The sequence below is a fragment of the Drosophila montana genome, unplaced genomic scaffold, assembly GCF_035044405.1.
Source record: "Drosophila montana isolate Dmon_TW-CO22-7 unplaced genomic scaffold, ASM3504440v1 contig_1567_1, whole genome shotgun sequence".
Lineage (NCBI taxonomy): Eukaryota > Metazoa > Arthropoda > Insecta > Diptera > Drosophilidae > Drosophila > Drosophila montana.
The window spans coordinates 1-69,345 of record NW_026996504.1 but is presented as its reverse complement, the minus strand read 5'-3'; the positions used below and the strand labels follow the sequence as shown (position 1 = coordinate 69,345).

General features: G+C 37.1%; 2 protein-coding genes and 1 long non-coding RNA gene across 12 annotated transcripts; 1 reads left to right on the top strand and 2 right to left on the bottom strand.

The window, feature by feature from the left end:
• Positions 1-11,890: 11,890 nt before the first annotated feature.
• LOC135439644 (protein anoxia up-regulated) lies at positions 11,891-36,269 on the bottom strand. 10 transcript variants are annotated; one of them, XM_064698393.1, is made up of 7 exons: positions 27,170-27,373; positions 22,892-22,918; positions 21,225-21,695; positions 21,009-21,121; positions 18,228-18,358; positions 12,834-13,035; positions 11,891-12,773 (listed from the first exon to the last, which is right to left on the bottom strand). In XM_064698393.1, exons 1-7 carry the CDS (start codon positions 27,242-27,244, stop codon positions 11,996-11,998), a joined length of 1,797 nt encoding a protein of 598 aa, XP_064554463.1. In that variant the 5' UTR covers positions 27,245-27,373; the 3' UTR covers positions 11,891-11,995. The 10 variants fall into 10 exon arrangements, 5 of the variants coding, with proteins under 5 accessions (XP_064554463.1, XP_064554477.1, XP_064554487.1 ...); XM_064698407.1 differs by lacking the exons at positions 11,891-12,773; positions 12,834-13,035 and adding exons at positions 17,400-17,498; positions 17,871-18,038; XM_064698417.1 differs by lacking the exons at positions 11,891-12,773; positions 12,834-13,035 and adding exons at positions 17,400-17,492; positions 17,871-18,038.
• A 12,104-nt stretch (positions 36,270-48,373) lies between these two features.
• LOC135439691 (uncharacterized) lies at positions 48,374-48,957 on the bottom strand. The gene is made up of 3 exons (XR_010438160.1): positions 48,758-48,957; positions 48,592-48,701; positions 48,374-48,529 (listed from the first exon to the last, which is right to left on the bottom strand). It is a non-coding gene; the product is annotated as an uncharacterized LOC135439691 (long non-coding RNA).
• An 8,993-nt stretch (positions 48,958-57,950) lies between these two features.
• Positions 57,951-61,068, top strand: Desi (Desiccate). Its single transcript, XM_064698443.1, has 5 exons — positions 57,951-58,184; positions 59,005-59,140; positions 59,228-59,381; positions 59,454-59,643; positions 60,534-61,068. The coding sequence occupies exons 1-5, from the start codon at positions 58,090-58,092 to the stop codon at positions 60,745-60,747; spliced, it is 789 nt and encodes a 262-aa protein (XP_064554513.1). The 5' UTR covers positions 57,951-58,089; the 3' UTR covers positions 60,748-61,068.
• The last annotated feature ends 8,277 nt before the right edge of the window (positions 61,069-69,345 follow it).

Below are 69,345 nucleotides of genomic sequence, written 5' to 3'. Positions count from 1 at the left end.
ATTTCAATTTTAAAAGAAAATTCTGACTTTTTCAATGACATTCAAAATGACAATAGAATCAATATTCAAGGCATAAGCCAAGAAGTTATAAAATATAAACCTCAATTGAGATACAGACAGATCAATATATAATTGCACACAATTTCCATATAGTAGATCTGCATTTCGCAATACCATGCGACGAAATAGCAATTGATTTTATAAAAAAATTTAATTGTCAATTAGATTTTAAACCAACAAAAGATTGGTTTATAATTAGATCTAATAACTTACATTTTCCGATATACGTTCCGATAACATGCAGTTCTGGTAATAACTCAATATTATTACCAGCAAGATCCCAAGTTGTCCGCCAAATACCATTGCAACTTCTCAAAACACATTTGTCCGAATTCTAAATACAACCAGTACTGATCAATTAGTTGATATAAATGACTTAGAATATGAATCACTTTCGAACTTCAACTCGCTTGTTCAATCAAACACGCAAACCCATATTTAAAAATTTTCCATCAGGTTTAAATCACAGCTATCAAAGTTGTGCAATAAATATACAAATATAAGGTCTGAAATGAATTGCTGCTAATTCTTGTTCAGTTGTGCTCTTGTTACTTTCACCTTTTGTAAATGATCTAGATGCGTATGCAACTGGAAGTTGGTGGCCATCGTGGTTTTGAGATAAAACAGCACCACATGCTTGCTTACTCGCATCTATTGTTATGCAAAATTCTCTGCTGAAGTCTGGATATTGTAACAGAGCTGGTTCTATAAGCTGAGATTTTAAGTGTAAAAATGCATTTTGGCATTCATCGGTCCATTCGAATGGAATATTTTTCTTACATAATCTAGTTATGTGCCTTGAATAGTCTGCAAAATTTTTAAAAAATCGTCTGTGGTAATTACAGAATGCAATGAAACGTCTAGCGCTATCCGCATCATGGGAAACTGTTCCTTTATCTGTGCATTTGTTTCCCAAAAATGTGACTTCATGCATACAAAATGAACATTTTTCAGGATGTAGTTTCAGGTTGTATTTCCTGCATTTGTCAAAAACATCAGTTAGTTTTTAAGCATATGCTTTTCGGAACAACCAATGACTATTAGATCATCCATATAAAGGAATGCTTGAGACGGTTCTAGTCCAGAAAATGCTAGTAATCAATCTCTGGAAAGAATTAGGCGCTATCTTTAAACCAAATGGTAGTCGCGTGAAGCGATATGAGCCATTGCTCGTTGATAAGGACGTTATATCTCTTGAACTTTTTTCAAGTTCAATTTGATGAAAACCCGACATTAAGTCGAGACATTAAAAATATTTTGCTCTACCTAGTTGATCTAAAATATCATCAATTCTAGGGAGTGGAAACGTATCAGATAACAGCTTTTTATTAATCTGACGATAGTCAATTACTAATCGCCGTTTTTTCTTTTCGGAATCTAGAAGAGATTTTTTCGGTAATAGCAAAAGCGGGCTATTATATCCTGATACAGAAGGTTCGACTATTTTGTCGTCAATTAATCTTTTGTACTTGAGCTTGAATTTCTTGTATTTGGCTATGAGGATTTATATAATTTTTATGTAAGCTGGCTCATTATCCTTCAATCTCAATGTTTGTAAAAATTATTTGTTGATACAGATTCGGTTTCAAGTCCGAATATGTCTGTATATTTATTGCACAACTTTGATAGCTGTGATTTGAATTGTGGTGGAAAATTTTTAGATATCTGGTTTTCGTGTTTGATTGAACCACATTGAAGTTCGAAAGTGATTCATATTCTAAGTCATTTATATCAACTAATTGATCAGTACTGGTTGTATTTAGAATTCGGACAAATGTGTTTTGAGAAGTTGCAATGGTATTTGGCGGACAACTTGGGATCTTGCTGGTAATAATATTGAGTTATTACCAGAACTGCATGTTATCGGAACGTATATCGGAAAATGTAAGTTATTAGATCTAATTATAAACCAATCTTTTGTTGGTTTAAAATCTAATTGACAATTACATTTTTTTATAAAATCAATCCCTATTATTCCGTCGCTTGGTATTGCGAAATGCAGATCTACTATATGGAAATAGTGTGGAATTATGTATTGATCTGTCTGTATCTCAATTGAAGTTAAGCCTTTAGATTTTATAACTTCTTGGCTTATGCCTTGAATATTGATTCTATTGTCATTTTGAATGTCATTGAAAAAGTCAGAATTTTCTTTTAAAATTGAAATGGCTGCAACTGTATATATAAACGAGAAAGAAGTGCTATCTTCGGCACACCGAAGATTTAATACCCTTGCAGACCCAACCTTTTCAAAATGCTTATAGTGCTTTGCCCGTATCTAAGAAGCACAAGGAAAATAGTTAACGCCGAGTATGGTTAAGATATCATGAAAAACAACAACTTAATTTTCGACCGATCGTTCCTATGGCAGCTATATGATATAGTAGCCCGATGTGAATAAGATTTTGCATAAGTGGAGGGAGCATAGTAAAACTAATAAATGCCGAGTTTGGTCAAGATATCTTAAAAAACAAAAAAAAATTCCATACAACAGCATAATTTTCGACCGATCGTTCCTATGGCAGCTGTATGATATAGTCGTCCGATCTTAATAGGATTTTGCATATATATGGGGAGCGTAGTAAAACTAATAAATACCGAGTTTGGTCAAGATATCTTGAAACACATAATAATTTTCCATACAAAAACTTAATTTTCGACCGATCTTTCCTATGCCAGCTATATGATATAGTTGTCCGATCTTAATAGGATTTTGCATATATATGGGGAGCGTAGTAAAACTAATAAGTACCGAGTTTTGTCAAGATATCTTAAAAAACATAAAAATTTTCCATACAAAAACTTAATTTTCGACCGATCAGTCCTATTGCAGCTATATGATATAGTTGTCCGATCTTAATAGGACATTGCATATATATGGGGAACGTAGTAAAACTAATAAATACCAAGTTTAGTAAAGATAACTTTATAAACAAAAATGTTTTTCATACAAGAACCTACTTTTCGACCGATCGTTCCTATGGCAGCTATATGATATAGTGGTCCGATCCAGCTGGTTTTGACATATGAACTGCGTGCAACAGAAAGAGGGACTTCTGCAAAGTTTCATAAAGATAGCTTTAAAACTGAGAGACTAGTTCGCATAGAAACAGACAGACGGACATGGCTATATCAACTCGGCTGTTGATACTGATCAAGAATTAATGTACTTTATGGGGTCGGAGATGTCTCCTTCTATGCGTTACACATTTCACGACAAAATTATAATACCCTCTGCAAGGGTATAAAAGAACGATTTTTTTTCCTGTTGCCACATGATTAAATAATACAAATATATTAAGATTGAGATTGATGTTGTTGTTCTCTATTGTTGCGTATCTAAAGGGTGTTCGGAGTTTCCCGAAGTGTGTTGCGTCCGAGTTGGACGTTATTGTTATGGCCTCGATTCGAGTTTCCACGGCCTCTAGAGTTTCCTCTATTTTGGCTGTTGCCTCTGTGCAACTATTGACAAATTTTGACATATCATCGTTCATGTTGCTGAATGTGCCAGCCTGCATGATAAGTTTTACCTTATCAATGGTACAGTTGTTAGTCATTGCCTTGACAGCCAGCGTTGTGCTATACGTAGTGGCTAGATCTAGTGATAAGCTATCGCTGATATTGGCTCCTTCCAGAGACTTTGTCAACTTTTCTATTAATTGTACGTATTAGTTGGCTGTCTTATTTTTTTGTTGGAGATTTAGTGATTTCGCTGAAATTACATCTACTGATTCTCCTTTGACTGTGGCTGTTAATTTGTCAATTATTTGAACAATTGTTTGCTCATGACTTATCAAATTTCTGGCAAAAACTTTCAGTTTAGTCTTTATTAGGTTGATGTCCAGTGTTTCATGCGCGCCTTTTAGGGAATCAAGTAGGTTCAATGCGTCTTTGAAACATTGTAAATTCTCTGCCTTTCTATCGAACTCAGGTATAAGTGATGAGGCTAATATTAAGAATTCAACTACTGTTTGAGCCATGTTTACTGTCTATATATCTTCTGCATCTATGCAGCTTTATTTTCTCGACTGATTGGGGCCATTCCATGTGGAACTTCCCTTACTTAAATAATATATATTTAAGCAGCGGCTTAGACCTTGTCTAGACCTTGCCCGACTCATGTAACGTTTTCTTAGTGATTTTTTATGAAGAAGATACATCTTCAGAAGGATGTTCACTGAATCTATTGTTAACTGCTAATGGGGTGTGGTGTCTACAACTTATACCACGTTTACTACGTTGCCTTTTATAGCTATCCCCCCATTTTTCTATATAATGACTCTTGACTTTGACTAGGGTAATGTTTGCAAAACTATTCCCTTCTCTATTTTAGAACATGAAAATAGTTTTCATGAATAATGGTTTGATTTGCCATGTGATATAAAATGTAAAATTTAATTTGATATAAATGTGATCTATTTATATAAAACTTGTATATTTCTTTGAAGAATAAGAAAATTTTTTGCGAAAGGTAACATTAAAAAATTTTTTTTTTTTAATTTCGTTTATTTTGGTTTGCCTTTTTCCTTTTTGTCGTTTTTTTTTTTTGATATTATCTATTTTGGCATAAGGCCTTTTTGTATGTTAAGTTTTTTTCTTTTGATCTTATGCCATATACATGTCTTATTTTTAGTTTCAAATTTTGAACATTACTAATATTACAAAATTCGCATAGCTTTACGGACTATGCTGCTAATCGAGCGGAGGTGTTTCCGCTTAATTTTACAAAAATGTTATTTTTATAGTTTAAAGTAATTAATGTATATAGCTGCATCTGCTCCATCCGTTGCATCAGCTGGGCGTCGGCGGATGTGGCACGCTGATGCTCCCTCGTTGGCGCAAATGGTGGTGTGCATCTCGCACTCGTCCCGATGGCGCAGCTTGTTGCGCTGGCGGTAACGGTGCTGGTCTTCGAGCAGGTATTTACTAGTTGTTGGTGCTAGCCGTGCTGTCTCTGCACGTATATTCGCAGAAAGGGCTTTCCAGGGGGCCTTCGGGATCCTGTGAACACATTCTCTTGACTTTCGGCAGGCTGACTGCTGCAATGGGTGTAACTTTATTAGCGGTTGTTTTGTTTATTATAATTTTTATATTCGAGTGAGTAGTGGTGTTAGGCTTTCTCTGCTTAATTAAATTTTGCAGGTAGTCGAGCTCAGTTTGTAACTTCTGAGCTGTCGACCATGCGGGTGTCGGCGTTTTTGTGTATAGCAGCCACCTAAAGTGCGCTATTCTTTTTTTTATTTTATTTTGTGAGCCACCGCGTTTATTTACCAAACAGTCTCTCTCTACTCACTCAGAATACGGGACGCTCAATGTCCAAGTTACGACGGCAGATGTTATAGTTGGCCTCTTTGTTGACCATGAAGTCGTAGTCAGTGTATTTCGTTTGCCTCCAGGGGTTTATTTTCCTTAACCAGTATGTCTACTGCCTCCAGGAAGAGATTCGTGACCATGTCACGGTCGCCATGTAGAAACGTAGTTTGTATTCCGTTGAGGTATTGTATTATATTCAGAACAGTAGCACGTCAGTGCTATTTCGCTTTCATGTTAATAATGATTTAATTTGTCTTTAAAGTTTTGCGCTTAGCCTATGTACTTATGCTGTTATCGGTTAACAGCTACAAAGAGAGGGAGAGTGAGTAGCTAGCATAGGCCTGTATTAGTGAGCATATATATTGCTCATGGAATGCGCTCAGACGGAGCGTGGGATATGCAGCTTAAGCATAAACGGTCAGCTGGTAAGGCAAGTGAACCGCGCTGCGTAATATGAGACAAAGCCAATATATAAAGTGGCTCTGGGCTTGTTTACTGTATAATTGTTATTGTATGCAACAAAGTGCTGCATACTTTATATTTAAGCACAGGGTGTTCTGTTAGGGCATACACACACTACAGCTTACTCCGTGGCCCAAGTCCATCGAGCATGGCGTAGGGAATCCGTGTATGTTTCCTGGTCTAGGCAGTTGTCCATCCATTTGGGGAATGTTGTTTTGGGCTGCTGTTTTCACCTTCCTCACCCGTGGATCTCGAAATGTACTGCTTGGTGGTCAATGAATGTAAATTCATTGCTGACTTTCCATGTGGTTAGCCTCACAAGTGAACTGCTGAGCAGGGTGAGGTCTATAATAGAGCCTCTACCGGCCTTGCAGTACGTGAGCTCATGCTCGTCGTTTGCGAGGCCCAAGTCGATCGCCGCGAACTCTTCTAGCAGGTGGGTCCCTCTTGCGTTGGTTTTTTGCTTCCCCATTCCAGGCCCCAGGACATGTTTTGTCCACCATGTTTTGGAACCACCGCAGCTCCCAGCTGGGGGTGCGTAGAAACTGTAATCGGTGATTCCATTATTTTTCGCTCTGACGAATCCTTCGTGTGCTGCTCTGACTTCCTGGAGCGGTGAGTTAAGGGACCAAATGGCCGCCTTTCCGCACTTACTTGCCACCCAGCCGCTTCCAGCTATAGGCTTGTATGGCACGCAGATTATTGCGACACGTCAGTCTTTCTCTCCCGTGTTGCTTGCGACAGCTGGGCCTGAGCAGCCTCGCAATGGTTGAGGTTTAACTTTGTGAACTTCATTTTCTGTTGGCCAGGGCGCTCCCAAACACGGGGCATCTGCCGCTGCCGGTAATGTGTTTGGAGTCATTGTTACTATCTTTGCAGAGCATGCACTGTGGCTCTTGTTTGCAGTCCTTAGCCAGATGGTGCTTTCCTCCGTATCGTCGGCACAGATTCGATCTGTCCAGCTCACTCTTGCAGCGTTTTGCAAGGTGTCCAAACTCGAGGTATCTGAAACATCTGGTGATGTTTATCCGCTCGCGGATTCTTGAGTTGACCCAGCCTACTTTCAGGAAACCTACTGAAAGGGCCTTTTTTCGCGCTTTTCGCTGGCAGTCTTATAGTTGCCGTCTGTGTTTGGCAATACGCCTTTCGGAGGTTAATATTCTCTGGGGCTATGTTCAATATTTGGATTTGACCCCTAAGCGCCTCGCAGATGTTCTCTCTGGTCGTGATCTCGTCCAGGTCCTTGCACTCAATAGAGACTCAGTGGGCCAGCGTCCGGACCTCTGCACTAGGCTCCTAAATGCTGTTGTATTCTCTCCCGAATTCTTAAGCTGAAGTAGCAGCTCTCCTTTTTGTGACCTCCTGATATTTATCACCGCTTTTCCGAGCGCCCAGTTTCTCCTCCGCTTTAACTTTCCTTTTGCCGAGACTACTATAACATTCGGTCGCGTCTTTTCCTTAACCAATCCCTTGCTCCTTTTCCGGGTGACCTCCTTCCTTTTTTTGTGGGTGACCTCCTTCCACTTGTCGCCATCCACTTTGGGGCTCGGTGTCTCCTGCACCGTTGTTACGGTAGCCTGACTACCGACTCGGATTCGCTTGGTTTGGGGCGTCCGTACCGTGCTTCCGCTTGACGTCTACCGTCGTCCTGAACAGAGGCGAGGTTTGACACGACTGGTGCTTCCTAATTACCTCCTTGGCTCCTTCGTCGTGTAGCTCGTAGAGCACTCTGATGCTCTCTATTGAGTCTCGCATGGGCTGGTGGATGGAGCGTCGCTTGCCATCTTCGAGCATGTCTACCAGATCTTTGAGATCTCGTGCCCGAGTTCCCGGAGTGCTAAGCTGCTCTGAGTTGCCGTAGTTTGGTCCCGCTCTGAGTTCGTCTCTCCGGGGACGGCTGTTGCTCCATCTACTGGTGATCTCACCATTCTGCTGCTATTTGCAAAATCATCACAGCTCTGCTTCGTTTGTGGGGTTTGGATGTTACTCATTTTGTTGGGTCCCAACTCCTAAGCCGTTGTCCTTGTCCGTTGTAAAGTCGCGTTATGATCTCATGGTTGTCTTTGCAAGCAGTGAGGCCATGCGAGGGTTGACACTCGCTTTCATGGGGTCGAGTGTTCAGAGCCAGATCCGCGTTAATCAGGAATATTACATCTGAACCTATACTGCCAACTAAATGGCGACGATACGATAAGCGTGCTTGGAAATTTGCCATGTTTTAACGGGACGGGGGCGGTAACAGCATTAGCCTAGCAGTCATTTCGGCCAGATTTCACTCCACTTACTGAGATGCTAGAATACTGTCGGCCGTCAGCCCAGGGGTCTAGTCGTATAGGGTTGTCCAAAGTTCGCATCCTGAGACATTACTGGTCTCAATCTCAGTCGCCTTTTCGTGTTAGCTAGGCGCGTCACGGGTGTGCAGCGCCTATCCAGGGGATACCTGGCCACAACCGGAGGTCACGATTTGCTTTAATTACCACGGAACGGAATCGATTTGGCCATTTCCAGGTTAATGGCGTTCAGAAACTTTTCACTTGCAAGAGGCACCTCTCCGAGCAATTAAATCCCCGTGTCATTTCAGTCGCCTCATACGACAAGCAATGACTAGCTGTGGTAGTATTCTATGGGCCGCTCACGGCTGAGTGTATGTGTGTTTGTTTTATTTTTATTTGGAGAGGAAAGCGTTTTAAGTCGAAAAATGTGGCACTTTCTCCCACTAAAACCACCCCCACAAATGGCAGGAAAGTCTCTTCTAGATTTTTAGCTACAGTTCGAAGTTGAATTGCGGTGTCCTTCAGTGCGTCGCATGGATTTCATGATAAAGGCTAAAGTGAGGGATCGTTATTGCTGGTCTCCAGATTTTTATTATCGCTAAGCGTACGACCTCTTAGCGAGAGCTACATTTGGTGTTGGTAGAAGAGAATTCAGGGTATCCGCTAGTCGGAAACTCCCGGCTAGAGCCTCTTACTTGTTTTCTTTTTTAATTCTGTTTATTTACAAATAAATTAAAAATAATAGTGTAATTAGTATAATTGTATTGTCTTAGGTTGTAGTTGGTGGATGAGAGAGATTAGGTAAAACGGATTGCCTGAGGAACGGACGCAAAGCATTACTTCACAGGCAGGTTCTTGCTACCTGATCTTCCTCCGTTCGCCGTCTGTTGAGCTAAACTCTCCTGAATTCCACCATTACTTCTGCTGCAAAAGTGCTGGTTGCATTCCACTTCTGTGGGGTATATAGCATGCTCTGGGTCAGGTTTTCCACCAGTGCTTGGCTATCCGCAATAAATCGTCCACATTTAAAAATGATGTAGTAGGCGTCCTCTACGCCGCTTTGTCTGATACGGCCCGAAAGATACAGCTGACCCGCAGAGCGCTTAGGCGATATATTGAGTTAACGCCGCGGCTACAGCTAGATACAGCCGTTGATCTGCTCTAGACTGCGTACGCATTCTTAATAGCCCTTCCGTTCACGGTCATGAGCAGACAGTGTCGCTGATGTTTGGGTTCACGTGTGTCTAGCATGATACCCAGATACTTTAAAGCCCTTGTTGCTTCTATTACAGCGCCGCCGACTCTAACATGCACTGCTTCCACCTTTTTTCAGCTACTAATTAGAACGGATTCTGTTTTTCGAGCAGCCAGTACGAGTGCAACTGATTACAGACATAGGTTGGAATCAACCACGCTCAATGCTGTGGTTGCGCGATTCCTCCGTTTCTTTTAATTCCTTGCTGACGACTACAAGGGCCACATCATCTGCGAAGCGGATGATGCTTGTACATTTCGTGAGTTCCTCTGCTCTGAAGTAGCTGCGTATCATCTCTTGAAGGTATTCAGGGATGCGTAGCGTTGACCGCGCAGTATTTTGTCCCACCTGGCTGTGTTAAATGCGTTTTACACATCCAGCGTGGCAATTAGGCAGGACTGTTTTGTACCGCTCTTCCAATCAAATCCTCGGATGGCCATTATTGTTATGACTACTACTTTATCCAATGCATATATATTCTTGATCAGTATCAACCGCCGAGTTGATATAGCCATATCCGCCTGTCTGTGTCTTTGCCAGTCTCCCAGTTTTAAAGCTATCGTCACGAAGAAGTCGGTCTTTCTGTTGCACGCAGTACATATGTCTGAACCGACCAATATATCATATGGCCATCATAGAAACGATCGGTCGAAAAGTAGGTACTTGTATGAAAATCCTGTTTGTTTGTCAAGACATCTTGATTTATTAGTTTTACTATGCGTCTCATATTTATGCAAAATCCTATTAACATCGGACCACTATATCGTATAGCTGCCATAGGAACGATCGGTCGAAAAGTAGGTTCTTTTATGAAAAACTTTTTTGTTTATCTAGATATCTTAAACAAACTCGGCATTTATTAGTTTTACTATGTGGCTCATATATATGCAAAATTCTATTAACATCGAACCACTATATCATGTAGCTGCCATAGGTCGAAAATTAAGTTGTTCTATGGAAAACTTTTTTGTTTTTCAAGATATCTTGACCAAACTCGGCATTAACTATTTTCCCGGTGCTTCTTAGATACTTGATATATATGTATATATATATACTAGTCTAGAAACTACATGTCAGGTTTGGTTTGAGAGATTTGCTCAAAAATCACGACTTAGACATCGATTTTGATCGATTACTTAGAATCGGGGCAAGTTATCGATTATCGAAAACAAACTCGTACTGCGCGGGCACTAAGAGAACCTACGGTCAGAAATTTCAAGTCTCTAGCTCTTATAGCTTCTGATATCCTTGCATTCATACATACGGATGGACAGACGGACGGACAGACACACAGACGGACATGGCTGGATCGACTCGGCTATTTGGGGGTCGGCTTTATGGGGTTGGAGATTCTTCCTTCAGCCTGTTACATACATTTGCACAAATACATTATACACTTTTTACCCATTTTCAATGGGTTCAGGATACAAAAATAACGCAAAAGTTTCATTTGAAAAACTCTGAGAACAGATCAGCTGGATCAGTATTCGCACTCTTATCAGAACCTTTATCGAAGACGGCAAATGAGTCATATTGCGTATAGAATTGACACAGGTGAAAATTGGTTAGGATTATGTGAAAACTGAATACGGCAACGGCGAATTCTATTGCATATAAAATTTTGTGTAGACAATATTGATCAGGCAACCATATAGCCAGTGAAATGAGAGTGATTTCCAGGTTTCCTAAAATTTTTATAATACATAGATTTAAAATTTGTTTTATTCTCGATAGTTGTTTTAAAAGCGAGAGAATCCTATCAGACCTCACAGTCAATCAAATAGAACACATATACAAAAGAGAGTTAAGAGTTTCATAGTAGAATTTAATGCCAATATCAATATCTGAACAATTGAACAGGTGGGACAAGTACATAAAAATAAATAGATCGTTAAACTTTTCAAAATCAGCAGTAAGAAACGACGGATTCGGTATGTTGGTATTAATGCCATTATAAACTCGTGTATTGGTAGTTCGACGATCAAATCCTCAAAATCCAGTGGACAACGCAGCTGAGTGAATCAAACACAAAAATCAAATCAAGTAATCTGTCTCCTGAATTACGCACTAAATAAGCCTGTGATGGGGACAACTCATAGAGCCCAACAACGAACTCATGTGACTTAGAAGGAAAAAGTAAGGTTAGCATAGCATTTTTTAAGGGGACAAAATTTTAAGTTACTAACAGATCTACACGAAGAAATCCAAGTTGGCTTTACTATTATTTCGGTATTTCGGCTTAAAGTAGTAGTACCTTAGTCATTCTAAAAACTACTGTTTCGATTGAAAAATTAATAACAATCGAAGCCAAGAAGTCGTTCTCCCTTTCTTGGAGTAAGAGGCCAACTATACTCGACTTTGTAGTTTTTTAGTTTAAAGACGTTTAATTTAAAATCATTTTTCATCTAGCTAAAAGTATTAGTTTATATTAAAATCGTTGCAAAAATTAATGTCATAAAATTTGATTTAAAAATTTCTAAGTAAGTTTATAGCAGATACATTATTAATAAATAATTACTTTCAACCATTATACTGTCCAATTCTCATAAAAAATTTAATCAATTTCAATAGATATAAACATAATGATTTAATTTAATGTAGGTCGGCAATTATCAATAACTGATTAGACAGATTATTCTTCTTCTTCGGCGTCGGCAACTTCGACATAGCTTTCACCAGAATTCTCCAGTTCAATAGAAATATCTCTCATTTTTGAATTCAAATCTATGATTGTTTCCTGTTCAATGTCTTCTACTGGTGTGGTTGGCTCATCAATTAAAGGTTCAACAACATCTCCACCATCTTTCTGAATGTATTGCAGCTCTTGAGCCACAATTTCAGCTTCTTGACGTGCAATTTCGGCCAATTCAGCAGCTTGGCGTGCTAGTTCGCTTTCACGCTCTTCCTCCGCTTGTTTTTCGATTTCCGCCAGACGATTCAACTCCTGCTCCCGCAAATGCTTTTCTTCCTCTAAACGAATCTTCTCAGCCACCTCTGCTGCTCTTCTTTCCTCTACTGCTCTTTGCGCAGCTTCTTCGGCCATACGGGCTTCCTCTTCAACCTTACGTGCTGCGGCTTCTTCCGCAGCTTTGAGTTCTTCTGCTGCTCTTTGAGCCGCTTCTTGGGCCAAACGAGCTTCTTCAGCATTGCGGGCCTCTTGAGCCAAACGTTCTTCTTCAGCTTCACGGGCCAGAGCTTCCTCAGCAGCTCTGGCTTCTTCTATGGCTTTTTGGGCTGATTCTTTAGCTAAACGAGCCTCCTCGGCAAGCCGGGCTTCTTTGATTAATCGTTCTGCTTCAGCAGCTTCTTCCGCAGCACGCAATTTTTTGGCTTCTTCTGCCAGGCGGACCTGTTCATAATCAAAGGCCTTTTTATCCGCTTCTTTACGTTCCTTTTTTGCTTTAAGGGCCCTGTAATTTGGCATAGCATTAAAAGCAGTGAAGCATATTATTAAGTTCTAGCTCGCTTACTTATCTTCACGATGTTTTGCTTCATCAGCACCCTGATAACCTACTTGCTTCTTGTCTACTTCATCTAAAGCCTCTTCGTTTACAGTCAATAGACGCTCCTGACGTAGACGTTGCTTTTCCTTAGATTCCAGATCGATAGCATCTTCGAGGGGTCTGGGAGCAGAAAATTTTCTTGAGGGGCGATTTGGATCCAATTCGGCATCTGAAAGCCAAATCTCGTTATAAGAAATGTTAGGATTGCAATTTAAAGTAGAATTGAAATATTCTTATTTTTGATATTTTTTTTTGTGTATTAGTGACTTGTATACCTATATATATATATATATATATATATATGTATATATATATAAATATATATCGAAATAACCTTAAAAGTTTGCATTACATTTAAAAAAAATAATAAAAATGTACTTACTATTTGTGATTGCAGAGATTTTGGCCTATACGTCAATAATGAAGACTTGCAGATAAAGAAAGACTCCAGTAATAGAGTTATCGTTTTGTAATTAATGAGTTTATTATTTGGAATCTTGGTGTTTAAATGTGCAAGAAATGAGATGTACATGTGAATTGTTAGAGCAAACCAAGTGAAATTTTTTTATAAAATTAGTGTGCGTATAAATATTTTAGAACTTAAATAGACGTATATGCTATGTATGTACATGCTATATATGCACGAGTGTTTTATACATCCTTTAAGTACGAGGACAAACCATTCATATATTCTGACATCGAAATCAAAATCATCAGTACTATTGATTCAACAGCCTACTATGCAAATATCATCTAATACGAACAAAAAGTTAGTCGATGCGGAAATCTCGTAGGCTACGCATGCATATGTTACTTATCAAAGTTGACATTAAATTTAATTTACATACATTTTTTTTCTCCGAAAAAAAGGCGATTGCCCAGAAGTTTTATTTAACGGTTCAGCAATTCCGCAAAGCAACTCTGTGAAGTATCTTGGATTGCAGCTCGATCGGAGACTTACATGGAAAAATCATATTAATTAAGGCAAAACGGTAGCAACTTAAATTAAAGACACAACGAATGTCCTGGCTGATAGGCCGAAATTCTCAGACTAGCCTAGAAATCAACAAAAGATTTAATACCCTTGCAGACCAAACCTTTTCATAATGCTCACAGTGCTTTGCCCGTATTTAAGAAGCATAGGGAAAATAGATAATGCCGAGTATGGTTAAGATATCTTGAAAAACAAAGAAGTTGAGATAGTAGTCCGATGGTAGTAGGATTTGGAATATATACGAGGAGTATAGTAAAACTAATAAATGTCGAGTTTGGTCAAGATATCTAAATAAACAAGAACCTACTTTTCGACCGATCGTTCCTATGGCAGCCATATCATAAAGTTGTCCGATCCAGCTGGCTCCGACATATGTATGTACGTACTGCGTGCAACAGAAAGAAGCACAACTACAAAGTTTCATAACGATAACTTTAAAACTGAGAGACTAGTTCGCATAAAAACAGACAGACGGACAGCCGGACAGACGGACATGGCTATACATGTCGGAGATGTCTCCTTCTATGTGTTACACATTTGACGACAAAATTATAATATCCTCTGCAAGAGTAAAAAAATAAATCTCATTTACAATAGGAAGCAACAACAAATAACTTGTGGAACAACAACTGTGCGCATGAAACCCCATTTTTTCGTCGTCCGTCTTGATCACCAAGATGTTTGTGATCAATGATGAGGACATAGTAAACTCAGTGCAAAGATAAGGGACACATATTGCCTCTGTGTTTGTTGCGTGTTTCTCTGTTGTTCCCCTACAAGGCAGCTCGTAGAAACAATAACAACATGATTTGGGTTCTAATGTTGTTTTTGCAGAGCCGAGTCTGGGCGCTAGTAGGTAGCAAATTCGAATGCCAGCAGGCCATGGCATTCAAATCAAAGGGTTACGCACACGGCGCGGTAACATCAAAACGTTACCTTTCATAGAATTCATTTCTTGTGTTGCTTAGAATAAGTTCTATCTTTATAACGTACATTTTGGTAATTTATTTACTGAATTATTCATTCACTGAACGCAACGATCGCACACAAAAAACCTTAGTCTGTGACGTCACATGCGCAACAGAATGTTGCAATCCTTTTAAATTTATATACTTCCCTTGGTTAGGCAAACACATTCGTGCAAATTTGTACCAAAATGTTTTATTGGAGACACACATACCAATAACTATTTGGCGCGTCGAGGCTTTGATACCCTTATTTAAACAAATGGTATATAATTTGTAAAGATAATAATTTAGATGCTAGACTTAAGCGAATAATGTGAGTCTGAGGAAAAAGTACAGCTGGAACCTAAAAACGGGTATATTAGGGTATGCGGAAATATGTATATGCACATACATATGTATATATCTAACAGTATCATGACTAAAGAATATATGTAGGTCAAGGTCATAAAATTCCCATGTGATAATTAAAATGAATTATTGTGAATTGGCATTAAGATAAGAAGATAAGATAAGAATACTTATGTAAGTGTATTTTTTTACATACAATTACATAATCATACAAACAATACACAAACATATATGTATGTACATATGAATGTCCGTTGTTGTATTAAAAAGGTGGATAGCCCGTTTTCCCCTATTCCTAACTAAACACTGTTAATTCCAACAAGATTTACATTTTTATACCCTAAACCCATTAAAAATTAAAAAAAAAATGTTATAATAGATTTATGTATGTATGTAAAAGTATGTAACAGGCAGAAGGAGCATCTCCGACAGCATTAAATTTACATATATACATACATATGTATATTCTTCATCAGCATCAATAGTCAAGTCGATGTCTGTTCGTATGTATGAACGCGTCGAACGAGCTGGAGACAAATAAATAAAAACAATTGAAACTAGCCAGCAATTTAATCCGCAATATTAATGCTGTTGTCGTTTTACAAATATACGAATATTCTATAGCACTATATAGTCGGTAGCCAAAAAATAAAATATAATTAATCTGTATATAATATATGAGTAAAACTGCTGACTAGCTTTTAAATCCGCCAAAAAAATAATTTTGATATCGATATTGATTATAGTTTGTGAGATCGACACGTTCATACATGCGGACGGACAGACTGGCGGGCAGGGTTAGATTGACTCGGCTATTGATGCTGACCAAGAATACATATACCTAATGTGGTCGGAGATGCTCTATTATCTCTGTTACATATATTTGCACATAAATATTACATCATTTTATACATTTTCATAGGGATCAGGGCATAATAATACAAATATCAATTGTCGAGAAACGATATACATACATACATACACATGGGTAACACCACTAACCAAATAACATATAGATTGGTCAAACCGTACATTTGGTGGTGACAAGCGTTTTTTTGCGGCTGGTCCAAAGTCGCCTTCGTTTTTGTTCGGGTTCGAGACATTCCCGCATGCTCTCACAGCAAGAGAGTAAGGTATATATGGCCTGTGTCGTGGAACGGCAACGCTGTCTTTTTACTCGCTCCCTCTACAGGAAACTGCTTTGGCTTACTCTCATCCATATGATTTGTGCGATAGAACGGCATCGATGTTTTTTATCTCGCTCCCACTACATTCAAACCCTAAATCATAAAAAGAAAGGCGCGCGTCAGACGCGTGCCAATAATGATATTTTGAAATTTTGCGCCCATGATCAGCCCATTCACACATATTTGTGTCTCTGTGTGTGTGTGTAGAGCTTGAAATTCAGAAATCCAAAAATATTGTCAAATTTGCATCGGACAGGCAGGCAGTGACCAACAGGCACACATGCGCATAAATGCTTCTATTCATATACAAAATATGCAAGTATGCGTGAAAGCCAACGCTTGGGTACCCTTTCGAACAAGAACGAGCTAAAATGAAAGAATTTCGTACCGACGTGACAAACCCTTTTATTATTTCATAATACTCGTCCCCTCAAAAGAGAAGAAATGCCACCGACTTTTGAGAAAAATTGAATTTGTGGGCATTTTTGCTTGTGCGGACACATACACACAAAAACATTTAAACGGTACATAGACAAATTGAAAGAGCAGAGTAAACCAAGGCAGTTTCCTGTAGTGGGAGCGAGATAAAAAACAGCGATGCCGTTCTATCGCACAAATCATTTGGATGAGAGTAAGCCAAAGCAGTTTCCTGTAGAGGGAGCGAGTAAAAAGACAGCGTTGCCGCTCCACGACACAGGCCATATATACCTTACTCTCTTGCTGTGAGAGCATGCGGGCATGTCTCGAACCCGAACAAAAACGAAGGCGACTTTGGACCAGCCGCAAAAAAAACGCTTGTCACTACCAAATGTACGGTTTTACCAGTCTATATGTTATTTGGTTAGTGGTAATACAAAAGACAAAATGTAAATGTTGTTCAACATTATTTGTAAGTATTTAGAAATATTAGTATTGAAAACGATTCGTCTGAATTTTGTTGATCAATATCTCAATGGAAAAGTTCAGATTTGCACGTTAGTATGGATGTAAAGCGAATGTGATATCGGCCTTACTTTCTAACAGGCAAACATAAGAGTTTTTCTTTTAATTTATTTATTTCAAATAATATAATGTGTATGTCCATATTATAAAGTCAGGCATGTTATCATTTAGGCCTCAACTTCAACAGCTGCAACTGGAAAGAATCAATCAATCATAAAACGTATTAAGTTAGTCAAATACAAAGAACAAAACTAATCCGGATGCGAAAATGCATTAGTTACAAGTATTTGAATTAAGTTTGATCCCATTTACAAGGTGATTATAGATTTATTAAATTATGGGATAATACAAAATTGAAGTAAACTTTTAAAACTTATTTATTTGCAAAATTATAAGAAATTTAAAGGTGTACTTTTAAGTTGACTACTCTTTCAACGAACTTAAAGGTCCCAGCAAATGATTTCGTTAAACGATTATGATTAAAAGGATCACTAACTCTATATTGCTATATACAAGTGCCGTTCACAAGCGTTTAATAAACTATTCCGTTTATAACGGTACTTACCTTCCTGATATGGAACATTGCTTTGCTTCTCATTCTTCCAAGTCGGATGTCTAAGGTACCAGGACAAAAGGTTAATATCGTTTCGAACTTTGTCCGAATCGTACATAGGCCTTCTAATATTATAAGCCTTATCGCCACATATCCTTACAGAGGCAAGATGACTTTTACCTTATTTTTTAATATTTAAGAAACAGCATTAAATACCAAGTTCAAAAACAATGCAGGTTGCAACTAATTGCGACTACAATATATTTAATATCACAATAGTAGTCCAAATTTATCTGAGGTAAAATATAAATGTATATATATATATATATATATATATATATATATACAAATACATATTAAGTAACTCACCAACATACTTTACAGCTGGCCTTGGATAATGGGATATGTTGTGAACTTCCTTGGCAATATAACGTACGGGATTTGTTACTCGTGCTACATAGGCATCTAAGGCTAATTGAGATGTTGGGCCATATGAATACCTAAAAATACAGCAATATTTTATTCTTATTCTTTTGACAACTACACCAGTTACTACGTTATGCAAGTTAATGCAAGTCAAATTTCTTTAAATTCCCGATTTTTTGACATTTTCATTAAATATTTGCTTTTTATTTGTTTTTAAACTCTGCTCACGAACATCTTTGTACCACGGTAAAGTGCCCGACTATGAGATACTTTACATACATATATCCACTTTCGAGCTGCCGTTACAAACAAAGGGAAGAGGAAGCTGAGCTGCTGCACAAGCGGCGTGCGTGCGTGTAGGTGTTTGAGCGCCTTTTTGGAAGAAGGAAGCGAAAATGCTTGTAATTGTAGCTTAGCACTTGCTTCGAAGCACAAGAGCAGTCTTACATGTTTTATATTCAATTTTATATACAAATAGGAGCGCGATCAATAAAAGCAAAGATGCTTTACTTGACGAGGAGATGCGACACATCCGCTGCGCAGCAATACAAATCAGGAGTCGCTGACGCAGCACCAATCGGCTATCCATGGGGCGTATGTTTAAAAAACATTTTATGTACTTTCAGTGCTAATTAATTTTTATAGAGCGGATCGCATCGGCTTGCATAAATATTTTGTAATAATCCACTCGATTTGCTATTAATAGAGAAATTCTACTTCATTCATACACATTATACAGAGGCATTAGGTAAGTTATGCTACACTTTTATGCTCCGGCATAAATGCGGTCTTCTGTGATTATTTTTCAACTTTAATAAAATTCTAAGAGCATTTATATGACATCCAAAAGTTACCTAGGTACTTGAAATTTTGAACGTAGGTCCTTCTATTGACCGCGCAGGACGAGTTCGTTAACGATAATTCCGATAATCGCTTGCACGTTTCCAAGCAATCGAAATAGATCGATATCGAAAGCCTGTTTTTTTTTAGCAAATCCATTAGGTTTTAAGTAGCTTCTAGAATATTATATACAGGCCAAGTGTTTTTTATTGTATTGCTATCGCACTTTGTTTTCAGACAGTTGATTTACATTTCAATAGTGCAATAACTGCGCAGAGGCTCTTTAAAAAGTTTATTTAAAGTAAAAAAATTAAGTAACAATAAATATATATATAAAACTGTTTTTCCTGACTGACTGATTAGTGATCACCGCACAGCCCAACCCGTAAAACGAAGAAGCTAAGTGATGGTGGAGCAAGCTTCGACGGGGGGATCCGATCGTCCTCAAACTCATTTTCAACGATAATTTTTTGAAATTTTGCTGAAAGTTTCGTTCAATCCGCCGTAAATTTACTTTCAAATCCCTACGTAAGACCTCAATGAATACATGTTTCAATAGTTTTCCAGGAGATGCCCGCTAGTATATTTAAATAATTACATATATGTATATGTTTATACCCTGAACCCATTAAAAATGGGTAAAAAGGGTATAATGTATTTCTGCAAATGTATGTAACAGACAGAAGAAAGCATCTCCGATCCCATTAAGTATATATATTCTTGATCAGCATCAACAGCCGAGTCGATCTAGCCATGTCCGTCTGTCTGTCCGTCCGTCCGTCCGTATGTATGAACGCAAGGATCTCAGAACCTATAAGACCTAGAGACTTAAAATTTTAGCTGTAGGTCCTCCTAGTCCCCGTGCAGATCGTGTTTGTTTCAGATATTCGATAACTTGCCCCGTTTCTATGTAATCGATAAAAATATCGAAATCCTGTTTTTTGAGCAATTTTGGTAAATAGCAAGAGCTAGACTCACTATACTTGTCATGTAGCTTCTAGAATAGTACATATATATATATGTACATACATACATATATATATACATGTATATCAAGTATATTTTATTTTATAGCTATCACCACCTCCCCGCTGCCACAATTTGAATGCAATAGACATTTTAGAATATACCAATATTCTATGGGACAATAAGATGTAATATCGAAAATTTCATAAAGATGGGTTAAGAAACACAAAAGTTATATGTTTTGGTTGCGCACATGTTGTTAGCAGCAGCTAGCGCTAATCCCAAGAATTTCTGTATGCATGTACACACACGCATTCATGCGCGTCTGCTTTGAATTCTATCAACAGCATTGCACTTGCGATTGCACTGTTTTCTATGCTGCTATTTTAATTCGTCATTTTCTCACTAAGACTTAATTATTGGTGTGGCTATTGAGTAGAGGCGGCGGAAAGTAGCGCGGTCAACTACGAGTTCGAACCCTGTATAGGAAAATGTTTTTTTTTTTTGGCTGGTGTGGATGTTGAGTAGAGTCGGCAGCAAGTAATGCGGTCAGTTACGAGTTCGATCCCTGCCAAAGGAACTTTTTTTTGTCAATTTATTTTAGTTGCTACTAGAGCAAACGAACGCGTAGCGCGAACTGTATTTGGTGTTGAAATAAGAGGGTTCAGGGTATACCCTAGTCGGGAGCTCCCGACTAGAACCTCTTACTTGATATGTTATTCAGGTACTGTTTCGTTTAAGTTTTAGCTATGAAACAACGATTTTACCAAAATCATATAAGAGCACTTCGAAAAAAGTACGTTTCTGCCATAAAATGAGTGAATTAAGATGTTTAAAGTACCAGCTGCTATTATAAATATATTTAGCTTCCTTGAAATCGAAAAAAAATGTCACCCTTTTTTCGTATGGTAAGCTTACCCAGTCACTGGAAACGGTGTACAGCTTCGTGCACGGCGCACAACGGGAGTATGCAAATCTCGAATTAATGATTGGGCCCGATGACGTATTCTACTGGTTTCCTCAGAGAACGTCTATATTTATAAAAACAAAACATTTCAAAATAATTTCATCTTAAAACTACTTTACTGACTGTAATAAGTCTATGTAAGATAATATTTAAATCTTAAAACTTACGGTAAAGGGTTCGGTATTGAGGTAATTAGTTAAAGCCCGTGCGCCATATCCAGGTGGTAGTCTCTTCAGGTATGAAGGTGTCACACGAAGCGGAGATGTTGTGATCCTTACCGGTGATACCGAGCGAGCATACGTACGAGTTACAGTTGTAGGGTTGTAATAATACGATGGTGTGTACGTTGTATACGAAGTTGGGATATAGGTGGAGGAGTAGTATGTCGATGGCAAGTATGTTGGACTATAGTATGTAGTTGGCGTAGTATAGGTGTAAGAAGTCGTTCTCTCCGGCGATGATATAACACGCGTTGTAGTACGCACAACACGCACAGGTGATGGAGAGTGTAAAATGCGCGAATAAACTCGGGTGGGAGAGGTAACAACCCGAACAGGCGAAGAAATAACACGTGTTCCACTGACGATACGTCTTGGGATTGAATAGCTCGAGTAGATTGGATAGCTTGTTTTGTATACCTAACACATTTGGCAGTTTTGTAAGTTAGTAATATTAATAACAAAAAAATATAGGTAATGGTGCATGTACTAAGACAACAGAATAGTTCAAGTACAATATACTGTTGAGAACTGTAGAAAATATGATCGTAAGATTTAGCAGGAAAACAAAAAAAAAACAAGTAAGAGTTCTCTAGTCGAAAGTGCCCGACTACGGGAAACTCAGAACCTTTTTCTATTTACAGGGTACAGGAGCTATAACTCAAAACATAGGAGATATACTGAATAAACAGTATATCTATATAGGTAGGAAACTCACACTTCGCGGGCCTACGCTCTAAGTGTCAAGTCTCTAGGTCTAGCTTTGCAAAAATAGAATAAATAAAAGATAATAATAATATATATATAAATAAATAAAACTTGTTTACTTATTAAATAAAGTATATATATATATATTTATTCATTTATCTTTATATACTTTATGGGGTTTGAGATGTTTCCTTCTGCCGTTACAACCATTTGTATAAGCCCAATGTACCCGGTTTTATCCATTTTCAATTTGCACATGGTAAAAAAAAATATATGATGTGAAACAAACTCGATCGGCATGCGTCATAGGAAAGCCTATATTCAAAATTTAATGTCTCTGGTTTTTATGGTTTTCGAGCTCTACGTGATCATGCCGATCATTGTTTTATTGTATTCTGTGCTACTCATTTCCCATAATAATCCAAATGTTAATATGGCGGTAAGGTATGAGGCGATGGAAAGTAATTCCTTCATTTTTCCATCAGAGAACATTAGTTTTTTAAAATAATTCTACTTTTATCCTTTTATCCATTTATCCATTTAATAAGTAAAAAAGTGTATTGTCCAAAGGGCCTAAGTGTGTATATGTCTAAATGCATGCTGCATAAAGATGCAATTGACAACTCAATGCGTATTTCAATTCATAATTTGTCCCAGCTAACTTGATTGTGCTTTTGGTAGATGAATATTTGGCGCAACTCGTAGTCGGGTACTTCCAAAAAGAGCTATCTTACTTGTAATACGTTTTATAGTGTCAAAATACTAACCACGAATGATTCCAGGTGACGATGAAGTAATTGAAGTATAAGCAGTGTGATAACAAAATATGATATTAAAATTTGAACGGCATTAAAGAAATGAATGACAAGCAACTCATGATTATTAACAAAAAGTTGTTAAATACTTACTCGAGTGACTCTTTGAGCTGATGGATACTGAAAGAGAATTATACAACATTATATTTCATTTGTTATGTATTTTATAGAAATTCCAATTGACATCTTCAATGATATCCTAGGCCCCCTTCCTAATATTGTGAAGCAAAGAATAAACATTCTAAGGAATATTTAGTTCTCATATGCATCCGTATAATTCATATGAATATCGTATGTGAAATAAAAATAATGCAGTTTATTTGTACATATGCAATACGTAAATTTTTAGTGAACGCGATTTTATTTTATTGTGTCACAAATACTTGAAATGACTTGATGATGAGTAAATACATCAAAAAGATTTGGTTTATAAACTTCTATCTAATAAACAATCAAATGAATTATTAGTTATGTTAATATCGAAATAAAATCAATATCAAATAATTTACACAATTCTGGTAAAAGATAGTATACAGAAACATTAAACATACACGAGTGTATATGTATGTATGTGGTTAGATATAACAAGTTGCAATAATAATATATAACAATTTAAGCGGGTCATTTAGTGTAGTTAATTTCAGAGCCACATAAACCATATATGCTTTTGCTTTTTTAAATCATTTTCCTAGACATGGTACGAAAAGTGACGGTATTTGGTGCCACCGGGTAAGTTTCCAGAAGTAGTAGAGGAGTAGCTGTAGCCACCGGGTCCAGCGCCAGTAGTGCTGGTCCGTTCGGTGCTATAATTGTAGGCACCACCCGGCCCGCTACGCGATGTTTTCTCGACAGAGGAAGTATATGTGGATCGTTCCGGCCTGGTATAAGGGTTGCTTGAGTCATAACTGCTTTTCTCAACACTTGACTTTGAGGTGTACGAGTAGTCCGAGGAGGCACGACTGCGATGCGAACCAGGTCTATCCGTGCACAGATCTAAGCGTGGAGTCTACAAATTCCGATTTATGCATTTAGGTAAGAATTGTAAAGGAAAATGAACAATCAGCATAAAAAGTTATGCAACTAAAAAAACCAACTTGCTGTTCTTTTAAATGAAAGCTAATTTTTTAAAGCTGGTCCGCTGATTAATTAAATATCCCAGAATTTATGACTTGAATAAATTTTTATAAGATCTTTACTATTCTGTGGTAAGTCAAAAGCAATGAAATAGAATTAAGACATTTTAAGCAGATTATACGTTTTCTTATTTTAATCAAAAATGTACAACATTTTCGTTGTCAGAGAACCAGCTTTAGGAAAAACGCTTTAAAATTTGAAATTATGACAATTTTTTTTAGAATAGTTTGTACACAATAAATAAATAACAAAGTACGAAAAAGTTTGTGTATTTTAATATTAGATTTACTTAATTCAATCACGTCATGGTCTTTATCGAAGGAAATTGAAACAGGTTCGTATCTTAAAAACATTAATGCTTTACCTATTTTGATTGTAAAGATTTTAAATATAAAATATACAATCTCATGTAGCACATATGAAATATTAAAGGCAATATTAGATAAAAAACGAACAGAATGTCAGCTCTTTTATGTATGTAAATTTGTTGTATACAATTGAATGTCTGTATATGGCCATGTACATCGTGTATTCTAATTGTAATATCAAAGACTTTACAGTCAATTCGTTAATTTTTCTTTCGGTTTTAAATATTTGGTTTCGTTGCAAATTATTTTTCTTTTATTAGTTAGTAAGAGTACTTTGTGACCATTGCTCCCGACCTTTCATTGCGATAGGTTTCTCGACGCACCGGCAGACTTTCTGAAGCTTCGCGATGTAAGCGCGGAAGTTGACTATCGAGAGAGTCGCGTGAGGTGCGTGCTGCTGTATTGCCACCAGCTTCCACAGTATCGATGTGCTGACGCACCATGCTTAGAATACGCGAGCGATTTTTGTCACGCGTTGACACGTATGGTTCAATAGGCTGATAGGCAATCTTATATGTTGGTTTTATTGCAGCCCGATTTATTGGATCGAGTATAGATCGCTTGCGCTGCTCATAGTCCGATCGACGCACTCCAAAAGCAGTCACCGGATCAGAGATGAGTGAAGGCCTTGGCACGAAAGGAACTTTCTCCCAGTCAATTGGTGGTCTGTTTGTTTTCTGTAATGCCCAGAATGTCACATATGTGGGTTTTAAATTTAGAAAGCCAATTTTACGTTGTTAAGGTATGCAGTGCAGATATGGTTTGCGACGTGCTTGAAGTTCAACGGCTGTGGATACCAAAATCATCGACTACAAATCTAAAACTTGTGTTGCATATTTCCAGGCAAACTTTTGTCATGTAAATGTACATGCAAGCTTACACATGTACATGTACATGAATGCACGAGGATGGAGTTAAGAAGCCAGAAATTTAAATGATTGGCTTATGTTTAGGCAAAATTGTTCCGTGGTTGCTTTGTTTATTTGTCTTATCAGTTATATGTTTTATATACAGTGAGTTTATTTTGTTTATAAATAAATATATTTACAAATATTTGTTGTGTGACTACTGATTTGGTGAATATGTTTGTTAAAGATGTATTATTTTATTAAACATTTGCTTTATTTACAAATGTAAAAAGCATACTATTAATAAAATTAGTTAATTGGAGTAATGTCGCCTATACGTAATATCCATTGTCAATGCGTACCAGTCAAATACTCTTAAACTTTAAAATTTATAATTTGAATATTTCCTTTCTGTTAATAGTCTAGCCGTTTTTAACGATGAAGACGATTTGCTTGTTTTGCCTTGTTTGTGTTTAATGTATTTTGGAAGTCGAAAAGATATTTTTAGATCAGCCCGAAAATGAAATGCGCAAACAGCTTATATTACACATACGTATTTATACATAAACGTATGTACTTTCACATGTGCATTATGTGTCTATGAATTTTCTTATGTATATATATATTTATTTATATATATTATTAATTGTATATATAGATTATCGACCTCAACGCAATGAAATAACAATAAAGAGAACTATTTTCGAATATAAAAGTTGTCTATACTTATTACAAAACAAATGTATAAACATTTTCATTTCATTCATACAAAATATTACAATTCGAAAAATTTCCCAAATTTCTATCAGTGCAGTAATCCAGTTCAAAATATACTATTGTTGGTCATCATGATGGACATACAAACTTTTGTGAATATAAACATGGGTGTATATACACAATGCTATATTTGGAATATGAGAGCAGAAAAGCTTTTTGATTTGCATGCTTGCCAATGATGTTGGCGAGTCTATGACCAATCGTAAATTTTTTAGAAATTATTACGATAGAGAAAATAGTCATAACCTTGAAAAATTCTCAGTGCAGTCCAAGGTAGCGGAAAAGAATATAGAAGTCTTGTCAAGAACATTTTTATTTTTGAATCTGACTTAATAGTTGTACTTAATAGTTGTACTAACTTAATAGTTGTACTTCATTTTAAAATATATATCTTCATACTTACACATTTGTGAGCTTGTTAATGCTTATTATTAAATTCTCAACTAATACATTTACATTCCGCATGCATGTAATATATATATAGTACATATGTATGCACTTGTTCATAGTCAGTTTGTAAGTGGGTCGGGCGTTTGCCTATATCTATACGCAAAAACAGAGAAAGTCAGCCATAATATAGACCACTTAGTTAGATATATACATGTATATATATATAAAAATATACATACATATTTGTTAGCTTTATATATAAATGAAAATACTTTGAACATATTTTTATACTCAGAACCTATTGAAATTGCCTAAATAGGGTATGTTGTCTGACATAAAAAAAATCAAAAGAGTATAAAATTCCAGTGTCCAAACACAAATACAAAATATATGTACCTTTGTAAGCTTAATTTTTTACATGTGCATGTATATGAGCAAATACATATGTATGCATTTGTGCTTTTAAATCCTAATACGATATTCATATGTATTTATTAAACTATATTATAAGTTATTTCTGTGCTCAAACGTGTTTCAATTTCTTTAACTGATTGAACTTTACTCAAATGAAATTGCGGAATACAGCAATTAGGATAGAAGCGATAAAAAAAAGTACTTCACATATTCATTGGAGTGTAGCTAACGTGATACGTGATGAAGTTCATTTCATAAAGTGTTAAACTTATCTGCTGCATCGGTTTTCTATGTATATGCATGCATGAAAAATTGTACATATTGCACAGGTCTCAAACAATTCGATTTAACAGATTTTATGGAATGAAAACCTCATTACTTTTGTTGGCGAAGCCAATATGTTCTATCTCATTGGTGTTGCTTTAAAATATAAAACTTACCGTTACGGCATACGACGTAGTCACCGGTCTGGAGCTGTAAGTTCTACGAGTTGTAAATCCACTTTCGTAAACCATTTTAAATATTTAGTTTTCAAATATGATTAAAATGTATCAGTAAGAATCACTTATTCGTTATTATCGATTCAAGTATCTCGACTTTCGTGTTCTTAACTTGATGCCCGTTCGAGTTGTTCTGTTAGAGAGCTGGATAGAATGGTTTCTTATAATTTTTGAATTACAAAAATCTGAAAAGCTTTCGCTCTTTCTTGCTCTCTTTCATTGGTTTTAATAAATTTATTTTTGGAATAACAAAAATTTAAATCTCTCATGTCAATGAAGAGCGTGCGATTTCTTTTATAATATGTATGTATGTAAAGTCGTTAAATTTTTCGTTTTGCACACGCAAAGGTATTCATATGAATATACATAAATAAATAAATATATATTGTTGCATACACACATTTTCTATGAACGTATATTACAATATTAAACAACCAAGTAAAACGTAGAAAAAAACAGAACACATATGAAACCATTTTGGATAAAAAAAATATAAATAAGTAAGAGGCTCTAGTCGGGAGCTCGCGACTAGGGAGTACCCTGAACCCTCTTCTACCAAAACAAAATTTAGATCGCGCTACGCGCTTGTTTACTTTAGCAGTAATAAAAATACATTTAAAAAAAAAACTGTTTCCTCGATAGGTCTCAATCTCGTGACAGACCACACTATTTGCAAACGTCGTCCCTCAACAGCCACACCAAGAATTCAATCTTAATGAGAAAAAATACTTGAATACTTGTGTATTCTCAAAAAATCCATTGCATTAAAATTGTGGCTTAAATTGGTGGGCAATTCAAGTTGGATTTTTAACTTGATTTATAGCTTTGTAGTGGTAGCGGGGAGGTGGTATAAAATGAAAGATACTTGATATATATATATACTATTCTAGAAGCTACATGTCAAGTTTGGTGACTCTAGCTCTTATCATTTACCAAAATTGCTATTAAAACAGGATTTCGATATCGATTTTTATCGATTACTTGGAAACGGAGTAAGTTATCGAATATCGGAAACAAACTCGTACTGCGCATGGAGCTACAGCTAAAATTGCAAGTCTGTATCTCTTATAGGTTCTGAGATCCTTGCGTTCATACATACGGACGAACGGACGGACAGACAGACTGACATGGCTAGATCGACTCGGCTGTTGATGCTGAGCAAGAATATATATACTTTATGGGGTCGGAGATGCTTTCTTCTGCCTGTTACATACATTTGCACAAAAACATTTAGCCTTTTTACCCATTTTCAATGGGTTCAGGGTATAAAAAGATATGCAGCAAGTTACTTTGCTTTACTCATGATTTATGTACGCTGAAAGGGAGAAGATACCTTAAATCAAACGGGATTTTTTATTTTTGTGTTTCTTAGAAGGAATCTAGATTGTTTTTAAATGTAGCTCTGTGTGGAGCTAAGGAAAGAAAAAGCACGGCCACTACATTAAGTGCGCAGTTAATATAATTATTAGCGGTTAGTAGCTATTGCTGTTTAAGCGCGTATACATACATATATATGAAACATATACTGTATGTATGTACGTAATCTAATAGAGTATTTGCTATTCGAGTACTTATTGTTTTAATATACTTTTAGACACAAATATATATTTAGTCAAGGTAATAAGATGCATAATTACTTAGTATATCCATACACAAACATATAAATAACAACAAAGTGAAAAACGACATATTCATGACATTAACCTTAATCAGTGTCCAGAAATAAATAAAAAAGTAACCTTAAACAATGTTTATATACTTATTTAAAGCTTTGTGTCGGTATTATTAGCAGATATTACGCGGCCTTGCCGATGCCAAGGACTTTGGTAATATATTTTTTTTTCTTCAAATTTTTTGTAAATGACAAATTTTTAATTTTGCAGTCCTACCTTATACCCCTATCACACCAACCAAATAGTGCTTTTTTCGTGGTTTTAGTGTGAAGCAAGTCTTTAAATAATTATTCAAAGTCATTGAAAATATTCCTATTATAAAACGTAAAAGAGCTTTACATTACACTTTTTCACATATTTTCCGACCCTATATCTCACTAAAATCGCTTTTTAAATTAAAATGTATGTATGTAGAAAAGAAAATAGTTAAAGTCCACAGTTTTCCGCCCGTTTACGAAACGTGTTAAGTTCTTCTTTTAACTAGATCTTTAAAAACAACTTAGTTATATAGGTCAAAGGGAGATTTTTGCAAAACCGCTGAAAGATGTATTCATTAAAAAAAATTTAATGGTTTTCTGCAAATGTATATAGCGGAAAAAGACTTATATGTTTATACTAGCGGGTATAAGCCGGCCTTGCACGTGGCACGTATGTTATAAAATAAATGTACTCAAAAAGCATTGAAAATGATTTTGAAACCGATCGGACGGTAAACAACTTTCATACAAGCGTTTTCCGCCAATTTACCACTGTTGCGGGTGGAATTTCCAATATCGCTGAAACACGTATTCATTATACTCTTATGTAGGCTTTGAAAATAAGTTTGAAGCAAGTCGGACAAAACTTAAAATTTCACCCAAAAAATCTTTGAAATGCACTTTCCACCGAAGAAATTTGGATTCTGCGAAAGGTGTTAAACACATCTCAAATAATTGTTCATATAGATCTTTGGAAATGAATTTGAGGGCGAAACGTCACCCACCAAATCTTTGACCCCCATTTCCACCAAAGAGGAATGGATTTTTCGAAAAGCGTGGAACACCCCTCAAATGAATTTGAACAAAGATCTTTGAAAATGAGTTTGAGGCCGATCGGATGGTAAACAAAAAAAGTTTCATACAAACGTTTTTCGCGATTTTTCCACACTTGCGGGTGGAATTTCCCGAAACCCCGTCTTAACGTGCACCTTCATCACATAAGGTAACTACCATGCAAATTTAAGCTTCCTAGCTATTACGGTTCGGGCTGTGCGTTGATCACCAATAAGTCAGTCAGGACAAACAGTTTTATAAATAGAGATTAAATCGTTTTTGCGCATCATTTCTGAAAAATCAATAAAATCCATATAACCCTTGTTTATACCCTGAACCTATTAAAAAACCGGTATAACAAGCAAAAGAAGCTTCTCCGACTTTATTAAGGGTATATATTGTCGATCATGACGACGAGCTGAGTCGATCTATCCATGACCGTAGGTCTGAACCGTTAATCTCCAAAACTACAAATGCTAAATGCTTGCAATATATATACCATCTCTTATACCATACAATATATCCTCAAATTTTTTATTTTTTAAAATCTCGTTTGGATGCCATATTTAAGCCTTGCAAATTTCATAAAGATTTGACAAAACTGCGAGGCATTATCGATATAATCCATGTTTTGCACATTTTGACACGAAATGTGTTACGTGTAGAGGCAAACAAGTCTCTCTGTTTTAAAACGTTCACTTCGTACATATGTCAAAGCAGGCCGGGTCGGATCACTGTATCATATAGCTGTCATAGGAAGGATATATACAATCCAATCAACATCGGACTACTATATCATAAAGCTGCCAAAAAAGAACTATCGGTCAAAAATTAAGTTATTTTTTTCAAACTCAGTATTTACGAGATTCACTTATTTGCATCAATAGCCGAGTCCATCTAGCCATGTCCGTCTGTCTGTCCGTCCGTCTGTCCGTCCGTGCGTATGTATGAACGCAAGGATATCAGAACCAATAAGAGCTAGGGACTTGAAATTTGAGCTGAAGGTCCTCCTAGTCCCCGCGCAGATCGAGGTTGTTTCCGATATTCGATAAATTGCCCCGTTTCCAAGTAATCGATAAAAATCGATATCGAAATCCTGTGTATTAGGCAATTTCGGTAAATAATATGAGCAAGAATCACCAAACTTGACATGTAGCTTCTAGAATAGTACATATATATCAAGTATCTTTCATTTTATAGCTATCGCCACCTCCCCGCTGCCACAATAAAGCTATAAATCAAGTAAATAAACCAATTGATGCTGCCCACAATATAAGCCACAATTTGAATGCAATAGACATTTTAGAATATACAAATATTTTATGGGACAATAAGATGTAATTTCGAAAATTGACTTTGGGACTTTGCGAATTATAGGCATAGCAGTGCTTAGAAACCACAACAATGAGTGAGAAGAGTGTAGAAGCTTAGATCATAGGCTGTAGCCTCGAACCAAATAGGGATGGCAAGGACAGAATTTTATTGTCGAGTCGCTTTTTTTTGATTCCTTTTGTTGTTGGTTCTTATTAAAAATGTTCTGAAGTTGTCATTGAATTTTGGGCATCGGCAAAAGTAGCTGCAGACAGCCGTGTGTTGTGTTTGCAATTTGTGTTTGCAACCTTGCAATCTTGCTTCTCATTTTTTTAAAAAGAGCTTTTGATCCAAAAGCCTTCTCTGTATATTTATTACTCTATGATACTGAACGTTCGGCTTTCGAGGCCGGCGTTCGGCTGGCACTCTCAGCAGGCTTACTCTATCTGGACACACTAAAATGGTCGCAGGCACCCATGGGGCTCACTCGTTGCGATTTATCGTGTTTCGATTATTCTGCTGTTTGACATATCTATGCATTTTATAGTAAGTGGTGCTACCTCACTTGCACTACGGAACAACTTTAAGCACACAAAAATTAAATTAAGATTAAATAGTTAAAATTAAATCAATTCTCAACAGAGATGCTTCTGCCTTGAAATCTTAAGATCTATAGCACAATTACAAGGAGCGAATAGCGACAAACGAAGCAAAGAGAATATTGCATGCACACTCACATAAGAAATCTAGAACATTCGATGTTATTAAGTCGTTAGTCTTTTTCGGACATTCTGTTTATTTTGGGAGAGAAAGATGGCACAAACAACTAAGAGTACACCAGGCGGGAGTGCGCGACTAGGGGATACCCTGAATCTTCTCCTATCAATGCCAAATGCATCTTGCCTGTGGCAAGTTTTGTGCTTAAAATTTTAAATCTATCTTTTTCATCCAGTTCGCGCCCGTGAAACATTTTAATTATATTTTTAACTCCATGTCTATTTAAAAATGTGTTTGAAGTCCACTAAATAACGAACTATAAGTTGGAATCAATGTCTTCTTTCCATCGTATTCTTGTGGCAAAAATTTTTCGTTTATTAAACATTTGAACCGTATTTTTCATTAGAGTGAATAAATAAGTTTTCACAATGACCTTTAAGAATGAGACTGAAACCGATGATTGACAAAAGTAACGAATTGTCTGTCAAGTTCACATAGTTGCGGGGGAAATTTTAAAAACCGCTAGGAACTTGTATTCATTTAATTTAAATCGCTATTGCAGTTCTGTTGTGGCTTGCCAATATAACCACACTTTTCCTTAATAACTTCACAGTTTTTTAATCGATCTTGATAAAATTTTGTGCAGTAGATCTTATGCTATAGAATATTCTAATATTCTCAAATTACTTTAAAGTTGTGACTTAAATATGTATGTAGGTAGTACCAATTGATTTATTTTTTTGATTTTTAGCTATTGGACCTCTATAAATTGAAAATACTTCATCTGTGTATACTATTAAAGAAGCTCCATGTCAATTTCAAATCCCTAGCTCTTATGGAATCGCGTACATATGGAGGGACAAACGGACGGACGGACATGGACTGACATAGCTAGATCGACTCGGCCATTGATGCTGATCAAGAATATATATATATATATATGTATTTACTTTATGAGGTCGGAAATGTTACTATATTATATAGAAGCAAGATTTTGACAAGATTTGGGTCATATATAAGCAGCATAGTGTAAATAATAAATGTCGCCCAAGATAAATTGATAAACAGAATAGTGTCTCACACAAGAACTTGATTTACAATCGATTGTTCCTATGGCTGCTATATAATATAGCGGTCCGATCCGACATATGTACTTCCTGCAACATAATGACTGGACTGACCTATGCAAAGTTTCTAGACAAAAGCTTTTAAGCTGAGAGACTACATTATATTGAAATAAAAATAAAGTAAATAATAAAAACTTATATTGTTAAATATGAAATGATAAATAAAAAAGCTCAATACATTTTTGAGCGATGTTCATGAGAAATTTATTCAGAATATTGAATCGAAATTAGTCGACATGTCATTTATACTTGTAATTTCATTTTAAAATAACGATGCTAAAAAAAATCAAATTTCCATTATTAAAAGACTAAAGTGAATCTGTGACATACTTATATAACAAAAGTAAAATATTATTAGCGAGCTACATAAGCAAGCGCGAAAAATTATAAAATATGTTATTCAAAATACTGATGCTTATGGCCAGCTAATTTTGTTAAAATGATTTATTAGAAATGTAATAATAACGGCTATCGATATCCCTTAAGAATACACATTTTCAAAGAAAGCTTGGCGAAAACTGCTCAAAATGTAACAAACGTTAGCAAGAGCATTTTTAATGACAATCATCGAACTCCGAAAAATCTGCAAACTGATAATGAAAGGAATTTGAAGATAAGCAATGAGACCGGGCCTACGAAAATATCCAACAAAAATACATTATTAAACTAACAAGAACATATTGAATTTATTTTTTAAGCTCAGTATTGTTTTATATTTTTTTTTTCTTGTTTTTTAACAAAAAAAGTTAGTGTTTTTACACATTATAGTATCTTTTAAAAATGATTAACATTAAACCATTAACAAATTTTCAGTTATCAGTTTTTCTTTATGTAATTAATCGCCAATCCAGCCATACAAAGTGTCTAGCGCCAACTGATTCACAAGTGCCCACCAACCACCAACCACCAACATAGACTCACACCCACACCGCAACCTTCACACCAAGACCAGCGCCAAGCGTAAGCTTATCACAAAGTATCTGTGATCCCGCGAGTTCCAACGCCCAAGCTTAGTAATCACCCGACCCTATCATAAACTGATTTCTGCATTTCCAACAACCAACCAGTATTTTTTTTTTATATATTTCAAAAGCTTAGTCATTCTAAAATATTTAAGTCAAAACACCATATTCAGCCCAAAATGTTCTTGAAACTCGTTTACTCGTTGACATATTTTTTTATGATTTCTGAAAATTAAAGCGTTGAGTAAGTCTTGATGACTAGTAATTAATATACATATATGTACAAAATATAATATTTTATTTAAACTATTCAACATATGGCCATGTTTAATTATTCCGAAATTTGTGATAGACTTGAAACCTCTTAACACATAATGGGTTGCACAGACAAGCGGACATGGGTTAATCAACTTAGTTGTTGGAGATGTCTACTTTGTGAGAAACACACTTTAAAACAAAATTATAATATCCTGCTTAAGATAATATAAGGAAGTTCTAAGAATGGCTAAAATTGATAAAAGGAATAAAAAAGGCATACCATTATAAAAAGTTTTTTCCAGGTGAGTCCGTAGAATACTGCCAAATGTTATTGCAGCAGCTAGACGCAAAGAATAGTTATAACCATTTGTCATCTTGTGTTCAACAGACAGCTCGTGGGCACGGCATACAACTATGAATACACACTCGACAAACTTGGCATTTATTTGGAATGCTAAAAGAAAGATATTTAGTAAATAATTAATTGCGATTTTCGGAATAAAGAGTGAGTACCATCTTGAAAGGTCGCGTTTCTCCAAGTGAACACGAAGGATATCACAGGCCCGAACTTCATCACCGCGACTGGGTCTCCGAGAGTAAAAATCATTTTTGCTCGATCTCCTGTTGTCCTGTATGAATTTCGATCCTTTGATACCTTTCCGTAACCTTGATCTACTATTTTCTCTAGATATTGAACGACCTAATGTTCGATTTCTTTTATTTTGACCCGATCTTCTTGAGCTACGGATATATTCATTTTCGCCTATGCTTCTATCACCCTTTCGACTCAATTTATATTTTTGGTCATTGTCAGGCTCCCGTCTGTCTTTTTCATGTACATCGGAGGTGTCTCTATGAGATTTTCTATGTTTTTTTTCAATTGAACTTCCGCCACCGGGAGCCTTCGCATCTATATTTGTATTCTCATTTTTAGAAAGATTTATATTTTTGCCTTTTTTCTCTATTTCAGGTTTTGCGTTTAAGTCAGTTTCTTTTACTGGTGTTTGCTTTCCTTTTTTTTCTTTGCCGTTTTTACCATTTTCTTTTTCGGGATTGCTATTTGATGGCCTTACATTTTTTAAATCACTACCAATTTTCTTTTCGCGTCCTCTTTTATCATCTCTTTCACCTGTGCCCGGATCCGCATCTTTCTTACCGTGCTTTGATTTTTTCAAAGACGCGCCTAGATTAGCCTCTTTCATACCGAGCGTATTATCGACAGCTTTGGCCTCTTTTCGACCATTCCCTCGCTTTTTTAATTTTTTTAAGGAATCGCTTTCATCGGCATCTTTTTTGTCGCGTGTATCTCCACGTCCTTTTCCCACCTTTGTATAATCATCTTTTTCATTTTCGCCACGATCTTTTGCCTTTTTAATTTTTTCTCCGACCTCTCTCTCCCCTTGATCTTTTCTTTTGTATATATTGTTTGAGCAGTCGAGTTCTTCACCTTTATCGCTTTTTTTATTAATTTGTATTTTTTTGTTTATCAGCACTTACCTTTTTGCCTCTCTGACCATCGGCTATTTATGCTGTTACCTCCGTTGAATATTGTATACTTCTCACGGCATTGCTGCCGATTGTAACTTTTGATTATCTTATGGCAAACCCGCTTAAGTATTGAATAGGTATGGTCATTCAAAAAGGATTTCCTACAGCAGCCATAACAACAGCATGGACTGCATTTGTTGTAGTTTTCGTTGCAAAAAATATTATCTGTACTAGATGAACTGCATACAAAATAAGATAAAATATATGGGATCGTAAATACTTTAAGAGTATAAAAACCAATCGTTTATACTTACCTAGATGGTGGATTACAACAAATGCGCTCTAAGTCAAAACCCATTTTATTAAAATATTCATTTTAAATTCGAATTTTGTAATATTATGTTCGTTACTAAATTTAGTTCACCAATTTTTTGTGAAGTCTGACAATAAATGCCTAGACAATTGAATATCTCTATATATAAAACTGTTTGTCCTGACTGACTGACTGACTGACTGACTGACTGACTGGCTGACTGACTGGTGATCAACGCACAGCCCAAACCGTAAGAGCTAGGAAGCTGAAATTTTCACTGTAGTTACCTTATGTGATATAAGCGCACGTTAAGACGGGGTTTCGGGAAATTCCACCCGCAAGTGTGGAAAAATCGCGAAAAACGTTTGTATGAAACTTTTTTGTTTACCATCCGATTGGCCTCAAATTTATTTTCAAAGGTCTTTGTTCAAATTCATTTGAGGGGTGTTTCGTACTTTTTGGAAAATGCATCCCTCCTTGGTGGAAATGGGGGTCAAAAATTTGGTGGGTGACGTTTCGCCCTCAAATTTATTTCCAAGTATCTATATGAAAATTCATTTGAGACGTGTTTTTCACTTTTCGTAGAATTCAAACTTCTTCGGGGGGAATGCGATTCAAAGATTTTTTGGGCGAAGTTTTAAGTTGTGTCCGATTTGCTTCAAACTTATTTTCAAAGCTCTACATAAGAACTTAATAAATACGTATTCCAGCGATTTGGGAAATTCCACCCGCAAGAGTGGTAAATTGGCGGAAAACGGTTGTATGAAAGTTTTTTGTTAACGATCCGATCGGCCTCAAACTTATTTTCAAAGATCTTTGTTCAAATTTATTTGAGGGGTGTTTCACACTTTTCGAAAAATCCGTTCCTCCTTGGTGGAAATGGAGGTTAAAGATTTGGTGGGTGACGTTTCGCCCTCAAATTCGTTTCCAAAGATCTATAAGAAAAATCGTTTGAGACGTGTTTCACACTTTTCGCAGAATCCAAACTTTTTCGGGTGGAATGCGACTCAAAGATTTTTTGTGCGAAGTTTTAAGTTGTGTCCGATTTGCTTTAAGCTTATTTTCAAAGCTCTCCATAAGAACTTAATGAATACGTATTTCAGCGAATTGGGAAATTCCACCCGCAACAGTAGTAAATTTGCGGAAAACGGTTGTATGAAAGTTTTTTGTTTACCATCCGATCGGCCTCAAAATTATTTTCAAAGATCTTTGTTCAAATTTATTTGAGGGGTGTTTCACACTTTTCGAAAAATCCGTTCCTCCTTGGTGGAAATGGAGGTTAAAGATTTGGTGGGTGACGTTTCGCCCTCAAATTCGTTTCCAAAGATCTATAAGAAAAATCATTTGAGACGTGTTTCACACTTTTCGCAGAATCCAAACTTTTTCGCGTGGAATGCGACTCAAAGATTTTTTGTGCGAAGTTTTAAGTTGTGTCCGATTTGCTTTAAGCTTATTTTCAAAGCTCTCCATAAGAACTTAATGAATACGTATTTCAGCGAATTGGGAAAGTCCACCCGCAACAGTAGTAAATTGGCGGAAAACGGTTGTATGAAAGTTTTTTGTTTACCATCCGATCGGCCCCAAACTCATTTTCAAAGATCTATGTTCAAATTCATTTGAGGGGTGTTTCAAACTTTTTGAAAAATCCATCCCTCCTTGGTGCAAATGGGGGTCGAAGATTTTGTGGATGACGTTTTGTGTTCAAATTTATTTCCAAAGATATATAAAAAAATCATTTGAGACGTGTTTCACATTTTTCGCAAAATCAGTTTCAAAATCATTTTCAAAGCTTTTTGAAAACATTGATTTTATAACATACATGCCACGACATTCGCGATCTAGCTTTCAAAGCGTGCAGACGTGCAGCTCTGTTCGATCGCCGCGCACAAAAAACGTTGTTTTTTCTCTTTAAATTTCACCGTTATTCTATTGCTCGCCAGCAAGTTTCGCGCGGAGAAACGGCGCCAGACATTGGAATCTCTCTTTTGTGTCGGTCTTTCTACTACAAAAAAGTTAATTTCGTTGTGCGTATACAAACAAAATACGTGGGCCCGCTCTGCGAAATTCTGCAGAAAAGGCCCGAGGAATTTTCGAAGCAAATTTTAAATGGAAAACAATCGCAATCACAAAAAACTTACTTCAAGCATATTTAAAATGACTGATTCAAATCGCGAATTTGCAAACTTTATGACTAACCATAATAATAATTTTCCCCAATTGCCAGAGGGCAATGCGGATCAGCCCACTGCTGATAACGGCTCTATTAATGAACAACCGACCAATCCGTCACCGCGCCACTTGCTAATACAGCAAAAAAAACGCAAGCTGCCCAACTCTCCAGCTTTAAACATAAAAAAAACAGCTACAAACAATAATAACACCATCAATGCCACCAATGCTACCGCCGCCAACAACTCGGCACTAATCGACAATAATCCTTTAGAAGGTAACCCATTCGCCATTCTAGCAGAAGATGAAACTCCTGATATGGATCTAGATGAGTTATATCCTGGTCTTGTTCCACCTCAAAACCATATCCTCGAAAGTGAGCTTCCCAGTACCAGTGCCGCTGCTGCCCGCGCACGGTTAACTGCCGGATCACAGTCTAACAATAACACTCCTGGACACACAGCCAAAAAAACCTCGAAGCCGCCACCTATTGTCATTCAGGACGTAGTCAATCTTCAAGAGCTTTTAATCTGTATAGAAGAAGCTTGCGATTTGGACAACATTGAAGTCAAATCCTCGATGGGAGGAATAACAAGAATTTACGCCAAAGATTCTGAAAACTATCGAGCAACTGTCCGTCAGCTAAACGCATATAAAATTGAGTTTCATTCGTACCAATTAAAAGAGGACAAGCCTTATAAGGTGGTTATTCTAGGACTATCCCCCTGCACATCTAAGACACAGATTGAGGACCAACTAAAAAAATTGGGCCATCAAGCTTTAAACATCTACAACCCCAAATCAAGGAAGACAGGCAATCCTATGAACATGTTTTTCATAAGTCTAGTCCCCAAAGAAAATAACAAAAATGTTCTTGGGTCCAAACTTTTCTGCAGACAGAGAGTAAACATCGAGGTCGCAAGGAAATCTTCCGAAATAACTCAATGCCATCGCTGCCAGGATTACGGTCACACATCCAAATATTGCCATCGAGAATACATTTGCGTCGTCTGTGGCGAAGAACATAAAACGTCCGATTGCACACGTCCAAAAAATACTCCAGCCACTTGTGCCCTGTGTGGGGGTGTTCATCCGGCCAACTTCAAGGGCTGCGAAAAATTCAAACAATATTTACAACGAACACAGCCTAAGAAAAAACCTACAAAGAGTGCAGGACCTTCGAGCACATATACTGCTTTGGCGCCATCCCCTTACGTAAAAGCAACTGGAATCTCCTATGCAGACATGGCACGTAGTCATGCAAACAGAGGTCCCAAAAGGCAGGCTCCACTTAATGCTACCAATCATTTTAATAGTGATACACATAACTACCAACAACAACACCAAGGGCACACAACCCAGCGAGTACATTTGCGACAACAGCCGCAAAATAATCAAGCTCAATCGCCTTTCACCTTTTCCCAGTGGGAGAACGAAGCGGCTCATGAGACGAAATTTGAGCAAATGATTAAAGTGATGCAAGAAAACTTTAATAAATTCTTCGAGCAGCAAAATAAACTATTTGAGATGCAGAGCCAAATAATGGCTCTACTTATCTCGGCCAACCAAAAATGAAGCTCAAAACACTAGTGTGGAACGCCAGGGGTCTGACTGGCAAAATGCTAGAGCTATGTAATTTCATCACAGACAGCAAGATCGACATAGCCCTAATTTGTGAAATAAAAACAACTTAAGAAGACAGCTTAGGCTTAACCTTATGTAGAGCAGGAGAAAATAAACTAAGAAACAAACATTGTTAAATGCAAATTTTGAAGCATGTACATGTTTAAAAACTCATATTATCTGTTAATATAATAAAGATTTTCATAATAAAAAAAAAAAAAACATGCCACGGGCAAGGCCGGGTTATACCCGCTAGTATGTAATATATATATATAAAGCTCCATATGTACATATATAAAATAACCGAAACGGGTTGGTAGATTATAAATGATTTATTGACAGACCCGTAAGGGAGCTGGAGCTCACTTATTAAAACTGAACTATAACATATCTTAGCCTATCCCTCGAAGCTCTAGATTGCCGGCAGAACTGCCGGCAGCTCGCTGAGTCAGTGCCTCGTGAGCGTCCATCGCTGGTCACACAGCGCGCGACTGCGAGGGTATCGGGTACCGTTGCCCGTTAAACAGCCAGAATTTGATGACCGTTGCACCATGGGCATCCGGTACCGCGGCGAACTCAGCAACAACGAACTCCCACGGATAAATGAGGGCCGTCCTCGGTGCTCCTTGGAAGAGCTTCAGGTTCCTGGGTGTTATCAGGTGTGGACCGACGTGTCCGTTTCAGACGATGCAAGGTTAACCAGATGACTACGCAACAAGCAAGAAAGATGACCACTATGGCACAACTTCTCATGATGGATTTTTATAGTAGTTCGTCTTTCAAGTTGCTAATGTGCTGTAGGTTCCCGATGCTCAGCTCATGCAGGAACGGTAGGCTGGGTCTTTCGCGGTGTGCTGTCACGTTGATCTGTGACATTGCCGATACAACTGGGATTTTCTGAAAGACGCCTTAGTGGTTGATGACCCGACTTCCGTTCAGAGAGATGTAATCTGTGAAAGTCAGAAGATAGGTTCCGCAGATTAAATGGTTGTCCCCGTTGGAGGATACGTAGTCCATGGATCCAGGTGTCCCGTGCGTGTGCTGCATGTAGCGGCGGTTCGAGATACAAGTTGTTGTGCGCTAAGTAACAAGTAGTAACAAAACCTCCATCCCCAAAGCAACTGCCAAAGAGGCCTGACGTCTGCCCAAGCGACTGCCCTGGACCGCTCTACGGTGGAGCGTGCAAATCAGCATGCATTATAACTACGACCTATGCGATGACCGGCACCGGCCCCGCCTGAGCCCATAGACCCAGGACATCAGCAGCAGCTAATCAAAAAGCGCGAGGGGAACACCGCCACTTGCGTCATCGAGGGAGCATCAGCCTGCCACATTCGGGGAAGCCCAGCTGATGCAGAGGACACTTACTACATGGCAGCGGACACTTATTACATGGCAGCGGACACTTACTCCATATATACTTAGCTGCAACACTTATTACTTTATAAACATATAATTTTAACTATTTTTGTAAAATTGAGCGGAATCATTTCTTCCCAATTAGAAGCATAGCCTGTAAAGCTATGCGAAGCAATAGGTAGGAATCTGTAAAAACAATAATTATCTTATTTATGAGGATAATAAAATAAGTAAAACAGATATTGTAACTCGAAATAAGCCATATATGTGGCATACGATTCTCAGTAAATTCAGCAAACATACCCAAAATGGGTTAAGTGGATACAAAAACCAATTTCCCCGGTAGGTTTCGAACCCGCAACAGACTGGACTACTTGCCGCCGCTTCTACCCAACAGCTACACCAAATATTGAGTCTAGATGATAAAAAACGAATTAAAATAGCAACACAGAAAACAATACAATCGCAATTCTAATGCTGTTGATAGAATTCAATGGAGATGCGCATGAATGTGTGCGTGTACATGAATACACAAATTCTTGCAACACGTGGTCAACCGAAACACATAACTTTTGTGTTTCTTAGCCGATCTTAATGAAGTTTTCAGCAGTTCTTGTACTATAAAATATTCGTATATTCTCAAAATGACAATTGCATTTAAATTGTGGCTTATATTGGTGGGCAGCATAAATTGATGTTTTCACTTGATTTATAGCTTTTAGGTTGTAGCGGGGAGGTGGTGATAGGTATAAAATGAAGGATATTTGATATATATATACTATTCTAGAAGCTACATGTCAAGTTTGGTGACTCTAGCTCTCATTATTTACCAAAATTGCTCAAATTCGATTTCGATTTTTATCGATTTCATAGAAACGGGGCAAGTTATCGAATATCGGAAACAAACTCGATCTGCGCGGGGACTAGGAGGACCTACAGCTAAAATTTCAAGTCTCTAGCTCTTATAGGTTCTGAGATCCTTGCGTTCATACATACGAACGGACGGATGGACGGACAGACGGACGGACGGACGGACAGACAGACGGACATGGCTAGATCGACTCGGCTGTTGATGCTGATCAAGAATATAGATACTTTATGGTTTCGGAGATGCTTCCTTCTGCCTGTTACACACATTTGCAGAAATACATTATACCCTTTTCCCCCATTTTCAATGGGTTCAGGGTATGAAAATTACAAACTAAACAAATAATATAATGAATAAAATTATTCAGCAAATAAATTCCTATTATGGAATGGAATGAACTCCGTGACAATTTTATTGAAATCAAAAGCAAATTTGACAAATCTTACAAATGTATAGGTTAAAATAGGTCTATTCCGACTGAAACAATTAACAAACACAACACAACAAACAATAATGAGAAAGACTAAATCAATCACATTAGTCATATATATCTAAATTAGTGAACAGATTTCGATCAAATTTAGTATCAGTCAAGAGGAGGTATAATTTGGAAATATCGATACCGACAATTTTGAACACCCCTTTGACGATCGAAACTAGTGAAAAACTAGAGTCGACAGACGAAGAAGAAGAATTATATCTTACGGAGGAATACGAGTAGAAAGCAACTTTGATACTGATATAAAAGAAAAAGATTTAGACTATCTAACCATTCCTGCGGTAATAACATTACCCGAATTAGCAGGAGACAATTGGTCAGAATCCGACGCAGAATCCGTAGAAAATAAAACTAACACAAAGGCACAAACTAACAATGATTTTATCAATACCGCATCCAAGCTTATACCAGCTTTCGATGGTAAAGCTGAAAACTTAACAAGTTTTGTAGATGCTCTACATGTAATAGACTCAATTAAAGGCGAACACGTACAATTAGCTGTTTCAATTATAACGAGAAATAATGGCTATCTTCGGCACGCCGAATAGCTTTCGATGGTAAAGCTGAAAACTTAACAAGTTTTGTAGATGCTCTACATGTAATAGACTCAATTAAAGGCGAACACGTACAATTAGCTGCTTCATTTATAACGAGAAATAATGGCTATCTTCGGCACGCCGAATATTTAATACCCTTGCAGACCCATCCTTTTCATAATGCTCATGGTGTTTTGCCCGTATTTAAGAAGCACGGGTATGGTTAAGATATCTTGAAAAACAAAAAAGTTTTCCATACAACAACTTAATTTTCGACCGATCGTTCCTATGGCAGCTATATGATATAGTAGTCCGATGTCAATAAGATTTTGCATAAATGGAAGGAGCATAGTAAAACTAATAAATGCCGAGTTTGGTCATATCTTCATATCTTCGCATCTTCATATATTTTAAAACAAAAATATTTTCCTTACAACAACTTAATTTTCGACCGATCGTTCCTATGGCAGCTATATGATATAGTAGTCCGATGTTGACAGGATTTTGCTTATATATGACGAGAGTAGTAAAACTAATAAATGCCGAGTTTGGTCAAGATATCTTGAAAAACAAAACAATTTTCCATACAACAACTTAATTTTTAACCGATCGTTCCTATGGCAGCTATATCACAGAGTGGTCCGATGTTGAAAGGAATTTGCATATATATGAGGAGCAAAACTAATAAATGCCTAGTTTGATCAAGATGTCTTGATAAACAAAAATACAAGAACCTACTTTTCGACCGATCGTTCCTATGGCAGCTATATGATATAGTGGTCCGGTCCATCTGGTTCCGACGTATGTACTGCGTGCAACAGAAAGAGGCACTTCTGCAATGTTTCATAAAGATAGCTTTAAAAATGAGAGTCTAGTTCGCATAGAAACAGACAGACGGACAGCCGGACAGACGAACATGGCTATATCGACTTGGCTGTTGATACTGATCATGAATATATATACCATATGGGGTCGGAGATGCCTCCTTCTATGCGTTACACATTTCACGACAAAATTATAATACCCTCTGCAATGGTATAAAAACAAAGCTAAAAGGTGTTGCAAGAAATTTAATCGCAAATGAAACTACAATACTGAAGTCAATCACGATTAAAAACAAGTGTCAACGGTAAAACTATTGAAGTATTGTCAGCAAAGCTAATGAACTTACAACAACGAAATAAAACTGCCAACCCATATACATCAGAGGTTGAGCAGGCCCTAGAAAGTGCGTATATAGCAGATGGCCTTACTCGGGAGTTAGCCATAAGTTATTCAACCCAGCAAGCAGTCAAAGCGACAACTAAAAATTGAGCCATTGATAAGGTAAAACTTATCATGCAAGCTGGAACTTTCCATACCATGAATGAGGTGGTGTCAAAATTAGGCAGTCCAACAGTATCTTGTTCTGCCAGAAATACTCTCAGCGCGGCTTAACCGCGGTCGAGGTAATTACAGAGGGAGGGTAAATGGCCAAATGATAACAACTCATACGGCCGTGGCTACTACCGCGTTGGTAATAACAATCACGGTGGTAATAATAATAATAGCAGAGGCCGTGGAGTATCTAGAGGAAATAATCTTAATAACAATAACAACAGAAACAATGTTAGAGTAGCCCAAAATAATTCGGGAAACCAACAATCCCCTTTAGATGCACAGAATTAAAAAAAGTTCATTGGATAAACTTCAATCTCAATATTTTTGTTTCATTATATAATGTAGATTCAGGAAAGAAATTGATATTTTGAATAAATACTGGTGCAGATTTCTCAATTCTAAAAGAAGATTCCGATGACTTTAATGAAATCCAATTAAATAACACTATATACATTCAAGGTATAGGTCAAGGAATCATAAAATCCAAAGGCCTCGCTCCAATAGAGCTACAAGCAGACAAATATATAATTCCTCACAATTTTCATATAGTTGATGCAAGTTTCGCTATACCGTGTGACGGAATAATAGGCATAGATTTCATTAAAGGTCTTCATTGCAAAATACACCTAGACCCGTCCGAAAATTGGTTTATAATTAGACCAAACAATATAAATGTACAAATTTATGTTCCAATAACATACAGTTCTGGTAACAATTCAATACTTCTTACAGCAAGATCAGAAGTTGTCCGAAAAATTAAACTAACTTCAAGTGCAGATAGTATATCAATCCCAAATCAGGAAATTCAACCTGGAATATACGTTGCAAATACAGTGGCAACACAACAAAATACATTTGTCCGATTATTAAATACGACCAATAAAGACTAATTAATCAATATAAATAATCTAAACTTTGATCCACTTTCGAACTACGATGTAGTTCAAACTACTCCAGAAAACGGAAAAAAATCAGTAATAGCTCAATTAGTAAAAACTTTCCAAAACAATTTAAACCACAATTAATAGAACTATGCACCAAATATAGTGATGTATTCGGACTTGAAGCCGAATCTATAACAACAAATAATTTTTATAAACAAAAATTGAGGTTGAAGGATACTGAACCGATTTATATAAAAAATTATCGAAGCCCGCATAGCCAGGTAGAAGAAATTCAAAAACAAGTAAGAAAATTAATCTCCGACAAAATTGTCGAACCATCAGTGTCAGAATACAATAGCCCACTTTTACTAGTTCCAAAGAAAGCACTTCCAGGCTCAGAAGATAAGAAATGGCGATTAGTAAGTGACTATCGTCAGATTAATAAAAAACTGTTTTCTGATAAATTTCCAGTACCTAGAATTGATGATATTTTAGATCAACTAATGTCAGGTTTTCACCAAATTTAACTTGAAGAAAGTTCAAGAAATATAACGTCATTTTCAACGAGCAATGGCTTATATAGCTTTACGCGATTACTTTTCGGTTTAAAAATAGCGCCAAATTCATTTCAGAGAATGATGACTATTGCATTCTCTGGACTTGAACCTTCTCAAGCATTCCTTTACATGGATGATCTAATAGTTATAGGTTGTTCCGAAAAACATATGCTTAAAATCTCAGCTGATGTTTTTGAGAAATGTAGGAAATACAACCTGACGTTACTTCCTGAAGAATGTTCATTTTTTATGGGACACTAATGCACTGATAAAGGAATCTTGCCAGACGACAAAAAATACGACGTCATGAAAAAGTACCCAGTCCCACATGATGCGGACAGCGCTAGAAGATTCGTTGCATTTTGCAATTATTATAGACGTTTCATAAGAAATGTTGCCGACTATTCTCGTCACATAACAAGATTATGTAAAAACAAGTAACAGGTTTGGGAGCTCCCGACTAGGGGATACCCTGAACACTCTTCTTCGAACACCAAATGCAGCTCGCGCTACGCGCTCGTTTGATTTAGTAGTCATAAAGAAAAATGAAAATAAAAATAAAAAAATGTTCCCTTGGTTCGAACTCGCAACTAACCGCACCACTTACCGCTGCCTCTACTCAAGGGCCACACCAATAATTGAGCTTTAATGCGAAAAAAAATCAATTAAAATAGCAGCACAGAAAACGATACAATCGCAATTGCAATGCTGTTGATAGAATTCAAAGCAAACACTCATGAATGTGTGTATGTGTATATGTATGTGTATGTGTAATTTTCGCAGCAGCTATGCTGCTAACACGTGCGTACATAACTTTTGTGTTTCTTAACTGATCTTAATGAAATTTTCGACAGTACATCTTATTGTAGAATAGAATATAGAATATTTGTGTATTCTCAAAAAGTCAATTGCATATAAATTGTGGCTTAAATTGATAGGCAATACAAGTTGGATAATTAACTTGATTTATAGCTTTGTGGTGGTAGCGGAGAGGTGGCAATAGGTATAAAATGAAAGATACTTGATATATATATACTATTCTAGGAGCTATATGTCAAGTTTGGTGACTCTAGCTCATATTATTTGCCGAAATTGCTCAAAAAACCGGATTTCGATATCGATTTTTATCGATTACTCGATATATTACTGAGTACATACGAAAGTGTCAAAAATGTCAAAAATCAAAAGTGACAACACACACAAAAACTCCTTTAACAATTACAGAAATTTCAATCAATGCTTTTAATAGAGTAATAAAAGACACGATCGGTCCACTCCCAAAATCAGAGCAAGACAATGAATATGCAGTTACACTGATATGAGACTTAACAAAATATCTTGATGCCATACCTATTGCAAACAAAAGCGCAAACACTGTCGCTAAAGCTATATTTGAATCTTTTTTTCTGAAGTACGGTCCAATGAAGACGTTCATTACAGACATGGGAACAGAATACAAAAATTCAATAATTAGTGATTTGTGCAAATGTTTAAAGATTAAAGATAATATCCAACGCACACCACCACCAGACAGTTGGAACAGTCAAAAGAATTCATAGAACTTTTAATGAATACATACGATCATACATATCAGTTGATAAAACTGATTGGGACGTATGGCTTCAATATTTCGTTTACTGTTTCAAAACGACCCCCTCTATGGCAATACTTATTGTCCATATGAGCTAGTAATTGGTAAGACAAATAAGTTACCAAAACAATTCAATAGTATAGATAGCAATTTTTAATATAGATGATTACGCAAAGGAAAGTAAAAAAATATATAATATATGTAAAAGAGCTAAAATAATGATCGAAGAACATAAAAAAAAATAAGGAAATATATGATCAGAAAGTAAGAAACATAGATATATCAATAGGATATAAAGTTTTATTAAAAATCGAATCGGGACATAAATTAGATTTTAAATATACAGGTCCGTATACTGTGTCGGAAATAGGAGAAAGAGATAACATTATAATCTCAAACAATAAAAATAAGAAACAAACAGTTCACAAGGATAGAATAAACATTTTAATTAATTAATCATTTTAGTATAGCCATATACTAAAACAAATACATTTTAAAATACAAAATTATATATATATATATATATATATACAGCGGCCTGATCAGTCAAAAGAAAAAAAAAATTAAATTGCATATTTTTAAGCATTTAAAAAAATGTTTTTCAAGAAAGAACACATTATTATAATGCATTTTTTTAAGCATTTAACTTTTTATATTTTTAATCATTTCTTAAATTCATATAATTTTAACCAATTTTTATTACATTTTACAATTTTTATATGAAACAAAAAAAAAAAAGAAAAACAAACAAACAATTTTATTATAATTAAATTCATTAAATATCTACACATTTATAATGTTGCAAGTGCAAGTATAAACAAATATGAAAGAAGAACATACTCAAGCGCATAGCATAAATATAATCGTATATATGTATGCACATACACATGCGCATACATACCCAGCGGACCAAACTGTCGCAAATGATATCACAATGTGTATGTGTAAATCCATCTATAGACAATAACAAAATAATATTAATTTGCACATATACATGTTATAAAAGTAATGCTTACTCTGTATTGCCAATGTAATTCGAAGGCCTCTAAAACACATTTTTTAATTCCGTCCCACGCCGGGATCATTGTCTTGCAACATCATCCGTTATTATCTGGCGCAAGGAGCACTTTCAGGGCAATAGGAAATAGTTTAGTTATTAATAAACACTTGTTAATTACTTACCTCTCTACAGAAATGCAATTTTCACTGTTCACTTTACCACGTCTCTGCTCGCTTCGTCGGAGAATAGAAAAGAGAACAAAAGAATTTTTCAACCCCCAAAAACACATATTTTTCGGGCTGAGTAGGAAACAACATTTTAGCTCTCTCTCTCTTGACGATGTTCTCCGAGCACGATTAATATTTGAAACAAAAACAACACACTATTTTCTCTAACCGCATTTTTATCGCAAACATCTCACTGCAACGCTCGGGTGCGAGTGTTTTGCGATAAAAATGTATCCCACTCGTTTTCTGCTTACATACGAACTCATTTGTGAGCAGACTCTCGCTAAAGGCTCGCGTGTTGGTCCGCTGGGTACATACAGAGTTGCGCACATAACTAACTTGATGCCACTTGAGCAGGCCAAGACAGCGTGAGACCGTTGACCAATGGACAACCGCTGATCTTGCACTTTAGCCGCTCCGAAAGTGAGCGCCCATATGTATGAGTACACCCGGTTAACATGAATTAACCATAAGCTAAGCACATGTCTTTAACTTGGAATAAAGTCAATCAGAATATAAATACCAAACAGCACTGACATGCTCGAGTTTTTAATTAAATATAAAATGTCAATACTTTGCATATATTGCAACACTTATTACAGCTTCTTGCAGAAGGTAGTGCTGGCTGCGTTTCTGCAGCTCCCCACGGTGAAGGTATGCGTACCGCAGTCAGCGACCATGTTACTATCTTCAAAATCTAAAACTATTTTATTACTTTGTATGGGATAAACAATGATTTTTTAACAAACTAGTTGAGGGATTGGGAACTTAATTAAGAAGTTCAAAATGTCATTATTTTGAAAACGCTTAATACTGATACTTCTAAAATGCTAGCTTCGCTAACGTTTGCGAGATGTTTACTCATGACTTCTCGGATGTCGACGTTGTTCAGGATAATTGGTCTATTTTAGCTAACGTTATTATTATCCTGTTTTCTGGCAGTATAGTCTCGTATAGGTGTTCGGTATCTGCTTCGTCCGTCTTGTGGATAGAGTTAAGTGCGTCCGTGATTGAATTTATTCGTTCCTGAATTTTTGTATTAATTTCTACCTGTATGTTTTCTGCTTCAGTTAACTGTCCTTGCTTGAATCTAAAATGTTGCCAATCGTCGAAGTCAGGTGTCCCTGCAAACACCTTTAGGGCGGGGCCTAGCAAATTTATGCTTCTGGCCTGTCTATGGTGAATCCTAAGCCCAATGTGTTTAGACGTCCGAGGTCGGCGTTAAGTTATTTGGTCATATGTTCTTTAGTGAATACGTCTAGTACGCGTTTCGTCCTGTCCGCGTAATCCTCGTAGGAGGACACGTTTGTAGTATGTCCTAAGTGTCCGAATCTGTCCCAAATCGCCACATCTCCGTCAACTATGGGTATGTGTCGTGTGTGTGAGTAGTCAGTATATTTAGTCGTGGCGGTCACGTAAGTCAGGGTGATCGTTATAAGTATTGTCCGAAATCCTAACCTAAAAAGTGTTAAAGTTTTTATTATTTTAAATGCTGAAAGTTTCTTAGAGATTCTATTGAGTCTAACGGAGGTTGTACTTATGGACCACCCTTCCCTTAATAAGGACCGTCGTCCCGAGGTCTGCCTCTACAGTTTCCTCAGAACATATGGGTGTTAGTTTATTACCCAGCCGTTTGTATTTGCATGCTCTAGGGTCTTACCTTGGGCCTCTTGGAGTCTCTCACTTATGTCCCTCTCCTCATTGGTGGGAGCTGAATGAATTACCTCAATAGGTATTTTATTTCTTACCGAGTGTATTGTACGATTGTACTTTTCTGAGGCCATAAGTATTAGTTCTACCGTGTCGTCGATTTGTTTATTGAGCTGTATATACCGAGCTATTTCGGTGAGGGTGCGATTTGCCCGTTTGACGAGCTGTGAAGTGAGGGTGCAGTTACAATGGGGATGTTAAAGTTGTTCAATAGAACGGACTTGATTGTCTCGGAGCTCAACAATTTGTCGTTACCGCAGTAAATTGTTGTAATTTTAGGGAAAAGGTTGACCAATTGCAAGATTGGAAATTTTATATCCACTATTTCTCGCGATTCTATTGGATGTACTATGGCGAGTTTCGAAAATTTATCAACACAGGTGAGGGTGGCGATTGTATTTTGACATCGAACAGGTTCTGCAATTTAGTGCTACTTCCGTTGCTAGTTTCCCATCCCATCTCTGGATACGATGAATCCCAAATATTCTACGCTTTTTTTAAAAAACTTGGACTTCTCCTGGAAGACCCACATACCTGCATCATGAAGGCTTTTAAGGACCCGATCGATGTCCTTAATATGGCCTTCTTTTGTTTCAGAGAAGATAATTACGTCGTCTACTTAAAAGTAGCACGACTGGCTTATCCTCTCTCTGAGGACATCGTCGATGGCCCTCTGGAAAATACTCGGGGCAAAACTTATATTTTCCGTTGTTGACGGAAAATGCCGTTTTCTCTCTGTCTTGTTCGGCGAGTTCGATCTGACGAAAGCCCGACTTCAAGTCCAGTATTATGAAATACTGAGCCTTGCCCATATTCGACAAGATTGTCGAAATTGTGAAATGGGGTATTTGTCATCGATCGTGTTTTGATTCAGTTTCCTGAAACCAATAACAAGTCTCTTTTTTCGTAGACCATTTTCGTCAATTCCCTTTTTGTCAACGACCCAAGTCGGGTTGTTGTAGGGAGACTTTGAGGGCCGAATAATGCCGTTAGCTAGAAGTTGTTTAACTTCTGCATTAAAAAAATTCGCGACGCCCATGGTTTGTTCTAATCGTTGCTTTGGTTGATGTTATATGGCAGAGGCTCGTTAGGGTCTGCAAATGCTTTTATGCTTTCTTTAATCATTTTTGTAAATGACTCGCGGACGGCTGTCGGAACATCGGCGTCGTCAATTTGAATAAAATTTACATTAGGATAGAACTTGCGAAAAGGATGGGTTCTGAGCCGTAGCTTGTTTTAATTTGATTATTAGTAAAGTCAATGGTGGCATTGACTTTTTTCAGGAGATCGAGGCTTATAATGCCGTCAAAATTTTTATGGGTATCTATTAAAAAAAATATGATTTTACTTGGAATGAGTAAATGAGACATTTCTGCCCAATCTTTGTGCTGCCATGTATGGATTTTACCTGGAAAGGGGTTTCAACTGGCACTAGGTGTCTTAGCTCGGGGAGTGGCTTGATGTTGTCTTTCGAAGCCCCTGTGTCCACGAGCAACCTGATTGTACGCCCTGCTACTACTCGCGTGACGAACGGTAGCAGGGAGCAACCCCTAAAAAATTGCAACTTTCGGCATCAGAGAGGTCACGGTCAACTTTTGTGGCAACGGCTTCGGTCGTTGACTCATATTCCGGGTCACTTGCAGGTTCCTGCGAGGTGTTGTTTATTTTCTGGCTTCGCTTAGAGTTGCCTGATTTACCCTGTTGGTAGCTGGTCGGTTGTTTATACCGAGATGACGAGTCTATTTCCATAGGCTCGGTTGCGGGCTGTCTTTGGGGGTTTGGGCTTTGAGGCTGTAAACGCTGTTTGTTACTGGCCGGATCTGCACCTGTTTGATTTTGGTCACCCCCCTGGATCTTGGTATAATGCGGATTCTTTAGCTGGCCCACTTGGGATGGATTATCGTTATGGTTCTGTTAGTGTTATTGCGCCAGTTCTGTTTCTTTTGATCAGATGGTTTTTGCGCTTTCTTCTCCATGTGTCTAGCGAAGCTTGCTGCGAACATACCGCGATCGTTGCTAGCCTCTGCTTCTTGAGCTAAGGCTAACGCCGAGGGCAGATCGCGAGGTTGCGCTGGGAATACAACGTTTCTCAGGGACTTTTTAAGCCCGGAGACAAACGTGTGAAGAGCGTATTCTCCGAATTTTTTGTTCAGCACAGCGGTGGACACAGCACCTCTGTCATGATTGTTTTGTTGTTAAGAAGCGTTAGCTTCCTTTGGATATTATCAAAATATTTAAGGAGGGGGAGTTCTCCTTGCCTTAAAAGTCCTAGCTCTTGAGTTATGACGTGACGTTGTCTGCATAGGTAAAATCTAGACGAGCTATTATTGCGGTGAAATTTAGCACTGTGTTGTACGATGCGCGCGTGGCATCTGCATCGCCTTTAATTTTATTCCTTATAATACCTACAGCTGGGTAATGTCTGCTGCTGCCCACATATGGCGCAAATATTTCATTTGCTGCATGGGCGGCGAGACGCCAAGAAACATACTTTTCTAGACTACCGTCAAAATCGGGCATTGATTTCCCCATGTCGAGAGCTTGTCACATCTGACGTCCCTGTTGACAGACACTGGCTGATATTTCGACCTAAAGGTCAGCTGTATTAAGCCTCTTTTTTCTGAGTATTCTTAATTTTTCTTCGAATTCATTTCTTTGTTGCAATAGGGCCACATTGAAAGCGGCCTCCATGCTTTTGATCTATTCGTCATTCATGTTTCTCTTAGTTGGGTTGGCACCAGTGTTGGTGACTTTGCTAACGCGGATCGAGTCTTGATCAGTTATCTGGTACATGTTCTTGCTAAAGCAAGGGGTGTTGTTTCTGCTATATTTCACAGTGTTGGTGTCATTGCTAACACGGTTCGAACTTGATCGGCTACTTGGTACGTGTTCTTGCTAAAGCAAAGGTTGTTGTTTCCGCTATATGCCCGGTTTGCAAATCCGCTATTTTCGTGGTTAAGGTCAATACTAGGTATGCTCTCTTGGCTAAGGCCTGCAACTGCGTTTCTGTAGTCCGTTATTGTCGGTCTGATCGGGCTCTTAACCGCGCTAGGTGTCTTAGCTACGGCGATTCTTTCTCTGTAGCTAGAAATTAAATCTTCGTCGCTACTCATTAATTTTTTTGTGTAGAAAATCAAAATGTGTCATATGTTCTATTTGGCAGGGAACAAGGTAACACTTATGTTCCTTTAGTTTGTTTTAATCAAAATTTTACAAGACTTTGCTTCTCAATTACATGTTTTTTCCTAGCCTGATTCACGGTCGCTGCATTTGATTCTGATTGATACCGGCGGAATTTGATTCTGTATTTGTTCGTATTTTTTATGTTTTTCGTTTTTATCACACGCGTCACTTTATTTGAATGATGCGGATATCGGCGCTGGAGCTCACTTATTAAAACTAAACTATAACATATCTTAGCCTATCCCTCGAAGCTCTGGATTGCCCCCAAAATTGCCGGCAGCTCGCTCAGTCAGCGTGTCGTGACCGTCCATCGCTGGTCACACAGCGCGCGCATGCGAGGGTATCGAGTATCGTTGCCCGTTCAAAAGCCAGAATTTGCTGACCGTTGCACCATGGGCATCCGGTACCGCGGCGAACTCAGCAACAACTTTGTTGCGCGTGTTAATTTATATAACTGTTGTCTTGACTGACAACTTTCCAGCTCCTTTAAAATAGAAATAGAGGTCAATTGTTTTACAGATTGGCTTCAAAACTATCTTCAAAAAACCTACAACTATGAACCTTCCGCTTGGCATCAAACTTATAACATGTATATAGTGACATATTCACATATTTAACACATACAATTAAAATTAATTTCAGAAGTATTTTCATAAACAATTAAAATTTCCATTTAATTCTTTCACGACGGACGGACAGAAAGACGGACATGGCTAGCTTTATGGGGTCGGAGATGCTTCCTTCTGCCTGTTACATACATTTGCACAATTACATTATACCTTTTTTACCCATTTCTAATGGGTTCAGGGTATAAACACCAATTTGTATTGCCCTCCAATTTAAGCCACAATTTTAATACAATTGTCTTTTTGAGAATACACGCATATTCTATAGTACAATAAGATCTACTTTTGAATTTCATCAAGATCGGTTAAGAAACAAAGAAGTTATTAAAGAAAATATGTTTTGGCTGCTCGCAACAGTGGTAAATTGGCGGAACATGGTTGTTTGAAAGTTTTTTGATTACCATCCGTTTGGCTACAAAAACATTTTCAATGATCTTTGTCAAAATTTATAGATGAGTATTTCGAAATGTTTGGGAAATCCATCCCTCTTTGGTGGAAATGGGGGTCAAAGATTTGGTGGGCGGCGTTTCGCCCTCAAGTTCATTTCCATGGATCTGAATAAAAATTCATTTGACATGTGTTTCACATTTTTGCAAATTCAAAGCTATATCGGTGGAAAGTGCAATTCAACGATTGTTTGGTGAAGTTTTAAGTTATGTCCGATTTGCTTATTTTCAAGCTCTACATAAGAACTTAATGAATACGTGTTTCAGCAATTTGGGAAATTCCACCAGCAACAAAGGTATATTAGAGGAAAACGTTTGTATGAAAGTTTGTATGTTTACCGTCCGATCAGTGTCAAAATCATTTTTAAAGCTTTTTGAGAAAATATATTTTATACATGCCACGGCAAGGCCGGGTTATACCCGCTAGTATATATATATATATATATATATATATATATATATATATATATATATATATATTATATATATATGTATATTTATATGGTAATATATATATAAACATGTACATATATATATTTTGACTTAAGATTCTCTTACATATCAATTAAAATGATAACCGTTATCATTGTTGATTCTCTCCTTTGGAATATGGGAGTGACAGTCCGAATGTACGGGGAGCGTCTTAAAGTTGTTGTCCCTGGAATATGTTTACTTTTAACATATTTCCTTACTTTGGGTTTTAATAAAATGCATCCGCTGCGTTTAAATTAGCATTCAGAATTTATCCTAATTTGCATAACGGGTACAATGTACCCTGTTAGTTCTACTGCAAAGTGAATATGTATATTATGTAACATAACATATGTTTGAGCCGCAGTGGAGGGAGTGATACATGAGCAGCAGTCGTGGGCAGCCGATCAGATCCGCATGTTTGCTAAGGCTGATTTCCGTTGCATTCAAATTAATATTAATAACAACATTATTTCCTATACGGTCCTAACCATATATTCTGAGCTTCTAGACAAATTGAATTATAACATCAATATTTAATTAAAACCCCGATTGTGGGGTGGCACCCTAGTTGCTGCCCCACAATATCTATATACAAACGACTAGATTAAAAAAAATCAGAATGGATTGAGAACATTTGGGATAGATTAAAGTACTTGATGATCTTTAGTCGACCATATTTTAAGCTTCAACTAAGAATTATTCATACTTAATTCAAATCCATTTCTAAAGGGGTTCCGATATATTAAAATATCCTAAAACGCTCTCGAATAAAGTACTATTTGATTGAATATAAGAGTAATTGAATTAGAAGAAAAGAATGTCGATGGATTTAAGTGTCCGATTCTTATACAGACAGTGACCAGGCATCTCCTAACTTGAAAGCAAAGACACTCATTAATCAACCCACAATACGTTGAAAATTAGCCAAACACCTTTTCAGTCAACAGCTCGGCTGTCGCGATAAAAGAGACCATGACCTGCGTATGCAATTCCTCAACGATTAAGGTTCCGAAGGGTGAAAATCCTAACCGACCCTTAGCCTGGTGAAACGAAAAGATTGCCAAAGCGTATAAATAGTGCCACGCTGAAAAACGTGCGATACAACGGTTAAGATCGTCGCCCAATTTTTAGTTACCAAAGAAGTTAACAGTCAACAATGAACTCTATAGAAATGCTGCATAGCTGAATGCCAACGAATCTATAGCCCCACGTGGCATCCCAAATAGCGGCCTCAAAGCTGTCACCGCTGGAAACCCTAGAAGATTGGTGGAGCTGTATAGGTCCATTTAATTTGGTTTTCATCGAATGTATCGTTTTTTAACGACTTTATTAAGACTGGACTCTAGGCAGGTGTTTCTATCACTTTTCCGCAGTTATAGAACTCAATTTTGGTCTCAATAATAGCTAAATCTCCGAGTCCGCTGCTTGAAATGCACATTGAACAATATAATCACACATTTTCTTTAATAACTCTTTGTTTTTTAACCGATAAAATCTTATTGACAATTTCAGCGTGAGATTTTATTGTGCCATAGGATATTCGTATATTCTCAAATAGACATTTTCATTAAAATTAATTTATTTATTTATTTTATTTATAGCTACAGACCAAAGGCGGGGTAGCGAGATATATAAAATGAAAGTTTTTTGATATTGATTTTTATCGATAGCTTTGAAATCGAGAAAGTTATTGATTATCGGAAACAAACTCGTACTGCGCGGAAACAAGGAAAACTTATGAAGACAATTTCAAGTTTCTAGCGCTTATAGGTTCTGGGATTGACGCAGTTTATAGCTTACTGTATCAATTTTTAAAGATTTAAATTTGACAATTAGGTATAAATATATTAATAACTAGAGCTTTGAAATACAATTAATTTTTTATTTATTAAGTAATGGCATTTCCAGTAACAAAATCCCCATGATGAAAGATTGACGATGTCGATTATACCAATAAGAAGAACACCTTTGATTCGGAAATTTCGACATAAAGCTGTCAACAATTTTGCAAAGACTGAAGCATTTCCAGTAACAAAATCCCCATGATGAAAGATTGACGATGTCGATTATACCAATAAGAAGAACACCTTTGATTCGGAAATTTCGACATAAAGCTGTCAACAATTTTGTAATTGAATGAAAAAAAAAATATACAAATAAGTACTTAATAGGAAGCGCTGTAGCGAAACAGTCAGTGACTTAATACCAGAAATTTTTTGGTCGAGTGCATGCTAAGATTGTGCGAGTTGCAGGTGCAAAGACTTCCACATATTCCAACTACTGTCAAAGATGTTGGTGCGCATTATAGTCACAAGCCCATACTTAAATATGGTGTAATTTAATGTCGCTTTAAGTTATTTCAGACATACACACATTCTGTATGTATATTGTAAAATAATTGAGTATGGCTTGTGCATGAAGAGAATGTGTTAAGGCATGTTTTATGTAGTGAGTTTGTTTATACTTAGGTATGCTAGTGTAGATGTAATAGCTTGTCGTTGTGCTACAATGATTTCCTTTTAGACTTAGTACTTTATGTGCGACAACCTGCTTACAAGAATACGAGTATATACCTAACAGCTGTATATGTTTTATATATGTATATGCATGTGTGCATGTACACATGCATAAACCGAATAATAGTCAGCACTTGCCTTACTATTTATATTTTTTACAAATTGCTGGAATCGTTAAGTAACGCACTAAACATATTCAGTTTCTTGCGCGCATATAAATATGAACGAAGACATATTAAAAATTACTAGTTTGAAATTTAAAGTCGCAGAGCTGAGGCCACACTTGCGGGCGGAAAACAACACACAAGGAAAACCTCACAATAAATTTCGGAATGGATACTAAAAAGTTATCCGTTCTGCACCTTAGTTGCATATTGTTTTTCCTAAGCATTGCAGAAGGGATTCCAAAATTTGAAAGCAAACCAAAGTGAGTTTGCTAAATAGATATACTCAAATACATATATGTATATGTCGCTGGTATTGCCCAACTTTTTAATGATCAGAAGTTTCATTTAAGTTCGCAAATGGTCGTCACAGTGTAATTACCGATTAAATCAAATGAAAAGAATCTTCTGATTATTTGGTTGTGACTTCAAGACTGTAACCCTTTAAAACTTTACTTCAAACTGTGACTAAAAATTTATCTACGCTTTATGTCGGCGATGATACTATTTGTCCGCACTTTGCTTGTCTCTTAGTGGTCATGTCAAAAAAATTAACTGTATGACGCGGATATACCAAATGATTTTGCGCAAGTGGAGGCTGGTCTCGAAAACTACAAACTTGAAATTAGAAATATATATTTTAGCATATGTTAATCTTGTTTTTCGATATTTCCATTATTTTCATGATATTATATCAATAAAAAATCCATTTTGAGATTTTATTTTTTAAGCATAATTCAAAAATTACCAAAGCCAGATACTCCAAACTTGGTATATATTTTTTCTTATATAGTATACAAAGAATAAGAAGATTTCACTTCTTAGATACATAGCCCAACCCCCAAAAATTGGAAAATCGCATTTTGAAGGTAGAGTAATGCCCTTCATTTATTTACACACATTTAAGTGCCACATTTATGCCTTGGGCTAGGGGAAAAGTATATAGCGGCGTGTGTGAAGTTTAAATTGTATATATGTATATGTTTAGAAGGAAGTTAAAATGTTTTTAATGGCAACTCGATACACGCTTTTTAACCTAAAAAGGATGTCAAGTTTTTGGTGTAATGTAATATTGATTTTCAGAACTTACACAGAAAATACGCAATGGAGTCGAACATATGAGAATGAAAACAAAACTCGGCTGAATGAGCCGGAAACTGCGTCAACAAAAGATAGACTGGAACGGCTTGGCTACACGACTGGTTATGGAAGCTTAAATGTATGTCTTTAAAATTAGAGTCTTTAATACAAATTTGTTATATTTCATATACATTTCTTTATGGTGAACATACTTAATTAAATATAGGGGTACCCTAGTAGCTCAGGACTTTCTGCGTATAATCCCATTAAACTGGATCTAGGTGGGGTTGTGCTTGGCACCCTTGTAGGTATTGGTGCAATAATTCTCATACCAAAAATATTGTCAGCATTTCATGGTGGTTACGGTGGCTATGGACGTAGTAAGTAGAAAATTTACACTTCAATCGTGTTAGTCATTCACAATACTGACAATACTATGCATACGTATGTAGGTGAGGACGAAAATGACTTGGATTCATTAAGCAGTATGATAAGCAAAATTGAAAATGTGCTTGGCCAAAATAACATTGATTCAACAAGCTGCATGCAACGCGCGGTCTGTGGCTATGTGCGGTCTACGGAAAAGAATATAAAGTCTGGAGTATCCGACCAAGTGGATGAATTTATTCACATGCTTTCCAGGTAAGTTAAAAAATGCTAAACGTAAGTATTTGTCTTTTTGTTTGCGTACTGAATTAGTGAAACCTTTTAATAAAAAAATATATTTATAATATTGTGAGTGCAATTTGTTACCCCTGAAAAGGATAGAAAATATTTCTACAAATGTATGTAACAGGCAGAAGGAGGCATTCCGATCACACAAGGTACATATATTCTTGAACAGCAGCAACAGCCGAGTCGATCTAGCCAAACCCGCCTGTCTGTTCGTCCGTCCGTATGTATGATCGCAAGGAGCTCAGAACCTAAGAGCTAAAGACTTGAAATGATTAGAACGAGTTTGTTTCCGATATCCGATAACTCGTCCAATTTCTAAGCAATCGATAAAAATCGTTATCGAAATCCTGGTTTTTGAGCAAATTTCTTTTGTTTCAAGAGCTAGAGTTATCAAATTTGACATGTAGTTTCTAAAATAGTATATACATATCAGGTACCTTTCATTTTATAGCTATTTGAATTCGCTTTTTCTCGTCGAAAATGAATTGTTGTTATGGCTATCGAGTGGAGGTGGTGGCAAGTATTGCGGTCGGTACGGGTTTGAATCCAATTGGATCGAACTTATTTTTTTTTCAATTTTTTTATTACTCACCTTTCCTCCAACCTGTGTTGCTAGAATCCAAAGTTAAATTGGTAAAAGTTCACTTTTCGTCCTCATCGGGGAACCAAAACAATAATATCAATGTAAATTGTTAAATAGGATTTTCCTTACTCACTGCCCCTTTTGACGATGGGGGACAATTTTATTTTCACCTGGACATAACCGGGTAACATCAGATGTTGCTTATATATATTTCCAATGTTGGGAACCATTATGTTAACATATTGACTAATTTTTAATTCTGTTTTATTTATAGAAATTCGCTTGTAGACTACCTTTTGGACGGAACTGCAATAAAAGAAGCTTTGGAACATGGAAAGGAAACAAACGAAAAGGCCTGCGAAGAGCTTTACCTATCGTGCCCGTTAGATAGTAAATCGGCCACCAGCATTCTAATGAAATTACTGCCCAAGAAACACAAACTTGCAAAGTTACAATCTACAGAAATTGATACTGAACAAAAAGCATAAAATTTGTTAGAGGAACATAAATTATATATTATATAAAAGATACAATTTTGACTTGGAAAGGGGAAATTAAAGATATTTATATCAAAAATTAAAATATTGAGCTTTTGAATTTAAATTACTATGTAGAAAATTTCCTATTGCGAGTAGCAGCACCAGCTCTATTCTTTAAAATTTGAATGAGAATTATTCTCACTTTTGAAATACTCAGCTTTTTGTACCCTGTACCTATAAAAATGATATATTCTTGTTCAGCAATAGCAGCCTTTAGAGTCACCGAGTTGCCCGAAACTCCATTCGTCTATCTTTTTTGTATTAACGCGTTGATCTCACAGATTTTAAGAGCTAAAGATTCTAAGATAGGGATATTAATTATTTTTCCCCGGTCGGAGATCAAGAATTTAAACAATTTTTAATAAATAATAAAACGATAAACGTCGATTTGCAATCCCTGTTTTTTTACTTATTATCTTATCTTGAAAATAAACAGAGTTAGGCGCTAAATTTAGTGTGCATGTCTCCATTGAAGTTTGTCGGAAGTACCCAACTAGGATATATGCTGAACCCAGCGCACAGCTGAGAATCATTCCACAATTATTATCAAAGAGACAGCATACATCTATGAGACCAAAAATTAAAAAATGTTTATCTTTATAATCTGCAAGAAGAATAAATATGCACGACACCAAAACATTATTAAGCTAAGAGAAACCTCCATACCAAAAGATCCAGGTCAAGTATTTCACAAAGACCCAATAAAGTTTATTAATTTTAGATCAGCATCAATATCAGAGGTGATCTTATAATGTTCGTTAAAGCTATAGACATGAAGCTTTAAACGTAAGTCCTCCTTGCCCCGTTTCCGAGCAATCGATATCAATATCAAAATCCTGTTTTTGAGCAAATCTCTTAGGTTTAAAGAGCTAAAGTCAAAACGTAGCTTCTAGAATAGTATTTACAGATTGTGACTACGCTAGGCGAATTTCGCCTAACACTCGTGTTGTGCATTGGGAGCGTCCGCCGTCTACGAGTTCCGGCCGTGCTCAGGGTAAGTGGAGTGGATTCTTTTGGTCCTTAATACACTCGACGCGTTAAATATAGTGAAAAAAAAAACAAGTAAGAGGATCTAGTCGAGAGCTCCCGACTAGGGAATACCCTGAACCCTCTTCTACCAACACCAAATGCACCAGGCGCTACGCGGTCGTTTGCTTCAGTAGTAATAAAAATAAATTTAAAACAATAAAGAGGTTCTAGTCGGGAGCTCCCGCCTGGGGATACCCTGAACCCTCTTCTTCCGACAGGCGATAGGTAGAAAATGAAAGATACTTGATATATATATACTATTCTAAAAGCTACATGTCATATTTGGTGACTCTAGCTCTTATTATTTACCAAAATTGCTCAAAAAACAGGATTTCGATGGAAACGGGGCAAGCTATCAACTATCGGAAACAAACTCGATCTGCGCGGGGACTAGGAGGACCTACAGCTACAATTTCAAGTCTCTAGCTCTTATAGGTTCCGAAATCCTTGCGGATTGACGGACGGACGGACAGACAGACGGACATGACCAGATCGACTTGGCTATTGATGCTGATGAAGAATATATATACTTTATGTGGTCTGAGATGCTTCCTTCTGCCTGTTACATACATTTGCAAAAATACATTATACTCTTTTTACCCATTTTCAATGGGTGCAGGGTATAACAAGTAAGAGGCTCGCAACAGAATGCACTACATGCCGCCGCCTCTACTCAACAGCGGCATTCTCGTATATCCGGTGCAACTCCGGAGCCGGCTCATATCTGGCGTGATGCATTAGAGCCCTCAGCTCTATCAGGTATACCTTGAACTCCTCCCCCACGCGCTGTCGGCGGGACCGAATTTCGTCCTCAAGCCTTTTAAAAATAGAGCGGTGGCAGAAAGAACTCCAAGAAACCACTCCTTAACATTGACCATGGCACATCCCTCAGCCCACTACTCAAGAACCAACGAGCGAGGGCAATGCCATATGTGATGGACCGCTCCCCGTGATACTCCAGGAATCCAAGGGGGTAGGATCGACCGTCATACCTCATACTCCACGTCCGGACTTGTTCCGGAAAGTTTGAAAGTGGCTTAGCCTCCGACTGAGGATACGGCATGGAATCAGCAGGGGTCTGCCCTATCTCGGCGTCAATCGCTGTTGCTCGGCGGGCTCCATCCCTTCGGATGTCATGAGCCTCCCCTACACCCGTAATGGCTAAGCTAGGGCCGGAATCTGTGGACGCTCGTTGTGAGCTCCACAGGTCGGGCTCCGACTTTTGACGTGGCCGTCCGCCAACGTCGGGTGAAAGGCTCTAATGTTTTGGCATACTGAGACTCTAGCTCGGCAAGCCGAGCCCAAATTTCAGAGGAATGGTCGCCATCCTGCATATAAGTGGATAACCGCTTACGCAACTCCTCCACGCGCCCTTCCTTCTCCAGCCCGAACTCATGGGCAATCGCCACTAGCTTCTTCTTGCGCCGCTGGTGGATCCAGCAAAAGACAATATAATATAATATAAACACTAAGATGAATAACGCCATACAAAACAATGCTGTTATGCAGCTTGATTTTTGAAAATTGAGAACGAAAACGAAATTAGTATCATTGCGCTCTCACAGCCGATAGAGCGAAAAGCTAAAAATAGAATGTTCTCTCAGCTTCGCATCTATGCATAGAGTAATAAACAGATACAGAGCTGAAAACTGACTCCCAGCTTTTATTATTGTTTTAATTCTGAAGCAAGGTGAATAAGGTTGGTCCCCAAATGCAAAATCAAACTCAAGAAATTAAGCTCATTTACCATAGGAAGCAACAACAAATCAGATGTAAAACAACAACAGTGCCCATGAAACCCCATTTTTTTTCATCTTCCGTTTTAATCGCTGAAATTCTGAAGCAAGATTATGAGGACATAGGAATCTCAGTGCAAAGAAAAGGGACAAATAATGCCACTATGCTTTTTGCAGGTTACTCTGTCGTTCCTACAAGGCAGCGCGTAGAAACAACAACAACACTATTTGGGTTCTAATGTTGTTGCTGCAGAGCCGAGTCGCAAGTACATATGTAGGTAGAAAATTTGAATGCCAGCAGGCAATGGCATTCAAATCAAAGGTTACGCACACGGCGCGTCAACATCATATACTATGACGTCACATCTTATAAAATTTCATTTCTTGTGTTGCTTAGAATATATTTCTATCTTTATAACGCACATTTAAATAATAAATTAATGGTGTCTTTTATAATAATGAATTAATTTAAAAGTGTATTAATTTACTGTACAATATGTGTGTGATGAGACACACATGCCAACAACTATTTGGCGCGTCGAGGCATTGATACCCTTATACCACTAACCAAATAACATATAGACCGGACAAACCCTACTTTTGATGGTGACATTCGATATTTCTGCGGCTGGTCCAAACTCGCCTTCGTTTTTGTTCGGGTTCGAGACATGCTCGCATGCTCTCAGAAGCAAGAGAGTAAGAATACATATGGCCTGTGTCGGGGAACGGCAACGCTGTCTTTTTACTCGCTCACTCTACTAGAAACTGCTGTGGCTTACTCTCATCCATATGATTTGTGCGATAGAACGGCATCGCTGTTTTTTATCTCGCTCCCACTACAGGAAACTGCTTTGGCTTACTCTCAATGCTCTTTCAATTTGTCTATGTACCGTTTAAGTGTTTGTGTGTGTATGTGTCCGCACAAGCAAAAATGCCCACAAATTCAATTTTTCTCAAAAGTCGGTGGCATATCTTCCCTTTTGAGGGGACGAGTAATATAAAATAATGAAAGGGTTTGCCCCGTCGATGCGAAATTCTTTCATTTTAGCTCGTTCTTCTTCGAAAGGGTACCTAAGCGTTGGCATGTGTGCATTTAAAAGTTTTTGGACTTGCTATTCACGCATACTTGCGTATTTTGTATATGAATAGAAGCATTTATGCGCTTGTGTGCCTGTTGGTCCCTGCCTGCCTGTCCGATGCAAATTTGGCAATATTTTTGGACATCTGAATTTCGAGCTCTGCGCACACACACACAGAGACACAAATGTGTGTGAATGGGCTGATCATGGGCGCAAAATTTAAAAATATCATTATCACGCGTCTGACGCGCGCCCTTCTTTTTATGATTTAGGGCTTGAATTGATGAATGAATGTTGACCCCTTATTACCTGCAGATCCAATTCATATATGAAAAAGCTAAATATTTTAAGACAATAAAATTATTAATACTATAAATATATAATTGCTCCTTTTTTGTATTTGGTATATTTGAATATTTTAAAGAGTTTATTTTTTACACAAATTTCCTAAAATTATTTAAGTGATCAGTCACTTGACCTACATATGCAGGTGCAGGTGTTTGCCAAAAGTTGACCCTTTCGGCCCAACGGGCTGCTGCAGGTAATAAGGGGTCAACATTCATTCATCAATTCAAGCCCTAAATCATAAAAAGAAGGGCGCGCGTCAGACGCGTGATAATGATATTTTTAAATTTTGCGCCCATGATCAGCCCATTCACACACATTTGTGTCTCTGTGTGTGTGTGCGCAGAGCTCGAAATTCAGATGTCCAAAAATATTGCCAAATTTGCATCGGACAGGCAGGCAGGGACCAACAGGCACACAAGCGCATAAATGCTTCTATTCATATACAAAATACGCAAGTATGCGTGAATAGCAAGTCCAAAAACTTTTAAATGCACACATGCCAACGCTTAGGTACCCTTTCGAAGAAGAACGAGCTAAAATGAAAGAATTTCGCATCGACGGGGCAAACCCTTTCATTATTTTATATTACTCGTCCCCTCAAAAGGGAAGATATGCCACCGACTTTTGAGAAAAATTGAATTTGTGGGCATTTTTGCTTGTGCGGACACATACACACACAAACACTTAAACGGTACATAGACAAATTGAAAGAGCATTGAGAGTAAGCCAAAGCAGTTTCCTGTAGTGGGAGCGAGATAAAAAACAGCGATGCCGTTCTATCGCACAAATCATATGGATGAGAGTAAGCCACAGCAGTTTCTTGTAGAGTGAGCGAGTAAAAAGACAGCGTTGCCGTTCCCCGACACAGGCCATATGTATTCTTACTCTCTTGCTTCTGAGAGCATGCGAGCATGTCTCGAACCCGAACAAAAACGAAGGCGAGTTTGGACCAGCCGCAGAAATATCGAATGTCACCATCAAAAGTAGGGTTTGTCCGGTCTATATGTTATTTGGTTAGTGCTTATACATAGAAATGTTATAGAATGTTTAAAGAAAACAATTATTATCGATTGCACTAATAGTTGCACACTAAATACGAAATTATTTTTTTCTCAGACATTGGGTCAAATATCTGTATATAAGAAGGTTAGTGGTACTTGGTTATAGAACTTATAAATAGTTAAAATACCCTATTATGAGAAAGAGTGCCTTGCTGATGAATGAAAAATTATAAAATCTGCCTGGCTGCTTGCAAGTTGAAAGCGATTGGAGATGCAGAAGATATGACTTTGGGACTTTGCGAATTAAAGTCATAGCAGTGCTAAGAAACCACAACAATGAGTTAGAAGAGTGTAGAAGCTTAGATCATAGGCTGTAGCCTCAAACCAAAAAGGGATAGCAGGGACAGAATTTGTGGTGTGTTTTTTTCATTGTCGAATCGTTTGTTTTAATTATGGTTGTTGTTGGTTCATATGGGAAATGTTCTAAAGTTGTCTTTGACAACCGGGTGTTGGGTTTGCAATTTGTGTTTGCAGCCTCGCAATCTTGCTTCACATTTTTTGAAAAGGAGCTTTTGATCCAAAAGCCTCCTCTGTATCTTTTTATTACTCTATGGGCTCTATGAGAGCCGTGCAAGCAATTATGTTTGTATGTGTTTTAATATTCATACATAACAGCATATTTGAATGTGTTGTTGTTGGCACAGAAATAAATTTTCTTAGTTTTCTAGCGCTGATCATAACCTATCCCAAATTTGTGAAATTTATACATCTCATTTTTTTTGAAAACACTTATTTGGGCATACTTGCTTTAATCCGCAAACATGCCACGCCACTAAACGCCTCCTGCTCAGGCGCCACTTGTATAGGCACTTGTAAAGGAGCTACTGGCCGGGCTACAAACCTTAGTATCATCGGGACCAACAAGTTACAAGACATTTGTTAATTTGTTTGGATGGAGGGTTTAGAGGTGAAGGGAGGAAGTGCTTCGAAAAAAGCATATCTCGCACTACTTTTACAGGGGATGACAATAGACCTCTCCACTGGCTGCTAAAGATCGCCCCAAAGCTCAGTGGTGGCCCGCGGTGTCGCTACCCTGTTATTAGTCGCATTCACTCCACGTGTACATGACATAGCTATGCATCAGTTTCTTTTTCAATTCTGTCCAATTTTATGAGACAACAATTATTGATTTTTTTATTATAGGTAGCTATAATATTTAAAACTTTAATTATAACAATTTTTCATTTAAAACTAAAAACGAGAAACGAGAAAGAAGTGCTATCTTCGGCACACCGAAGATTTAATACCCTTGCAGACCCAACCTTTTCAAAATACTCATAGTGCTTTGCCCGTATCTAAGAAGCACAGGGAAAATAGTTAATGCCGAGTATGGTTAAGATATCTTGAAAAACAAAACAGGTTTCCATACAACAACTTAATTTTCTACCGATCGTTCCTATGGCAGCTATATGATATAGTAGCCCGATGTGAACAAAATTGTGCATAAGTGGAGGGAGCATAGTAAAACTAATAAATGCCGAGTTTGGTCAAGATATCTTGAAAAACAAAAAAAATACCATACAACAGCATAATTTTCGACCGATCGTTCTTATGGCAGCTATATGATATAGTTGTCCGATCTTAATAGGATTTTGCATATATATGGGGAGCGTAGTAAAACTAATAAATACCGAGTTTGGTCAAGATATCTTGAAAAACATAAAAATTTTCCATACAAAAACTTAATTTGCGACCGATCGTTCCTATGGCAGCTATATGATATAGTGGTCCGATCCAGCTGGTTTTGACATATGAGCTGCGTGCAACAGAAAGAGGGAATTCTGCAAAGTTTCATAAAGATAGCTTTAAAACTGAGAGACTAGTTCGCATAGAAACGCATTCCAAACGCTTTAGTCTATTTTTAGGGGTGATAAAAGGTATGGATTTGCTATGTATGTTTTGATATCTGCCTCAATTAAACGCCTGCGTGTGGTCCTGTCACTTATGGGATTGGATGCAGTCTTATTCCACTCCAAGGCCACAGCTTTTGGTGTTTTGAGTGTTTCTCTTTTGAACTGGCGCACGATCAGACGGTCTGCATCAGCTTTTGTCTTTGGATTTCTTCCTGTTCGGCGTACATTGGTTGTTTGATTTAAGGTTTTGCATTTATTTATTTGATAATATATAGTTTAGCGATATTTATTACGGAAATACCTAAGTTATATTTTTTTCATTTTTCAGCAGAAAGAAATGACAATAGATAATTGAAAAAGTATTTTGCGTATTTACAGTTATTAATGTGCACTTTACTTTGATCATCATTTTCGCCCCGTTAAATTCAACGGTACTTAGCAAAAAAGAGACTAGTAGTTAAATATAAGCTATGTCAAAATATATATGCCGACTAGTGTATGTACTTGCAGCCTACGTGTCAGCGACAGCTAGCACAAAATTTCTGTTAACATGTACACACACACATCCCTGCACGTCTTCTTTGAATTCTATGAACAGCATTGCAATTGCGATTGCATAGTTTTCTGTGCTGCTACTTGTAATCGTTTTTTCTCATTAAGACTCAATTGTTGGTGCGGCTGTTGAGTAGACGCGTTTGCAAATAGTGTGGTCTGTTACAAGTTCGAGTCCAATTTTGTTTACCCTAAACCCATTAAAAATGGGTAAAAAAGGTATAATGCATTTGTGCAAATGTATGTATGTAACAGGCAGAAAGAAGCATCTCCGACCCCGTACAGTATATATATTCTTATTCAGCATCAATAGCCGAGTCGATATATCCATGTCCGCCTGTCTGTCCGTCCGTCTGTCCATATGTATGAACGCAAGGATAACTTGCTCCGTTTCCGAGTAATCGATAAAAATCGATATGGTATACTGTTTTTTTTTTTTGGTAAATAATAAGAGGTAGAGCTACCAAACATGACATGTAGCTACTAGAATAGTATATATGTACATATGTATATCAAGTATCTTTCATTATATAGGTATCACCACTTCCCCGCTACTACCTCATAGCTATAAAACACCAATTTAAGCAACAATTAAATTGAAATTGACTTTTTGGGATACACAAAATATAGTACATCTTACTGTAGAAAATTTCATCAAGATGGGGTAAGAAACACAGAAGTTATTAAAGAAAACATTTTGGCTGGCCTCGTGTGAGGGGCAGCTAGCGCATATTGCAAGAATTTCTGTATACATGTTCACACACACATTCATGCGCGTCTTCTTTGAATTCTATCAACAGCATTGCAATTGCGATTTTATTGTTTTCTGTGCTGCTATTTTAATTCGTTTTTTCTCATTAAGACTCAATTCTTTGTTAAACTCTTTAGA

What these genes read in the sequence shown, in the direction of transcription:
- LOC135439644 (XM_064698393.1), bottom strand. Translation starts at nt 27,244, where the DNA reads ATGGTTTACGAAAGTGGATTTACAACTCGTAGAACTTACAGCTCCAGA. An exon ending in CAGCTCAAAGAGTCACTCGA is followed by an intron (nt 21,696 to 22,891) that starts GTAAGTATTTAA and finishes CAAATGTGTTAG; the next exon opens with GTATACAAAACAAGCTATCC. An exon ending in TCAATACCGAACCCTTTACC is followed by an intron (nt 21,122 to 21,224) that starts GTAAGTTTTAAG and finishes TTATAAATATAG; the next exon opens with ACGTTCTCTGAGGAAACCAG.
- Desi (XM_064698443.1), top strand. Translation starts at nt 58,090, where the DNA reads ATGGATACTAAAAAGTTATCCGTTCTGCACCTTAGTTGCATATTGTTT. An exon ending in CTGGTTATGGAAGCTTAAAT is followed by an intron (nt 59,141 to 59,227) that starts GTATGTCTTTAA and finishes AATTAAATATAG; the next exon opens with GGGTACCCTAGTAGCTCAGG. An exon ending in TTACGGTGGCTATGGACGTA is followed by an intron (nt 59,382 to 59,453) that starts GTAAGTAGAAAA and finishes ATACGTATGTAG; the next exon opens with GTGAGGACGAAAATGACTTG.